This window comes from Aristolochia californica, unplaced genomic scaffold (genome assembly GCF_029961685.1).
Source record: "Aristolochia californica isolate CCGP_79_NKW_82.1479 unplaced genomic scaffold, dmAriCali1.0.hap1 SCAF_6, whole genome shotgun sequence".
NCBI lineage: Eukaryota > Viridiplantae > Streptophyta > Magnoliopsida > Piperales > Aristolochiaceae > Aristolochia > Aristolochia californica.
In genome coordinates this window covers 1543102-1613126 of record NW_027182257.1, presented here as the reverse complement: position 1 = coordinate 1613126, position 70025 = coordinate 1543102, and the positions used below count along the sequence as shown (strand labels likewise).

The window sequence follows — 70025 nt, the reverse complement described above, 5'->3', positions numbered from 1 at the left end:
TTGCTAGTGCAAAATTTCCATTCCACTCCAGCCATCTAGCGGGATCCACCAAGTCATCGATAACACAGTTTATGTAAACAGTCCGTGAATACTTTTGCCATGGTCTCCCAAGGAAAGTTTGAACAGAACCCAGGACAGGCCTCAAATCATCAGCTGCCATGATCCTTGAATTTTGAATAATTATGCCAGTATTCTCTCTTGCTCCATTCCTCCCTTGAGCTGTAATGGTGTTCTTCTGGTGGCTTAGAGGTCTTCTTACGTAGATGAAAGAGTTTTGAATAACAACCGGTGCATTACCTAAGATGAAATCTATTGTACCGTAAATTTCATAGTCCTTGTAAAATTGTTCGCCAGCGTGGGCGTACAACGTATCTTGTGTTGGGTCCCGATTTTATTCGGGACATGACTGTAAATATTGGTCTTGTTTAGACCTTTTATGTAATTTCTGTATGAAATATTTAACCTTTGTAACTTAGGTTTACAGTGAATAGATGAAAATTTTCCCTCCCGCTCTGTTTCCCTCTCTGGTCGTCGTCGTCTTTGAAAATCCCCAACATCTGGTATCAGAGCGATTTGAATCCTTTATGTGTGACAACAATTTCAGCAAGACCACTTCCGACAGTTGCGTCTTCATGAAAAGGTACTCCAGTGATAATTTCATTATTCTTTTACTCTATGTCGATGACATGTTAGTTGTCGATAATGATACAAAGGAGATAGGAGCTTTGAAAGAAAAGCTTGGGAATGAGTTTGCAATGAAGGATTTAGGTCCCACAAAGCAAATTCTTGGTATGAGAATCACTAGAGATCGGGAAAGGTGCAAGCTTTGGTTGTAACAAGAAAGGTATTTGGGAAAAGTGCTTGAAAAGTTTAATATGAGCAAATGCAAACCGGGTTCTTCTCCACTTGGTAGTCATCTCAAGTTGACACTTGATGATTGTCCAAAGGATGAAAAGGAGAAAGAAGAAATGAAGAAGGTGTCGTATGCATCCGTGGTCGGTTCATTGATGTATGCAATGGTGTGTACAAGGCCGGATATTGCTCATGTTGTTGGAGTGGTAAGTCGTTATCTCTCCAACCCTGGAAAAGCTCACTGGGATGCTGTGAAATGGATTCTTCGGTATATTCGCGGTACTACTGGTTATTGTCTCTGTTACGGGGCTAGTAAACCAGTTCTGGAGGCATATACGGATGCCGATTGGGCCGGAGATGTTGACTCGAGGAAGTCAACATCCGGTTATTTGGTTTATTTTGCGAATGGTGCTATCTCATGGCAATCGAGACTACAGAAATGTGTTGCACTCTCCACAACCGAAGCTGAATACATGGCAATTACCGAAGCATGCAAAGAACTATTGTGGATGAAGAAGTTCTTTCAAGAATTGGACATTCGGCAAGAGAGGTATGTGTTACTTTGTGATAGTCAAAGTGCAATTCATTTGAGCAAGAATCCCATATTTCATTCGAGATCAAAACACATTGATCTACGTCATCATTGGATACGTGATGTGCTTGAAAAGAAAGAATTGATGTTGGAGAAAGTCCACACGAGTGAGAATGACTCCGACATGTTGACAAAGTCTTTACCTCCTTTGAAGCTTGAAGCTTGTCGTGACAAAGTAGGTTTGGTTGAGGGTTTTACCTCATGAATCGGGAGGAGGAGTTTTGTTGGATCCCGATTTTATTCGGGACATGACTGTAAATATTGGTCTTGTTTAAACCTTTTATGTAATTTCTATATGGAATATTTAACCTTTGTAACTTAGGTTTACAGTGAAAAGATGAAATTTTTCTCTCCTGTTCTGTTTCCCTCTCTAGCTGTCGTCGTCTCTGAAAATCCCCAACATCTGGTATCAGAGCGATTTGAATCCTTTATGTGTAAAAACAATTTCAGTAAGACCACTTCCGACAGTTGCGTCTTCATGAAAAGGTACTCCAGTGATAATTTCATTATTCTTTTACTCTGTGTCGATGACATGTTGGTTGTCGGTATTGTTACAAAGGAGATAGGAGCTTTGAAAGAAAATCTTGGGAATGAGTTTGCAATGAAGGATTTAGGTTCCGCAAAGCAAATTCTTGGTATGAGAATCACTAGAGATCGGGAAAGGTGCAAGCTTTGGTTGTCACAAGAAAGGTATTTGGGAAAGGTGATTGAAAGGTTTAATATGAGCAAATGCAAACCGGGTTCTTCTCCACTTGGTAGTCATCTCAAGTTGACACTTGATGATTGTCCAAAGGATGAAATGGGGAAAGAAGAAATGAAGAAGGTGTCGTATGCATCCGTGGTCGGTTCATTGATGTATGCAATGGTGTGTACAAGGCCGGATATTGCTCATGTTGTTGGAGTGGTAAGTCGTTATCTCTCCAACGCTGGAAAAGCTCACTGGGATGCTGTGAAATGGATTCTTCGGTATATTCGCGGTACTACTGGTTATTGTCTCTGTTATGGGGCTAGTAAACCAGTTCTGGAGGCATATACGGATGCCGATTGGGCCGGAGATGTTGACTCGAGGAAGTCAACATCCGATTATTTGGTTTGTTTTGCGAATGGGGCTGTCTCATGGCAATCGAGACTACAGAAATGTGTTGCACTCTCCACAACCGAAGCTGAATACATGGCAATTACCGAAGCATGCAAAGAACTATTGTGGATGAAGAAGTTCTTTCAAGAATTGGATATTCGGCAAGAGAAGTATGTGTTACTTTGTGATAGTCAAAGTGCAATTCATTTGAGCAAGAATCCCACATTTCATTCGAGATCAAAGCACATTGATCTACGTCATCATTGGATACGTGATGTGCTTGAAAAGAAAGAATTGATATTGGAGAAATTCCACACGAGTGAGAATGGCTCCGACATGTTGACAAAGTCTTTACCTCCTTTGAAGCTTGAAGCTTGTCGTGACAAAGCAGGTTTGGTTGAGGGTTTTACCTCATGAATCGGGAGGAGGAGTTTTTTTGGGTCCCGATTTCATTCGGGACATGACTGTAAATATTGGTCTTGTTTAGACCTTTTATGTAATTTCTGTATGGAATATTTAACCTTTGTAACTTAGGTTTATAGTGAATAGATGAAATTTTTCTCTCCCGCTCTGTTTCCCTCTCTGGCTGTCGTCGTCTTTGAAAATCCCCAACATCTTGGTATCCTTCGAATCGGCATTGATAGAAGACCGCTCTAAGACCGGTTGATCGCAAAGCTAAGGCTTGATAATTCTGTGGGCCGGCTGTGTTACGGAACGTAATTCCCTGAGCGATGAAGTCGTCTGCGTTGACACCTGATCACGATCCATCCTTACTCAAATTTGTTACTGAAAACTGATGAATGAAAATGAAAGAAAATAAAAAGTGGTAAGAATATTGCATACCAACTGTGGCAGAACCGTAAGTGCCATGACCTCCTCTAGCGGCACTCCTGCTGCCGGTGATTATAGTCTTCTTTCTGCCATCTCCCACTAACATGATATTGTTGAGGTTAACACCAACTACCAAATACTCTTGGTAAGTTCCAGCCTTTACGTAAATTATAAACCTCCCGGTCCTTCTTCTCATTCTGACTACGTCCAAAGCTTCCCTGATGGTCCTGTAGTTGTCGGACCCATCTTGCGCCACCATCAGGTTCGCGCGAGAAGATGGTGAAGGTGATTGAAGAAGCCTTGTCTCATTATGTAAAACAGAGAGAACCTAAAATAATAACAGAGATTGAACGAATGGTTTTTCGATGAGTTTATTCTTCTCCGTTAGGAGGCTATTTATAATACATTACAAGTTGAGTTTAGGATCAATTTAGATCCTAAAATCAAGGAATAAAATCAAGAATATAATCACGGGATCGGAGGAAACAATCACGCTATACAGTTTCCTCCGATCACGCTATACAGCTATACATTTCAACACTCCCCCTCAAGTTGGTGCATAGATATCAGTCAAACCCAACTTGTCAATTATACCATGAAATGTATTCCCTGATACTGCCTTCGTGAGCATATCAGCCATCTGACTCGCAGATTGAATAAAGGGGAATTGTATAATCTTTGCATCGAGGTTCTCTTTGATGAAATGACGATCAACTTCAACATGTTTAGTGCGATCATGTTGAACTGGATTTTGTACAATTACGATAGCTGCCTTGTTATCATAGTGAAGATTCATAGGTTTGTCGTATTCAATCCCTAAGTCTCTCAGTATATTCCGTATCCATAACAACTTGCATACACCATGAGCCATACGTCGAAATTCAGCTTCAGCACTTGCTCTTGATACTACCTTCTGTTTTTTGCTTTTCCAAGTGACAAGATTCCCTTCCACAAAAGTAAAGTAACCCGACGTGGATCTTCTGGTTGTCTGATCACCTGCCTAATCAGAGTTTGTATACCCTTCAATACTAGAGATACCATTTTTTGAGAATAACAAACCTTTTCCTGGAGCACTCTTTAAGTATCTCAAGATCCGATAGACTGCTTCCATATGTTCTTCACTTGGTGCATGCATGAACTGGCTCACAACGCTTACTGCCTATGCTACATCGGGCCTTGTGTATGATAGGTAGATTAATCTTCCAACTAATCGCTGATAACACCCTTTGTCTGCTGGAATTTGATCTGGAAGAATTCCGAGTTTATGATGCATTTCCATGGGCGTCTCTATGGGTTTACAGTCAAGCATTCCGGTTTCGGCTAGAAGATCCAACACATATTTTCGCTGTGAAAGGAAGACTCCATGTTTCGATCTTGCAACTTCAATTCCCAAAAAATATTTAAGTTGTCTGAGATCCTTCATTTCGAATTTAGTAGCTAAATACTCCTGTAAAGCTTGCATTTCACCTGGTCATCTCCTGTCATGACCATATCATCAACAGATACAATTAATGCTGTTACCTTTCCTTCTTTGTGTTTTATAAACAAAGTATGATCTGAGTTACTTTGTTTATAACCAAACTCCTTCATTGTAGCCGAGAATCTCCCAAACCATGCTCTAGGTGACTGTTTCAGCCCATACAATGACTTCTTCAATTTACAAACTTTACCTTGAGACAAAGAACTACTTTTTACATCTGGTGGTAGTTCCATGTAGACTTCTTCTTCTAAGTCTCCATTGAGGAAGACATTTTTAACGTCGAATTGTTGCAGAGGCTAGTCTCGATTTGCTGCTATAGATATAAGAATACGAATTGTATTGATCTTAGCTACTGGTGCAAAAGTATCCTGATAGTCTATCCCATACCTTTGCGTATATCCTTTTGCAACTAGCCGAGCTTTATATCTGTCAATGCTTCCATCCGGTTTGAGTTTCAATGTGAACACCCATCGACATCCAATTGTTTTTACTCCTTTAGGTTGGGGAACAAGTTCCCAAGTGGCATTTTTTTGTAGAGCCTCCATCTCTTCGTTCATCATTTTTTTCCATTTTGGAGTAGCTAATGCATCCTGCACATTACTAGGAATAGAAACCCTGGATAATTGATCAACAGTAAATGCATATGATTTAGTCAACCTATGGGACCCATAGTTATTGATTGAGTCTTTGGTCTTGGCTTCAAGATCAGGTTCATACTATTTTTTTGGAACTCCCCTATTCAATCTTTGTGGATATCTAGAGGTTATGTTTTTTGTAGGAAGACATGTTTCATTAGACTCATCAAACACAGGATTCGTATTTACCTGAGGAGGAACATTCTGGGTTGATTTTTCAGTTGTTGGTGCAGACGGGGGCAACTCTGGGGGTTCTTCAGGTGAAATTACTGAATCACAGTCTTGTTGCACATCATGACACTTAAAAAATTCATTCACCGCTTCTAACTCAATAAATTCGGCACCTCTTTCAACATCTCCGTTAGTTTCATGTGGAACATTCTCTTCATTTGAACTCTCCCCCTGAAGAGATGTCCAAGAAACTCCCCCTGAATAATAAGGGACTGATTCATGGAAGGAGATATCTAAAGTCACATGGAGCTTGTTGGTGTGTGGATCATAACACGGATATCCTTTTTGAAGATCAGAGTAGCCAACAAATACACATCGCTTGGCACATGGATCAAGTTTATTTCGCAAGATTTTTGGGATATGAACATAAGTGGTACACCCAAAAATTCGGGGTTCAAGATTCGGAAGATGGGGAATTGAAATCAGGGATTGCAGCTTATGTAGAGGAGTTTGAAAATCAAGTACTCTAGAAGGTGTTCGATTGATGAGGTAGGCAGCAGATGTGATAACTTCACCCCAATAAAATCGAGGCATGTTCATGCCAAAGAGAGAGGCACGCACTACTTCCAAAAATTGTCTATTCTTTCTTTCTGCCAATCCATTCTGTTGAGGAGTATAGGTGCAAGAAGTCTGGTGACGAATTCCATGAGTGGTCAGAAAAGTTTCGAGAGAAGCATTAACAAACTCAGTACCATTATCAGATTGCAAAACACGAATCTGCTTTTGGTATTGAGTATGTATCATTGTATGGAATTTCTGAAATGCTAGACACACATCACTTTTGTGGATAAGCAGAGAGACCCAAGTCATTCTAGTGCATTCATCAATAAATGTCACAAAGTAACGAGCTCTAGAAATAGAGGAAATCTTGGCTAGACCCCAAACATCAGAATGAATAACCGCAAAAGGTTTGAAACTTTTATTCAAACTCGGGAAATAAGCAATATGGTGGCTTTTAGCCAATTCACATGTGTCACAATGAAAATGCACATCAGTCAAACTTGAAAAAAGTTGAGGTCGCAATTTCTTAAGATAACCAAAGGAAAGGTGGCCTAATCGTCGGTGCCATAACCATACAGTTGTTTGAGCATTATCTTCACTGCTAGCTTGATTTGTCTGACTGATTTTCGATCCCCCGTTCTCTGTCAACTCCAAATAGTAGAGTTTGCCCCGTCTAAAACCATAACCAAGAATCTTCAGGGTTAGAATGTCCTGAAAGACACAAAATGAGGGCTAAAAAGTTACAGTACAAGCAAGAGTGGAAGTAATTTGACTAACAGACAAAAGGTTATATTCAAGAGAGGGAACCACAAGGACAATATCTAATGTCAGAGTATTGGATAATATAACAGATCTTTCCCCAGTAATAGGAGAGGTACTACCATTGGCTGTTGAAATAACAGATTGTGGAGAAGGTAGGATGGATTGTAACTGACTGGGATCCCTTGTCATGTAATCAGATGCACCTGTATCAATAATCCAAGGTCTATTCTTAGAATGTACAGAAAATATTAATGCATTATCGAGAATACCTGGATGGGCAACATTTGCAATAGGTAGCTCCTGATTCTCTTCCATGGATGTCACCATAGCTTTCCCAGCAGTCTTGTTACGGGGATTTTTCGAGAAATCCCACAACTCCGGATAGCCAATAATCTCATAACATCGGTGTTGTGAATGTCCTTTTTTTCGTAGTGAATACATACATGATTGTTACCTTTGCCAGAGGATTGAGGGTTCCGACTACTTGATGATCCTTGTCGGTTTTGGTTGACCAACATCGTCGAGTTTTCAGAGACTGGGCGATAGCTCCCCATTGTCTGTCTCTGTTGATATTCGCGTCTGACATATGCATATGTACTCTCCAAATCACGTTTGGGATCTTTTCGCAAAATTTCTCCACGAACTTGATCAAATTCGGAGTCAAGCCCACTGAGAAAAATATGAACCCGAAGCCTAGCCATTGCAGAGTGCAACTGGATTAGCCCTTCGACTATTCCTTCCTGAGATATAGTTCTATGATCAATCTCTTGGAAAATAGCAACCAGTTCATTGTAGTATGTGGATAACGGTCTACCATTTTGTTTGGTAGAAAAAAATCTCTGGTTCAGCTCAAATATACAAGTTTCATCGGATCCATCATAGAATATTTTTGATACTGCTTCCCATATGTCCTTGGCCGTGGAGAGGCGAATAAATCGCTGCATGAGCAATAGACTCATGGAGTCAATAAGCCAACTTTTGACTCTTTGATTTTCAGTAATCCATGCTCCAAGATTAGCATCACCAGATGCTGGTTTTTTTGTTTCGTCGGTGAGGTATCCAGCTTTGTTGTGTGCGCCAATTCGCATCTCCATGAGTTGGGACCATAATGAATAATTGGTCTCATTGAGGATAACTCCAGTTGGAAATGCAGAATTATCTTGGTGGACTATAATCCGTGGTGATGGGATAAGTTCGGTGGATGCGCCTGTAGTGGTGGCCATCGATCTGAATTTTTTTTTTCTAATTCGGTCCGATTCGGTTCAGGCCGGTCCGGTTCGATCTGGTCCGATTCGGTACGATCTGGGCGGATTCAATTCTGGTCCGCTCCAGTGCTGGTTCGATCCGGTTCGAGTTTAGACCGGTTCGGTCCGATTCGGTCGACTCGCCGGTCTGGGTCGACAGGAAAATAAAGGAACAGTTCCTAAGTTTTAAAAAAATACCGTCGTCTTCGGCAACGGCAGCCTTCGTCTTCGGCAATGGCAGCGGAGCGTCGGCTTCAGTCGGAACAGGGTGGTGGTGCCGTCGGCGGCGCTCGTCGGCACTTGTCGGCGACGTGATTCCGACTACATAAATCGCTTCGTCTTCGGCAACGGCAGCCTTCGTCGTCGACAACGGCAGCCTTCGTCTTCGGCAACGGCAGCGGAGGGTCGGCTTCAGTCGGAATAGGTGGTGGTGCCGTCGTCGGCATCGGCGACGTTCTTTTGGCGTCAGGACAACCGGAATATGGAGTTGCAGAACTCTGTTTTTTTTCTGCAACTCCGACGGATTTTTTTTCTTCCTCTGGCTTCCTCCTTCGGGGATTACAGGAGCACTTAGCTCCGACTTTCTACGACGGAAAAGAGAGGATAATTCTCCTGCTCTAATACCATGTAAAACAGAGAGAACCGAAAATAATAACAGAGATTGAATGAATGGTTTTCCGATGAGTTTATTCTTCTCCGTTAGGAGGCTATTTATAATACATTACAAGTTGAGTTTTGGATCAATTTAGATCCTAAAATCAAGGACTAGAATCAAGAATATAATCACGGGATCGGAGGAAACAATCACGCTATACAGTTTCCTCCGATCACGCTATACAGCTATACATTTCAACACATTACCCGACAACAAACTCGGAAAACCATTCTTTGCCTCATAAAATGAGAATGTATGGACCTCCTCGGAGAAAACTGTACAAGGTAACAGAAAGGCAGCAAAGACAAGGGAAACTATGACTGTCATTGTCGTCGAGACTGAGATCAGATTGATAAATGGAAGGGACCTTTATAGGTAGAAGAGGAGAAGAGTTAGAGAGATGAACGGAGGAGAAGAGACAGAGAGATGAACATCGAAAGGAAATGAATCCATTCTTTGAGACAGAGAGATGAACATCGAAAGGAAATGAATCCATTCTTTGTTACCCACCCAAACCCAATGAATTCATTATTTATGTATTCCAATCTGATCATGGTTTCGTTTCCTTTGAGAAAACAGAGTCGGCTGACGTTTCGCAACCTGGCACCGTGCGTTGGAATGCGCCGGGTGGCGTTCAATGCGCCGACGTCGTCGAGGCCATGACGGAGGTGGAAGAGATCAGGCGCGCAGTAAAAAAAAAATTGAAACATAAGGTTGGGTTTCATTTTTAAAACGAGTCGACTCGGACGATTTGAGACGGATCGGACGGGTTGAGTCGGCTCTAGCTAGCAACTTTCTGGAAGGAAAAAAAAATGCACCAAGAGGAATTTATAAAGAGTAAGAAGTTATAATGAGCTGATCGGTTGATAATTCTGGCACTATCACTGTTGGAGCTAATGGAACTGCAGACTGTGTAAGCCCTTGGGAGTTTTTCTGTTCTGTGTAAGCATTTGATGGAACAGGCCATGGCTCTGAGCCTCTAATTTCTACATATAATGCATTAATTAGATTTTTTTTCTGGAGAAGAACCCGAGTTTGGATACCAAGTCATTGATGAGTCTGATGTGCAGCAACTTATTTAATTGTAATTGATGCTTAATGCAAACAAATTTTATTTTAGTGCATATAAAAGATAGTAGTGTTGAAACCAATTGCGCTAAAACCTCGAGGCATTAGTGAGAGGCGCAACAGGACCTTATACAATTATTGACCCGAGCGATACAAAAACGGTTCCACACTCCCCCGCACGGGGAATACCCGTGGAAATTCTGTGGCCAAATTCATGGCCTGCGGGGGGGGGGGGATTCGAACTCAGGACCAACCTGCTCTGATACCATGTTGAAACTAGTTGTGCTAAAACCTCGAGGCATTAGTGAAGGCGCAACATGAATATAAGAAGGATCGGCCCAGTCGATATTAAATTCTCAACACTCCCCCGCACGTTGCCATTTGTGGCTCGTGGAAACAGGTGGGAGCGAGACTCGAACTCGGAACCAACCTTGCTCTGATACCAAATGGAGTACCTAGCCAATACATCCCAAAAGATCGGCCTGTTTGGAGCAGAAGACTAGCGTACTTAACCCAAGATGGGTCGAGCGTGAAATCTCAACACGCCCCCTCACGCGAGGCACACGGACCCACCTTCCACGCCCGCCTCCTCTTCCCTCCTGTGGAGCGCCCACTTTGCCTCTGGCGGGATTCGAAGGCGTGACGTGCCCAGCTCTGATACCATGACAACGGTTAGCCAATACACCCAACAAATTGATCTGTTAGGTGTGGAAAGCTACCGCATAAAAAAGTGGACGGAACCACTCTGACACCCACCCCACCTATTCTTGACTGCCTCTCACGGGATTCGAACATGGGACGTGGCATGCCCAGCTCTGATACCATGTTGAAACCAGTTGCGCTAAAACCTCAAGGCATTAGTGAGAGGCGCAACAGGACCTTATACAAGGATTGGCCTGAGCGATACAAATACGGTTCCACAAGTAGTTACATGTTAAAAATTAGTACATATAAAAGATAGTTTGGTAATTTTATTTTAACTATACCTCCTACTAAGGGTACTATTTTTATCTGCTAGGTATCTTTGTGTTTCATTTCGCTGTAAAGTGGGAGTTATAAGGACTTAAATGTGTAAGCCTATTTTTCTTTGTACACTACTTTTCTCTTAAGTGATAAGAAGAACCCTAACGAGAGCAGCTCTTTTGGCTCTCTTGTTACACTCTCCTTCTCTCTTCCTTATCTTCTTTATTCCATGCATGGGGATGTTCCTCTTTGTGTGGATGAGGTGGACACTTAACATGGTTTAGCATGGTTGATGTGTCCCCTTTTGCTTCTTGTGCCACCTTTGTATGAGCTTGGTCTTTCTTTGTATTTATGGTCTTTGATGTAGCTTGGAATCATATATCCTCTTTCGCATATCCGTGTGTTGCTTATCATTCCCCCTCAAGCTGAACTAAGAGGTTGATCGGACATTTAGCTGGGTGGTAAGTAGTTGAAACCGGTTGGAATAAAGCGGTTTGGTGAAATGTTTGCAAGTTGGTTGACGAAGGAAATATGTTGTAGTTGAAGACATCCCACTGTAACATTTTCGTGAACAAAATGATAGTCTATGGAATATGTTTGTTGCGAGAGTAAAAAAAAGGACTGTGAGCCCAGTAAGTAGCACTTAGATTACCATATAGAAGAGATGGAGGTTTAGTACAGCATATGTGTAAATCTTTGAGAAGAAATTGAAGCAAAGTGCTTTCAGCACATGTGGAAGCCATTGCTCTGTATTTGGCTCCAGTAGTAGAGCGAGAGATGGTCGATTGTTTTCTGGCAGACCAAGATACAAGATTTGATGCTAAGAACATGGCATGACCCATGGTAGATCACCTTGTTAGAAGGCAACCACCCCAATCTGCATCGAAAAAGTCAAGAATATTCAGGGAGAAGGGTTTGGAAAAGACTAATCTATACTCTATAGTACCTTTAAGGTATCGAAGAATTCTTTTGACTGGTGTATCCTTCACATGAGAATAATTGGGATGAAACTCCACAAAAAAATTAATGTCTTTTCTAAATTTCGAAACTGAGACGAGATTTTTTCTTATATGTGAAACTAGAAGCAAAATCTCTTATATGTGAAACTAGAAGCACTTATTAATGTAAAAAGATGGTGGACGAAGCCTAGATGGTGCCGAAGGTGAAAGTGCAAGTGTTGACGTCCACGAGGACATCCAGGTGCATGGTTCAAAATTTTGAAGTGTTCATTAATTATTCATATGCACTAACTTGCATTATTATTCATATTCACAGAGACATCTAAAGAGAGATTAGATCAGAGAGATTCAAGGGGGTCCGTAGGATGGAGTAGAAATTGGGATCGGATTTCGGAAGGAAAGTCAAGATAATCTAAGATTTTAAATCTATATCTACCGGAGTTCAGAAAGCTACAGGATTGAAGTGAATCATAGTAGCAGAAATCACATTTCAGACGTCATCAAAGCTTTGCATCAGAGAATCCTGAAGAGGATGGAAACCCCCAAACCCGGAAGCCAAAAGAAAGCCTAACCAAAGACGGTGGAGCTGGCGCCGTTTCGGACGCGTAGGGCACCAGACTCACCACATGCTTGCCCTCATATTTGCCCGTCGGAGCAGCCGCACCAGTAAGGACGTGGCAAATAATATTCCGGTGGTGTTCATACCCGAGGAGGTGAAGAAGATGGACCATCTACATAAGCTCCCAGGCTCTATCCCTCCTTTCCAATTGATCGCAAAGAGGTACGTGCGTAAACAAATAAATTTCTCCTCATTTATTTTCATGAGAACAAATCCTCATAAAAAAAATCTGCTCCGTTGTACATGTTTAGGTACCTTAATATCATTTTTCTCTTGATTTAGGATATGTTTAGTAGTCAACCGATCATCACCACTAAGTCTGCTGGTCACTTTTGTCTCTCAGTTCTCCTCCACCGCAATGAATCTCGGAGTAAGCGAACACTATCGGCCATGACTTCCACGCACTCTCCCATCGCCACTACTTCCCTCTCATTCATACGCTGCCTGGCCAACAGTCTCGACAGCCATATGATACAAAGGAATTTAGGAAAGAAAGAGGAACTGTTTGAGCATGAAATGGTATATCTCCATTGAATTCATTCAGGCTATATATAGCCATATAACTACAAAGGAAAAGGAACAACGGTTCCAGAAAAACAGACATGAACAATAACTAAATAATAATTACATAACTAAACAAACCACTAAACGAACAACTGAACCAGCCACGTCTTCCAAGTTGCCACTACCTTCGTGTTCTTCGTGGTCTTCGTGGTCTGCTGCGTGTGAGGTGGGCATATCATTCCCCACCGCTTAAGGATCTTGTCCACAAGGATGAAATCAGGATAGGATCCTTGTCCTTAAGCTAGTTTATAAGCTACCGGACCAACTTTCTCAATAACTTTGTATGGAACAAAGAGGCGACCAAACCACCAACTCTTCCCGGAGTGGCATAACCTACTCTGATACCACTGATACAAAGGAATTTAGGAAAGAAGGAGGAACTGTTTGAGTATGAAATCGTATATCTCCGTTGAATTCATTCAGGCTATATATAGCCATACAACTACAAAGGAAAAATGAACAACGACTCCGGAAAAATAGACATTAACAATAACTAAATAATAACTAAACAACTGAACCAACCACGTCTTCCGCTTTGCCACTACCTATGTGGTCTTCGTGGTGTGCTGCGTGTGAAGTGGCCATATCACCATCTTGCGGTATGTGCCTCTTGTCTATTGACGAGAGTTTTATCCCGATAACTAAGAGGATACTGATTTATCGTCCAAGAGAAATCAGAGGAAGATTTCCTCTGATTTATTTTCCCCAAGATTACCAGAGAGAATCTTGTAATTTATTGATTCTATTTTATTGTATAGATATGTAATTGAAGAGTGTATCAAAGTATTGAAGCTCTTTCAGCACGACGTCGGTGGGCTCCGGTCGCGTGACAGAGGGAGGACTTTGTTCCTAGGCTGTGGACCCATCTCCCAAATCGAAAATAGTGGGAAGTCATCCTCTTCAAAAATGGCAGAGAACATAGCAACTGTCACGGCGACCACCGATGTGTGGGGTCTTTCCGCTGTATATGCTATGTGTGGTTTTCGCTGGTTTGTGATATTTATTGATGATTGTATTCGACAGACTTGGGCTTATTTTTTGAAACATAAGGACGAGGTCTTCCAGATTTTTTAAACTTTTCATAAAATGATTCAAACTCAGTTCTCCGCTAGGATTCAAAATCTTCAGTCTAATGGTGGAGATTATGTAAATCAATAGTTCTGTGATTATTTCCAACATCATGGACTGTTTCATGAAACCTCATGCTCCCAATCTCCTCACCAAGAAGGTATTGCAAAGAAGAAAAATAGCCATATCCTTGAAACGGCTCTAGCTCTTTTACTTGGAACTCATGTGCCTAAACACCATTGGATTGATGTTGTTGCTACGACAGTCTATCTTATTAACCACATGCCCTCCAAAGTGTTTAAGTTCAAGACTCCACTACAGGTCCTATCAACTTATGTTTCATTGCCTGCAATTATTTTTTATTATTTTACTTTGATGTTTGAGTTCAAGACTCCACTACAGGCGCCCCCCCCCCCCCCCCCCCCCCCCCCCCCCCCCCCCCCCGCCTCTATTCGTGGTATGCTTGTCTGAGCAGTAAGCTACTTGAATTTGGCTTTGTCATTTCTAAATCAAACACTTCCGTATTCATTTACCGCATCAATCTATTGTCTTGTATTTTTTAGTTTATGTTGATGATGTTCTCCTTACTGGCTCAGATAGCTCTGCTATTGCTCAGCTCGTTAAATTGCTCAGTGTTGATTTTTTCGTAAAAGATCTTGGTGGTCTTCATTACTTCTTGGGTATTGAGTGTCACATAAATTCGAATGAGATTTTTCCTTCCCAATGAAAATATATTCTTGATTTATTACACAAGACCAATATGGATAATTGTAATCCTATTGGCAATCCTATGTCTCCCTCCACTAAACTTTCTGCCTTTGATTCAACATCTATGGAAGATCCTTTTTCTGTACAGGAGTGTGGTGGGCAGCCTCCAATATCTTCTCTTCACCCGACCTGATTTAGCTTTTTCAGTCAATCGGGTCTGTCAATTTATGCATGCCCCTTGTCTTTCACATTGGCAATCTGTGAAGCGGATCTTACGGTGCTTGAAACAGACTCTGGATTATGGTCTAGCCCTCACTCCTTCTTCGTCCCCTGTTCTGGCTGCCTTCTCTGATGCAGATTGGGCCGGCTGCCCCGACGACAGAAAATCTACCAATGTCTATTGTTTATTCTATGGCCCAAATCTCATATGCTGGAGTTCAAAAAAAAAACTACTATTGCTCGGTCCAACACGGAGGCTGAATACAAGGCCTTAGCCCATGCTACGTGTGAACTAGTTTGGGTTTAATCCTTATTATCTGAACTGGGAATCTTCTTATCTCAGCCACCCATTCTCTCTTGTGATAATTTGGGGGACACATACTTATCTGTGAATCCTGTGATGCATTCTCGCACAAAGCATGTGGATATTGATTATCATTTTGTTCGTGATCGTGTTCATAACAAGACTCTTCAAATTTTCTTCCTTTCCAGCAAAGATCAGATTGCAGATGTCTTTACCAAGCCCCTGTCCATTACTAGATTTTGCACACTCAGATCGACCCTCACAGTCCTGCTAGGACTGCTGGGCTCGCCGTGGGCTATCAGCAATGTTCACTCTTCCATTTCAGCAACACAAGATAAGTCCTCACCAGGCCAACTCACCAAACATCTCAGCAATGCTCAGTCTTCCACCTCAGCAGCACAAGACAAGGCAACTCTAGAATAAGTCAACGTGTCATGTATTCCAGAAGAGTCTAGAATACTGTACTTTATCTCATGTATTGTATATATAGCCCGGCTTGTAAACAGATTAAACGAGGAGAAGGAATCACAGATTTTTCATCTTTATCGTTCTTTGTTTATTTTCTATTAGCGATCAACTGGAAAGGAGGGATAGAGCCGGGGAGCTTCTGTAAGAGCGGCCCGAAGATGGTCCATCACCTCCTCGGGTATGAACACCACCGGAATATTATTTGCCACGTCCTTACTGGTGCGGCTGCCCGGACTGCAAAATTTGCGGGCAAGCGTGTGGTGAGTCTGGTGCCCTGCGCGGTCCGAAACGGCGCCAGCGGCAGCGTCTTTGGCCAGGCTTTCTTCTGGCTCCACATCATCTGGCTTCCAGGTTTGAGGGTTTCCATCGTCTTCAGCAACGTCTGAAACCCGATTTCTGCTGCTATAATTCACTCAAATCCCGTTGCTTTCAAAAACGGGTAGATATATAGATTTAAAATCTCCGATTATCTTTACTTCCCATCCGAATTCCGATCCCGATTTCTACTCCATTCCTCTGTTATCCGTTGAGCAATACAATCCCCTACGGCTCTATTTTTCTTTTTCTCACTCTCTCTCTCGTTGTTTCCTCACACGTTCTTCTCTCCCGTTTTCCTTCTTAATGTATGGATAGCTAGACTCATCGTAGCCTTTGGAAAAGCGATCAGACACAGAAAATGGGTTCGCGTCTCCTTGCACTTGTCGTCTGTCTCCTTTGGTTTTCCTTCCATCTGGGTACCTGCTCTGCGGCTCTAACGAGCAGAACCCACTTGATGAAATCAAAGTGCGGAGTGACCAGTAGTAACCCACGTGTGTGCATCCATAGACAAGAGGCGCATAGTGCACTATCCGTGGCCGCCACCCATGTTCATCACACCGCAAGATGGATGTCCAGACTGTTCGCCAGGCAGCAGCGTATGACTAAGAGGGAGAAGGTGGCGATGGGAGAGTGCATGGATTTATTCGCCGATAGTGTTCGCTCACTCCGAGCGGCGTTGCGGGAGATGCGGCTTGTCAAAGGGTCAGACGAGAGAGATATATTATCCGATATGAATGAGTGGATTACTGAATCGATGAATGACCACGGTACCTGCATAGACGGCTTCACAGAACTTAACATTGAAGGAGAACTGAAAGACAAAGTGACCAGTAGACTCAGTGTTGATGATCAGTTGACCGCTATAGTTGCCGGACCCGTCTTGCGCCACCACCAGGTTCGCGCGAGAAGCAGCTGAAGGTGATTGAAGAAGCCTTCTCTCATGACCCGACAACAAACTGGGAAAACCATTCTTTGCCTCATAAAATGAATATGGATGGACCTCCTCGGAGAAAACAGTACAAAGTAACAGAAAGGCAACAAAGACAAGGGAAACTATGACCGTCATTGTCGCCGAGACTGAGATCAGATTGATAAATGGAAGGAACCTTTATAGGTAGAAGAGTGAGAGAGATGAACGGTGGCCGAGACTGAGATCAGATTGATCAATGGAAGGGAGCTTTATAGGTAGAAGAGTGAGAGAGATGAACGGTGGCCGAGACTGAGATCAGATTGATCAATGGAAGGGAGCTTTATAGGTAGAAGAGGAGAAGAATCAGAGAGATGAACGGAGGAGAAGAGACAGAGAGATGAACATCGAAAGGAAATGAATCCATTCTTTGAGACAGAGAGATGAACATCGAAAGGAAATGAATCCATTCTTTGTTACCCACCCAAACCCTATGAATTCATTATTTATTCAGGGTTTCATTTCCGTTGAGAAAACAGAGCCAGGCTCTGTGCTCTCTGCGCGCGTCGGCCGGCGTTTAGCAACCTGGCACCGTGCGTCGGAATGCGCCGGGTGGCGTTGGATGCGCCGACGACGTCGAGGCCCATGACGGAGGTTGAAGAGATCAGGCGCGCAATAAAAAAAAAAAAATTGAAACACAAGGTTGGGTTTCATTCTTAAAACGAGTCGACTCGGACGATTTGAGACGGATCGGACGGGTTGAGTCGGCTCTAGCTAGCAACTTTCTGGAAGGAAAAAAGAAATGCACCAAGAAGAATTTATAAAGAGTAAGAAGTTATAATGAGCTGATCGGTTGAAGCCTGATGTGAGATAATTCTGGCACTATCACTGCCGGAGCTGATGGAACTGCAGACTGTGTGTAAGCTCTTGAAGGTTTTTCCCGTCTGTATTCGTGGAGCTGTATTCTTACAGGCCACTATTAGGTTTAGAATTCGAGCATTTCAGGTGTATGTATTCTCTTCGCTGAAAAAAGTTTTTTGGCTGTATATGAGTTTGATTTATTTCTTCACCCTTTTTAACAGTAAGAGCATTATGTGCCTATTAGGCACTGTTGTATGCACATGAAAACAATGGATCCGCCATGAAAGATTGTTGCCTTTTCTCGCTTAGATGAAACTTTGGTTCACTTAAATACTCTGAAAAAACATTGGCTTACTTGACTCCTATCATAGCAAGCCGCTGGTTTATGAAAGGAACCATGACTGTTTGTAGAAATGCCTGAATCAAGTTACATCCCTAGCATAAGCCACAACAGTGGTAAGTGAGCGCTCATGGGAGAGTATGGACACACAATCTCATCTTCCTATGTGGACTGCTTTGATAGTGGGGACCCAAGCTAAACATTTTCTTTTCCTAAGGATCACAACACTTTCCTCCATTCGAATAAACCTTGGCTTAGAAGGACTGCCTCCTCATCCATTTGTTGCCTTGCTTCGTTCTTTCTTCTTCCTTTTATAATCTTTACAATTCTTTTATTTATTTTCTTGGAAAATGCACTAAATAAGTTTCATTTGTGTTCGTGTCAAGGTGGTGGCTTTTGTGTTGAAGTATTGAAATACAAATGAATCCTGTAATCTATTAATTCTATTTTATTGTATAAATATGTAATCGAAGAGTGTATCAAAGTATTGAAATACAAAGAGTTTTTTTCCCGATGAAAATTGTCATGGTATCATATTAGGTTAGCTCTTTCGATGATGACGTCGGTGGGCTCCAGTCTCGTGACGGAGGGAGGACTCTATTCCTCGGCTGTGGACCCCGAACTAGAAGCGGTGGGAAGTCATCCTCTCCGAAAACGCCAGAGAACAAAGCAACGGTCACGGCGATTGCCGACTCTGGCCGAACCTTTGACGTGCGGAACGACTTTTCAGAGACGACGGAAACTTTTCTGTCTTGTGAGGATCAAAGGAGCTCTTGTGCAGGGAAACTCCCGTCCAGCTCAATCTTGTCGTCCCATGCGGTTTTAAATCCGCTTCTTAACTTAGGTGGATTTAATCGAGAAGAACAACTATAACAAGACCGACCGAGCCGAGCTGAGCCAGACCAAAAGAACTAGAGTCGAGGTTGAATTAACCCAACGGCCTGGACCAAACCAGACCAACTCAACCTGGACCAAATTCAATCCAGACTCGACCCGGACCAGATTCAAACTGGACTCGACTCAAATCAAGACTTGACCTGGACTAGATTCAGACTGGACTCTAGTTAGACTAGACTCGAACCTATACCAAGTTGTGGAGATGTGTATCTCAGGCAAAGACAAGCTAGGGTTTATTAACGGTGATTCTCCCGAGGACCCTAGTAATGCTTTCCTTAGATCTACTGGAGAGACTAATTGCATGTCATGGATACTTGATTCTGGAGCAACGGACCATAAGACAATTGATGCGAATGATTTTTAGCAGACCTTTCCTCCCCTGCGAACTAGCAATGTCAATGCCAATGGAGTTATTCTTCGATAAAAGGAGCGGGAATGGTGATGTTGTCACTATCCCTACCACTAGCAAATACATTACTTGTGCCTAGGGGTGGCTTCGAACCGAGCCGGTTCGCGAGCCGGCTCGGTTCGATTCGTCATTTACCGAGCTCGAGCTCCGAAATCGGCTCGTTTACCTTAACGAGCCGAGCTCGACCGAAGCTAGGTTCGGTTCGTCGGCTCGCGAGCCGGCTCAAAATGAGTGGGATCGGCATGAATCGGTAACAGATCGCGAGCGAGCGGGGGAGCGGGAGCGGGAGCGAGAGCGAGGGGGGGAAAAAATTTTCCTCCCCCCTCGTCACAACCGACCCCTCCAATCGGTTGATGTCGCCGTCTCTACCGCCGTCGTAGCTGTTCGCCGGCGTCTATACCGCCGTCGCAGCTGCTCGCCGGCTGCCTCTGTGGCCGTCCGTTCGATTTCTTCCTCTCCTCGCCATCGCCTCTGTTTCCGTCGCCTCTATTTCCGTCGTCGCCGCTTCCGTCACCGCCGCTTCCGTCGTCGCCGACTCCGTCGTGGCCTTCATCCCCGACGATAGGTCCTCCACGTCGTCTCGGCGGAAAACCAGAACAGGGGAGAAATAATCTCCCCCTTCCTCGCGAGAAGATGATCTCGCACGTGCGAGATCGCAAAATAAAAAAATAAAAAAAACTTTTTCCTCTGGAAAAAATTAAAAATAAATTTTATAGAAATAATTTTCTATAAACTATTAATGTCTCATGTTTTTTTAAACATTTTTCTAATTGAAATTTTTTATTAAAAATCATATAATTGTCTAAGTAAGATTTTTCGTACCAAGATGGGGTAGAAAACTGTATAGAAAATTTTTTAATAAGTATTTAACAGTTGATGCTGTAATACTTTTAGCATGAAGCAATTTTCATTGCAATTTTGTGTTTGATATTTTATTTAATTAAAATTTTATCGATAAGTATAATAATATATTAGATTGATTATTATTTTTTATTTATTTCCCTAGAAGAGACAATAAAAGGTCCATTTAACTTTCCTAAGGAAATTTTATAATATTTCCTGTAATTTTCAAATAAGTCACTAATAGTAATAAGATTTTATTTAAAGGTTTTTTTGGGAATAAGTATCATAGGAAAAATATTTTTAGTTTTTCCTTGAATATAAATTTTTATCTAGGGGCACTAAGGAGGCCATAATAAATTGTGGCCAGATTCAAAAATTACAAAACAAGCTCGACAACTATTGGAGTAAATAATATTAATATTGGTGCATTTTAATCCATTATTGAAATTCAATCCCGAACCTCCCTATCATTATATTTTTTAAAAATGTATGCATAATTTTATATATAATTTATTCAAAGCCACCCCTACGTGCGAGATCATAAACAAGGAAAAAAAAACTCTTTGTCCCTTCCTCATGGCTCTTAAATAAATTGAAAAGATATTTTAGTAGAAATACGTTTCTAGAGACTATTAGTGGTTTTTTCAATAAATATTGAAAATACATTTTTAATAGAAATATAGGGACCATTAGTGCCTCATATTTTTTCAAAATATTTTTCTAATTATAAATTCTTTTTAAAAAATCATATAATTTTCCAAGTAAGATTTTCTTGGCAAGATGGGTTAGAAAACAATATAGAAAAATTTTGAATAAGTATTTGACAGTTGATGATATAATACTTTGAGCATGAGGCAATTTTCATAGCAATTTTGTGTTTGACATTTTATGTGATTAAAAATTTATCGATAAGTAAAATAATATATTAGATTAATTATTAATTTTTATTTATTTCCTTAGAAAAGGCAATAAGAGGTCCATTTAACTTTCCTAAGAAAAATTTAAAATGTTTCTTGTAATTTTCTAGTAAGTCTGTAATAGTAATAGGATTTTATTTAAAGGATTTATAGTTTTTATTTGGGTGATTGTAAATTGATAGTGATATTTTATTTAATTTTGTTGTGTTTGATTATTGTATGGAGTTTATTTATAATGTTATGCAGTGTATGGAGTGTTTAGATTATTTTATGGAGTGTATAAACAATTTCATGAAGTGTTTATGCAGGTATTATGTATATTGATTATGCCCAATTTTAAGTAGAGGTCATGCCGAATTTTATACAAATATTATATATATATATATATAGATTATGCTCAATTTTAAGTAGAGGTTATGCCCAATCTTATACACATATTATATAGATAAGTTATGCCCAATTTTATGTAGAGGTCATGCCCAATTTTATGTAAAATGTATGCATAATTTTATATACATTTTATTCGATATATATTTTTTGAAAAGTTTTAAATGTATATTGAGGCTGGAGCTCGGCTCGAACTCGTTGGGCTCGAGCTCGATAACAATTTTAGGCTCGAGACGAGGCTCGGCTCGAAGCTCGGCTCAAAATATTTAAATCAAACTCGACTCGAACATAAACAGGTTCGGGCTCGGCTCGGCTCGATGCCACCCCTACTTGTGCCGACTCTTTCTCACAAGTTATTATCCATAAACCAAGTTACCAAAGAACCGAATTGTGTTGTGCTCATATATCTTGCATTTTATCTTATTCAATTTCTTTGGTATTGCATAGTTGGAATGCATCATTTTTTTAGATTTTTTAGATTCTCCTTTGTATTGCCTAGTCACTAAGTGCAACAATATATTTTAGTTAGTCTTATCAATTTTGTTGATTTTTGTGTCTATTTCATTGATATGCAATGTTATAGAATCATTTGTATGTTAGTTTGATAGATTTCCAATGTTGTCGAATCCTTGAAATGTCGATTGTTACTTGTCCCTTAAACTTCAATTTACTGACATAAGAAAAGAGGGGTTTAAGGAATTCTAATCTGGTGTGGCAAAGAGAGTATGGGTTTCTTCGTATAAGAACTTTTGAATAGGCGAGATACTCTCTTGCAAGTTCAACAATTTGATCGCCATAACCGAAGGTAAACATTTGTTTATGAATTTCATGATGCATCTAGAAATTCCGTGTGAACCACATAAGGAAGAGAACTATGATGCATATAGAAATACACTAGTTTATGTGAACTCAAATTGATTCTATCTAATTCCTTTAAAAAATAAAAATTATTAAATAAAATTTAAATTTTATAACTGAAAAAACTCTCAATTTTCCCTACTCATCTCCCCTTTCATTCACTCCATTTAAGTTGTATTTGGAATACTAAAAAAGGGATAGAGGCTGGGGGCTTCTCTAAGAGCGGCCTCCAATTGTATGAACACGGAATATTATTTGCCACGTCCTTACCGGTGCGGCTGCCCCGACGGCCAAATTTGCGGGCAAGCGTGTGGTCAGTCTGGTGCCCTGCGCCGTCCAAAACGGCGCCAGCGGCAGAGTCTTTGGTCAGGCTTTCTTCTGGCTTCCGGGTTTGGGGTTTCCATAACCTTCAGGAACGTCTGAAACCCGATTTCTGCTGCTATGATTCACTCCAATCCCGTTGCTTTCTGAAACGGGTAGATATATAGATTTAAAATCTCCGATTATCTTTACTTCCCATCCGAACTTCGATCCCGATTTCTACTCCATTCCTCTGTTATCCGTTGAGCAATACAATCCCCTACGGCTCTATTTCTCTCCCTCTCTCTCTTTCTCTCTCTCTCTCTCGTTGTTTCCTCACCCGTTCTTCTCTCTCGTTTTCCTTCTTAAAGTATGGATAGCTAGACTCGTCGTAGCCTTTGAAAAAGCGATCAGACACAGAAAATGGGTTCGCGTCTCCTTGCACTTCTCGTCTGTCTCCTTTGGTTTTCCTTCCATCTGGGTTCCTGCTCTGCTGCTCTAACGAGCAGAACCCAAGTCTTCAAATCAAAGTGCGGCGTCATCAGTAGTAACCCACGTGTGTGCATCCATAGACAAGAGGCGCATACTGCACTATCCGTGGCCGCCACCCATGTTCATCGCACCGCAAGATGGATGTCCAGACTGTTCGCCAGGCAGCGAATGACTAAGAGGGAGAGGGTGGCGATGGGAGAGTGCATGGATTTATTCGCCGGTAGTGTTCGCGCAATCCGAGGGGCGTTGCGGGAGATGCGCCTTGTCAAAGGGTCAGACGAGAGCGATATATTAACCGATATAAATGTCGATATTACTGAATCGATGACTGACCACGTTACCTGCATAGAGGGCTTCACAGAACTTTACATTAAAGGAGAACTGAAAGACAAAGTGACCAGCAGACTCAGTGTTGATGATCGGTTGACCGATAAAGCTTTAGATCTCGTCGTTAGATTTGCATGCGATATCCACCCTGGAGACCCCTTTGATTGTCTCTGATCTCATCTCTCTTCATATGTCTCTGTGAATGATTTCAGGTGCTGATTTGGTCTGTTTCTTGTTTTCTGTGATTTGCGTATTTAAATAATGCAAGTTAAGTGCGTATGAATAATTACTGAAAACTTCAAATTTTGAACCATGCACTTACTCTGTCCGTTGAACCTCTTCTGAGGCGACAACTGCAGGAGTTTTGCAAACAGAAGCCGAGATGAATATGATACTATAGCCAGATTTAATTTTCCTAACTGGCTGGTTCAGTCCCTGCCGAGCGACCTGTACCAATGACCCAATGATCGACTTGGACCGAGCCGCATTAGTTAGCCGAGTTAACTCTGTCCACTTATGTCCGGTTCAACTTTGTCCGTTCAACTCGACTTCATTTTTTTTTTTTTTTTTTTGCCTCTTATTCGTGTTCAGGTCCCAAGGTCTACAACTATTTCTTTTCAGTTATATTGATCTGACTTGGCTCGACTCGGTTCCATATATTTTGTTGGATTATTATTTTGATGTATTGACAGTTTATTCTTTGGTTTGGTCAACATATTATTTGTTGCACAACTCACAACGGATTATTTTACGGGCCTATCTTTTTTTGAAGATTTTCACTATTCAATAAGTGTTATTGGGCTTAGGCTCATTTGAGTTACTTCTATTGTGTCTCGAATATCAACAAATGTTATTTTGATGAAGTAGAAAGAACAAAATAACCCCAGAACATTATCTTACGGGTAATTACCCGTTACCCCACTTAATTGTCATTTATTTTTCATACCATTTGAAAGTCACTATCTTGTGGAGGCGTACGGTGATGAAGGAGTTTTATTACGATATGGTATCACTTATATTATGCCAATTGGACCTTTTGGAAGAGACTACCAGTTTAAGGGGGAGTGTTGGAAGATGAACTCTCAAACCTACACGAATCAAGGCACACATAGTAAATAAAAAGTATCTCATAGCCCCTAATTAAATCCATTTCCAACTGTTTCTTACATATTCCACTTGATGGGTAGATGAATTTGTCCAAGTATATTATGAGAACGACCAGTTGAATTACAGAGTAAGTGCATGGTTCAAAATTTGAAGTTTTCATTAATTATTCATATGCACTAACTTGCGTTATTTAAAGAAATAAATCACATAAAACAAGAAACAGACCAAATCAGGACATGAAATCATTCAAAGAGAGATCTAAAGAGATATGAGTTCAAAGAGATTCAGGGGAGTTCGTAGGGTACAATAATGAAGAACTTAACAAGAACATTTGGGCTGTACACAGAACCTAAATCTCCAATAAACAGAGAAAGGGCATAAATAACGATAGAGACAATAGTCAACGTGTTGGAAGAATGATCTCCAATCACCAGACTCACAACCTGATAAAGGATAAAAATAACAAGATGTAAGGATGAGCAAGACAATAATTTTGCCTCAAAACCACAAACATCAATACACAAGAGAAGTACAATAAAAGATTTGTTTTTACAATGCTGGTAAAAATTCCCAGGCTACCACCATTGCCCATTTCTAGTCCTCGCTACAGATTCTACTTTTGAAGCTTAGTACAGATGCATGAAGGGTGGCTAAAAATGGAGTTCCTTCAAGCTGATAACTTTGCAATCATTGACTCATTTATATGTTTTTTGATCCTCTCGCTTCTAGCAAAAGTTTGGTTTTGCTTCTCTTCTTCCCATTTCCTTCAGAAGCTCAATATCTTTTTGTTTATTTCAATTCAAGTCACACTAATCTTTGCAATCATTTGCTGATTCTTCAATAGCTAACATGAGATAGAATAAGGTCATCCGTTAAGTTTAGTTCGGTCCAATCCTTTAGGAAATATAGACACATAGTTGAAACGGGATTATTGTTGTATGACAATAATGTTCCCTTTGGTTTTGGGGTTGAAGCTTTTCAAAATGCAATGTATTTGATTAATCGACTTCCCACTGCTCCCTTATAAGGTAAAACTCCTTACTCTTTACTTCTAAATGCCTCACTCCTGCTTACAATCATATTCGCGTTTTTGGATGTCTATGTTTTTCTTGTTTATGACATTATAACAAAAACAAGTTTGAACCACAATCTATACTTTTGCTGTATTTCTCAGATCTCATGATTCTTACAAAGGGTATCAACGTTATTTTTTTTCATATTTAAAAAAAAAAGGTTTTATCACTAGGTATGTTGTGTATGATGGGTCATGTTTCCCTTATTCATCACCAGAAAATTTTAAAATTTCTCCACCCCTTATTCTTAGTGTATTTTTTTTCCAACAAATTACATGAAACACCTATCATTCCACCCCACAATCATCCTTTAATGAAATTTATGTTCCTAATCCTCCCAACTTATCCTCCTATACTTCAAAGCTATCTCAAATCTCATCACCTAGTTCCCAACTACCTTCTACCTCTTCCTTAGGAAAATGTTCTACCTCTTCACCCAATTCCTACCTCCCTTCCTCCCACCCTAATACCCATCCAATGATGACTAGAGCAAAGAGTAAGGTAGCTTCTTCAACACTCTTATATGGTCACACATCTATCTAAGCCTACATCCTATAAATGTGCTCTTACACTTTTTAAACCCTTCAAACTCAAAACCTAAAAGACAGATTAAATTGAGCAAGTATGGAATCATGTACACCACTTACAACACCCCTCTTCAATATTTAACTCTAACACGACTTGATATATTTTACTCCGTTAATCTTATAGCCTAATATATGCACTCTTCCAATAATTTTTCACTTCACACTAGTATCCACACAATGTCCACTGAAACTGCAGTTTCATATAGAGGAAGTGAAATCAAATGAAAATATGTAACATCTAAACACTCAATATGCTCAAAAAATGGCCCCATGAACATAAGAAATTTGAAGAAACATCCATGGTCCACCCTTTTATGTAGGAAAAGACATGCAAGGTCGACCTTCCCTTCTATGCATGCACAAAAGTATGGACCAGTGATTGGGATAAGTGGAGTGAAGGCTGGTTCCAGTACTAACCATAACTCCAAACACATGCATAGCCTGATCCACTCTTCTCTCAGAACTAAAACCATCAATCAGGTGATTATAAATTTATAAGTGGAGAAATCAGGAAGAATGCCAAGATCAAATGTTTGGGAAAATATATCAATGGCTTGTGAGAATTGCTTTACCATGCAGAGCTCACGTATAAAAAAACTGTACCTAGGTTTACAAGGCAAATAACCCATATGGATAACTTGCTTCAAACACTTTTTTTCTGCTTGAGTTAATTTCCCTATGTTACAGTAACAAAACTATCATAAAGTTTAAGTATAACAGTGACGGCATGAAAATAAAGCTCTTGAGCCTTTTGCAATTGACCAGGGTGTGCTGTGTGCAAACTTCAGAGCATTATAAGTGACAGAATTGGGATCTAGAGGACTGAGAAGCATCAATTGGCAAATGGGCAAGTAGTAGCAGTTCGGATTTTAGCCTTTTGAATAGAAGTTTTGGGGATAGAACGTACGAGACGATCTCTCTTTACTCCATTTTAGTTCATTCCCCGATTCTTTTTTAGATATGGATCAACTGGAAGCATAATGAAAAGTTTCGAACGTCCAAAGGTTTATAGCGCTTCACTCAGCCGATTATATAAGAAAATGGTTTGAAGTGAATGTTGATATGGAATCTGATACATGCCTCGATGCTTGTCAAATTCTGTAACCTTAAAAGAGAAAATGAAGCAAATGAGACACTCGTATTAATTTTTCAGAGGCCAGGTGTGAAAGGAACCCCAGTCGACGGCAACCATGATCCTCCATCTTCTAGGAAGCGTTCAATGGTAAACTGGGAAGCCTCAGATGGACTTGTAATGACGTGATAACCAGGCCACTTCACCCTTCTCGCCGTCGAAGCTCCGGCTCCACTATTTCTGTACTCACCATAGAAGAGAGTTGCTAGTGCAAAATCTCCATTCCACTCCAGCCATCCAGCGGGATCCACCAAGTCATCGAAAACACAGTTTATGTAAACAGTCCGTGAATACTTTTGCCATGGTCTCCCAAGGAAAGTTTGAACAGAACCCAGGACAGGCCTCAAATCATCAGCTGCCATGATCCTTGAATTTTGAATAATTATGCCAGTATTCTCTCTTGCTCCATTCCTCCCATGAGCTGTAATGGTGTTCTTCTGGTGGCTTAGAGGTCTTCTTACGTAGATGACAGAGTTTTGAATAACAACCGGTGCATTACCAAAGATGAAATCTACTGTACCGTAAATTTCACAGTCCCTGTAAAATTGGTCCTGAGCGTGGGCGTACAACGTATCTTGGTATCCTTCGAATCCGCATTGATAGAAGACCGCTCTATGACCGGTTGATCGCAAAGCTACGGCTTGATAATTCTGTGGGCCGGCTGTGTTACGGAACGTAATTCCCTGAGCGATGAAGTCGTTGGCGTTGACACCTGATCACGATCCATCCTTACTCAAATTTGTTACTGAAAACTGATGAATGAAAATGAAGGAAAATCAAAGTGGTAAGAATATTGCATACCAACTGTGGCAGAACCGTAAGTGCCATGACCTCCTCTATCGGCACTCCTGCTGCCGGTGATTATAGTCTTCTCTCTGCCATCTCCCACTAACATGATATTGTTGAGGTTAACACCAACTACCAAATACTCTTGGTAAGTCCCAGCCTTTACGTAAATTATAAACCTCCCGGTCCTTCTTCTCATTCCGGCTGCGTCCAATGCTTCCCTGATGGTCCTGTAGTTGCCGGACCCGTCTTGCGCCACCACCAGGTTCGCGCGAGAAGCAGGTGAAGGTGATTGAAGAAGCCTTCTCTCATGACCCGACAACAAACTGGGAAAACCATTCTTTGCCTCATAAAATGAGTATGGATGGACCTCCTCGGAGAAAACAGTACAAAGTAACAGAAAGGCAACAAAGACAAGGGAAACTATGACCGTCATTGTCGCCGAGACTGAGATCAGATTGATAAATGGAAGGAACCTTTATAGGTAGAAGAGTGAGAGAGATGAACGGTGGCCGAGACTGAGATCAGATTGATCAATGGAAGGGAGCTTTATAGGTAGAAGAGTGAGAGAGATGAACGGTGGCCGAGACTGAGATCAGATTGATCAATGGAAGGGAGCTTTATAGGTAGAAGAGTGAGAGAGATGAACGGTGGCCGAGACTGAGATCAGATTGATCAATGGAAGGGAGCTTTATAGGTAGAAGAGGAGAAGAATCAGAGAGATGAACGGAGGAGAAGAGACAGAGAGATGAACATCGAAAGGAAATGAATCCATTCTTTGAGACAGAGAGATGAACATCGAAAGGAAATGAATCCATTCTTTGTTACCCACCCAAACCCAATGAATTCATTATTTATTCAAGGTTTCATTTCCGTTGAGAAAGCAGAGCCAGGCTCTGTGCTCTCTGCGCGCGTCGGCCGGCGTTTAGCAACCTGGCACCGTGCGTCGGAATGCGCCGGGTGGCGTTGGATGCGCCGACGACGTCGAGGCCCATGACGGAGGTTGAAGAGATCAGGCGCGCAATAAAAAAAAAAAAATTTGAAACATAAGGTTGGGTTTCATTCTTAAAACGAGTCGACTCGGACGATTTGAGACGGATCGGACGGGTTGAGTCGGCTCTAGCTAGCAACTTTCTGGAAGGAAAAAAGAAATGCACCAAGAAGAATTTATAAAGAGTAAGAAGTTATAATGAGCTGATCGGTTGAAGCCTGATGTGAGATAATTCTGGCACTATCACTGCCGGAGCTGATGGAACTGCAGACTGTGTGTAAGCTCTTGAAGGTTTTTCCCGTCTGTATTCGTGGAGCTGTATTCTTACAGGCCACTATTAGGTTTAGAATTCGAGCATTTCAGGTGTATGTATTCTCTTCGCTGAAAAAAGTTTTTTGGCTGTATATGAGTTTGATTTATTTCTTCACCCTTTTTAACAGTAAGAGCATTATGTGCCTATTAGGCACTGTTGTATGCACATGAAAACAATGGATCCGCCATGAAAGATTGTTGCCTTTTCTCGCTTAGATGAAACTTTGGTTCACTTAAATACTCTGAAAAAACATTGGCTTACTTGACTCCTATCATAGCAAGCCGCTGGTTTATGAAAGGAACCATGACTGTTTGTAGAAATGCCTGAATCAAGTTACATCCCTAGCATAAGCCACAACAGTGGTAAGTGAGCGCTCATGGGAGAGTATGGACACACAATCTCATCTTCCTATGTGGACTGCTTTGATAGTGGGGACCCAAGCTAAACATTTTTTTTTCCTAAGGATCACAACACTTTCCTCCCTTCGAATAAACCTTGGCTTAGAAGGACTGCCTCCTCATCCATTTGTTGCCTTGCTTCCTTCTTTCTTCTTCCTTTTATAATCTTTACAATTCTTTTATTTATTTTCTTGGAAAATGCACTAAATAAGTTTCATTTGTGTTCGTGTCAAGGTGGTGGCTTTTGTGTTGAAGTATTGAAATACAAATGAATCCTGTAATCTATTAATTCTATTTTATTGTATAAATATGTAATCGAAGAGTGTATCAAAGTATTGAAATACAAAGAGTTTTTTTCCCGATGAAAATTGTCATGGTATCAGATTAGGTTAGCTCTTTCGATGATGACGTCGGTGGGCTCCAGTCTCGTGACGGAGGGAGGACTCTATTCCTCGGCTGTGGACCCCGAACTAGAAGCGGTGGGAAGTCATCCTCTCCGAAAACGCCAGAGAACAAAGCAACGGTCACGGCGATTGCCGACTCTGGCCGAACCTTTGACGTGCGGAACGACTTTTCAGAGACGACGGAAACTTTTCTGTCTTGTGAGGATCAAAGGAGCTCTTGTGCAGGGAAACTCCCGTCCAGCGCAATCTTGTCGTCCCATGCGGTTTTAAATCCGCTTCTTAACTTAGGTGGATTTAATCGAGAAGAACAACTATAACAAGACCGACCGAGCCGAGCTGAGCCAGACCAAAAGAACTAGAGTCGAGGTTGAATTAACCCAACGGCCTGGACCAAACCAGACCAACTCGACCTGGACCAAATTCAATCCAGACTCGACCCGGACCAGATTCAAACTGGACTCGACTCAAATCAAGACTTGACCTGGACTAGATTCAGACTGGACTCTAGTTAGACTAGACTCGAACCTATACCAAGTTGTGGAGATGTGTATCTCAGGCAAAGACAAGCTAGGGTTTATTAACGGTGATTCTCCCGAGGACCCTAGTAATGCTTTCCTTAGATCTACTGGAGAGACTAATTGCATGTCATGGATACTTGATTCTGGAGCAACGGACCATAAGACAATTGATGCGAATGATTTTTAGCAGACCTTTCCTCCCCTGCGAACTAGCAATGTCAATGCCAATGGAGTTATTCTTCGATAAAAGGAGCGGGAATGGTGATGTTGTCACTATACCTACCACTAGCAAATACATTACTTGTGCCTAGGGGTGGCTTCGAACCGAGCCGGTTCGCGAGCCGGCTCGGTTCGATTCGTCATTTACCGAGCTCGAGCTCCGAAATCGGCTCGTTTACCTTAACGAGCCGAGCTCGACCGAAGCTAGGTTCGGTTCGTCGGCTCGCGAGCCGGCTCAAAATGAGTGGGATCGGCTTGAATCGGTAACAGATCGCGAGCGAGCGGGGGAGCGGGAGCGGGAGCGAGAGCGAGGGGGGGAAAAAATTTTCCTCCCCCCTCGTCACAGCCGACCCCTCCAATCGGTTGATGTCGCCGTCTCTACCGCCGTCGTAGCTGTTCGCCGGCGTCTATACCGCCGTCGCAGCTGCTCGCCGGCTGCCTCTGTGGCCGTCCGTTCGATTTCTTCCTCTCCTCGTCATCGCCTCTGTTTCCGTCGCCTCTATTTCCGTCGTCGCCGCTTCCGTCACCGCCGCTTCCGTCGTCGCCGACTCCGTCGTGGCCTTCATCCCCGACGATAGGTCCTCCACGTCGTCTCGGCGGAAAACCAGAACAGGGGAGAAATAATCTCCCCCTTCCTCGCGAGAAGATGATCTCGCACGTGCGAGATCGCAAAATAAAAAAATAAAAAAAACTTTTTCCTCTGGAAAAAATTAAAAATAAATTTTATAGAAATAATTTTCTATAAACTATTAATGTCTCATGTTTTTTTAAAAAATTTTCTAATTGAAATTTTTTATTAAAAATCATATAATTGTCTAAGTAAGATTTTTCGTACCAAGATGGGGTAGAAAACTGTATAGAAAATTTTTTAATAAGTATTTAACAGTTGATGTTGTAATACTTTTAGCATGAAGCAATTTTCATTGCAATTTTGTGTTTGATATTTTATTTAATTAAAATTTTATCGATAAGTATAATAATATATTAGATTGATTATTAATTTTTATTTATTTCCCTAGAAGAGACAATAAAAGGTCCATTTAACTTTCCTAAGGAAATTTTATAATATTTCCTGTAATTTTCAAATAAGTCACTAATAGTAATAAGATTTTATTTAAAGGTTTTTTTGGGAATAAGTATCATAGGAAAAATATTTTTAGTTTTTCCTTGAATATAAATTTTTATCTAGGGGCACTAAGGAGGCCATAATAAATTGTGGCCAGATTCAAAAATTACAAAACAAGCTCGACAACTATTGGAGTAAATAATATTACTATTGGTGCATTTTAATCCATTATTGAAATTCAATCCTGAACCTCCCTATCATTATATTTTTTAAAAATGTATGCATAATTTTATATATAATTTATTCAAAGCCACCCCTACGTGCGAGATCATAAACAAGGAAAAAAAAACTCTTTGTCCCTTCCTCATGGCTCTTAAATAAATTGAAAAGATATTTTAGTAGAAATACGTTTCTAGAGACTATTAGTGGTTTTTTCAATAAATGTTGAAAAGACATTTTTAATAGAAATATAGGGACCATTAGTTCCTCATATTTTTTCAAAATATTTTTCTAATTATAAATTCTTTTTAAAAAATCATATAATTTTCCAAGTAAGATTTTCTTGCCAAGATGGGTTAGAAAACCGTATAGAAAAATTTTGAATAAGTATTTGACAGTTGATGATATAATACTTTGAGCATGAGGCAATTTTCATAGCAATTTTGTGTTTGACATTTTATGTGATTAAAAATTTATCGATAAGTATAATAATATATTAGATTAATTCTTAATTTTTATTTATTTCCTTAGAAAAGGCAATAAGAGGTCCATTTAACTTTCCTTAGAAAAATTTTAAATATTTCTTGTAATTTTCTAGTAAGTCTGTAATAGTAATAGGATTTTATTTAAAGGATTTCTAGTTTTTATTTGGGCGATTGTAAATTGATAGTGATATTTTATTTAATTTTGTTATGTTTGATTATTGTATGGAGTTTATTTATAATGTTACGTAGTGTATGGAGTGTTTAGATTATTTTATGGAGTGTATAAACAATTTCATGAAGTGTTTATGCAGGTATTATGTATATTGATTATGCCCAATTTTAAGTAGAGGTTATGCCCAATCTTATACACATATTATATATATAAGTTATGCCCAATTTTATGTAAAATGTATGCATAATTTTATATACATTTTATTCGATATATATTTTTTGAAAAATTTTAAATGTATATCGAGGCTCGAGCTCGGCTTGAAGCTTGGCACGAACTCGTTGGGCTCGAGCTCGATAACAATTTTAGGCTCAAGACGAGGCTCGGCTCGAAGCTCGGCTAGAAATATTTAAATCAAACTCGACTCGAACATAAGCAGGTTCGGGCTCGGCTCGGCTCGGCTCGATGCCACCCCTACTTGTGCCGACTCTTTCTCACAAGTTATTATCCATAAACCAAGTTACCAAAGAACCGAATTGTGTTGTGCTCATATATCTTGCATTTTATCTTATTCAATTTCTTTGGTATTGCATAGTTGGAATGCATCATTTTTTTAGATTTTTTAGATTCTCCTTTGTATTGCCTAGTCACTAAGTGCAACAATATATTTTAGTTAGTCTTATCAATTTTGTTGATTTTTGTGTCTATTTCATTGATATGCAATGTTATAGAATCATTTGTATGTTAGTTTGATAGATTTCCAATGTTGTCGAATCCTTGAAATGTCGATTGTTACTTGTCCCTTAAACTTCAATTTACTGACATAAGAAAAGAGGGGTTTAAGGAATTCTAATCTGGTGTGGCAAAGAGAGTATGGGTTTCTTCGTATAAGAACTTTTGAATAGGCGAGATACTCTCTTGCAAGTTCAACAATTTGATCGCCATAACCGAAGGTAAACATTTGTTTATGAATTTCATGATGCATCTAGAAATTCCGTGTGAACCACATAAGGAAGAGAACTATGATGCATATAGAAATACACTAGTTTATGTGAACTCAAATTGATTCTATCTAATTCCTTTAAAAAATAAAAATTATTAAATAAAATTTAAATTTTATAACTGAAAAAACTCTCAATTTTCCCTACTCATCTCCCCTTTCATTCACTCCATTTAAGTTGTATTTGGAATACTAAAAAAGGGATAGAGGCTGGGGGCTTCTCTAAGAGCGGCCTCCAATTGTATGAACACGGAATATTATTTGCCACGTCCTTACCGGTGCGGCTGCCCCGACGGCCAAATTTGCGGGCAAGCGTGTGGTCAGTCTGGTGCCCTGCGCCGTCCAAAACGGCGCCAGCGGCAGAGTCTTTGGTCAGGCTTTCTTCTGGCTTCCGGGTTTGGGGTTTCCATAACCTTCAGGAACGTCTGAAACCCGATTTCTGCTGCTATGATTCACTCCAATCCCGTTGCTTTCTGAAACGGGTAGATATATAGATTTAAAATCTCCGATTATCTTTACTTCCCATCCGAACTTCGATCCCGATTTCTACTCCATTCCTCTGTTATCCGTTGAGCAATACAATCCCCTACGGCTCTATTTCTCTCCCTCTCTCTCTTTCTCTCTCTCTCTCTCGTTGTTTCCTCACCCGTTCTTCTCTCTCGTTTTCCTTCTTAAAGTATGGATAGCTAGACTCGTCGTAGCCTTTGAAAAAGCGATCAGACACAGAAAATGGGTTCGCGTCTCCTTGCACTTCTCGTCTGTCTCCTTTGGTTTTCCTTCCATCTGGGTTCCTGCTCTGCTGCTCTAACGAGCAGAACCCAAGTCTTCAAATCAAAGTGCGGCGTCATCAGTAGTAACCCACGTGTGTGCATCCATAGACAAGAGGCGCATACTGCACTATCCGTGGCCGCCACCCATGTTCATCGCACCGCAAGATGGATGTCCAGACTGTTCGCCAGGCAGCGAATGACTAAGAGGGAGAGGGTGGCGATGGGAGAGTGCATGGATTTATTCGCCGGTAGTGTTCGCGCAATCCGAGGGGCGTTGCGGGAGATGCGCCTTGTCAAAGGGTCAGACGAGAGCGATATATTAACCGATATAAATGGCGATATTACTGAATCGATGACTGACCACGTTACCTGCATAGAGGGCTTCACAGAACTTTACATTAAAGGAGAACTGAAAGACAAAGTGACCAGCAGACTCAGTGTTGATGATCGGTTGACCGATAAAGCTTTAGATCTCGTCGTTAGATTTGCATGCGATATCCACCCTGGAGACCCCTTTGATTGTCTCTGATCTCATCTCTCTTCATATGTCTATGTGAATGATTTCACGTGCTGATTTGGTCTCTTTCTTGTTTTCCGTGATTTGTTCTTTGAAATGGATTTAATTCGGGGCTAACGGTCTTAATGGCATATACGTGTTTGTATCATAGGAATGTTAGGGTTCTTTGTTGTTCCATTCCAACCTTGAGCGACCAAATACTCTTCATAAATCCCTACTTTTACATAAATTACAAACCTCCTGCTCTTGTTGCTCATTTCAGCTGCATCCATTGTTTCCCTGATGCTCCTGAAGTTGCCGGACCCATCCTCCGCCACCACCAGCTTCGTGCCAGAAGCAGGTGAAGCTAATTGAAGAAGCCGCCTCTCATAACCTGAGACCCAACTAGGAAATTCATATTCATACTTTGCCTCATAAAATGGTGGCCCAACAATTACTTATCAACTGAATTACAATGAAATTACCCTTGTTCAAACACCACCAACATATTTCCATAATATTTAGAGGAAAAATATTTGTTAATTGTTAAATACTTTAAAAAAGAAAACCCCTCTTAGTGTGAGAGAAAAGCCTCCCATTCGTTCTTACCGCGTCAGACAGTCAAGTTCCCCCTGCCTTAGCTCTGCAAATCGACGAAAGAAGCAGCGGAACCCAAAAGATAAAAATGAAAAAGCAAATATTAAAGCAGAAAGAAGATCGAAAGACAAAGCAAAGATTAAAAGGGGAAAGAAGATCGAAAGACAAAGCGATGGAATCCATGGCCATCCTTGTCTGAACCAAATCTTGAAAAGCAGACTGCTTTCCGCCTCCATAGATCTTCATTAATAGCGTCGTATGCAGATCGATGACAACAGCGTTACTTCCAAGACCCAGAAAAGAAATCATGGAAATATGTGACCTGTCTGGCTCTTGGACCAGAAAGAACCGGTTGTTTCCGGCTGCCCAAATTGTCGTTCCTCTTCTTCCTGTTCACTTCCCAATCTGCCATTCGGAAATGGTTTTACTTGAGAAAAACAATCTTGAACGAGAAAGAACACACTTGATTTCTGTAAAAACATTCCAAAACAGAAAACCGAGCTCCTTCTGTGCTAGTAAAATGGCGCGTTGGGTTCCCAAAGACAAGTGGCGTGTTACCACTGAAGCCATTCATCCAGAAAATAGAATACAGAGTGGCTAAGAGTCAGATTTCAGGGTTCCAGCGATTCCAGTCTGTTCCATGCACAAGTTCTTCGGTAGAAATGAGTCCAAATGAGAGTCTGGAATGTCTTGGATGATCGTCTGATAATGTTCTCAAAAGCCCACAAATCAAATCCGCTGCTCAAACAAACGCCAAGCCTTACAAAAATTTTCACGGTTTCATGATCAAACATGAGAAACTAGCATCTGCGGAATGCATCGGAACAGAGTAAAATTTTCAGGGAAAACTTCTCTCCAACAACTATTATACATTACACATCCAGTCTCAGCAACGGCAAACTCTCATTCTTCCTGAATCAAACCTTGACTCTCTGCATGATATATTACATTTTATTTCACAGGAGTCTTTACCGGCCTAGATTCTACATGCCAAGCAACGGAAACAACAACACTCACTTAATTACAAAACCTTTTTGAATCCAGGTAGGTCGACTATGGATTGCTGCCGTCGGGGCTTCTCTGGGCAAATAGGTGGACGAGAGCGAGGGCGTTGCTGGTAACCTGAGCTACATTCACGATTTTAGCCCTCACGGTTGCTCTCACGGTGTCGTGCACGCCGGCGAAGCCATCGACGCAGGTGTTCTCGTCCGTCAGGGCAGCGCTCACCCATACCTCCACATTGCTCACATGCAACTTGAAGCTTCCGCGCAAGCCTACCTGTCCCAGCTCCTTCATCGACTTGCTTAGCCAGTCCACGCTGTCTCCCATGGTCTCCACGCAATCCTTGAGCGCCGCTCTGTCCCTCGCCCGCATCCCGCTCCCCTTCGACGTCTTCGTCATGAACGCCGCCGTCGACCGCACACGGACCAGGCTTACCGCCAGCGCCGCCTGGGCCAGCTGCCGCCGGCTCCGCTTGATGGCCGGGGCGTATACAGACAACGAGTCCACGCACAGCGCCGGGTACCGTGTCGCCCTGCAGGAGGACTTGATGAAGTCCGTTGTGCCTGCTCCGCGAGGAGCTCCACCGGCCGACGCGGCGGCGGCGGCGACAGTGAGGAGAAGAAGGAAAAGAAGCGAAAACACTGACGGTGCCAACTTTGCCATTGCTTCGTCTTTCTTTGTCTTGGATTGTAGGTTCCTGTCTTCGTCTCTTTCCCTATATATCGACTCCCTACGCGGCTCTCACGCTCGTTATGGAAAGAGATGGCCATCCCCAGTGTTCAACTATCTTGAGGTCGGCCAACCCCACAAATCGAAATTGATTGTGGAGGGGGTTTTTAATTCGGCTTTCGCATAAAAATATATTAGACAAACATCGACTGTGGTTCGCGGACATCATGGACAGACGAGCTGCATCCTGTATCGTTAATGGCTGCCGACATTATAACATCAGCGAGCAGCCAGTCACACGGTGAAAGATTTGAAGTGAACCACATATTATCAAATATTTGCAGATTGTCATGAAGGTGTACCCTGGACTCATCAACAATCTACAGGACAGAAGAACATATTCCAAACGGAGTTCGTCTCTAAAGTAATATCAGAAAATGAAGTATTTGAGACAGCTTCAGAACCCAGACGATAAGCATCGAACTTATATTTATACATAAATGACAATCTTAAAGTAGTAGTAAGTGGAAGAACAGAAGCCCAACAACAGTTACAATTAGGGGTTTTCTTCCGGCCGAGCAATTTTCCCACGATTTACAGATACGAAGGAGATTTCCTATAAAAGAAAACCAAAATGCAAACAACTCAAGACTACATATGAAAATACACGCAGTAAAATTCAAAAGATAATTCATCCGGAGCACTTTGCACCCGAGAGGTAAACCTGGCATTGGATGACCGTCCCCCCGATTTTAAAACCAGGCATGACCATAAACCCCACTTTAGGCCTTTCTTCATCCTCACTGATAACCACGTCTTTCACTAGACTCTCCATGTAAACCTCTGAGAATTCACTTCCGCTTTTTACCTGGAACACTGTAGCCTTAGGCTCCAACGCAAACGCTAACCTGTGCAAAAGCCAGATTGACTTGGCTAATTTCAGAAAAGCCTGGTAAAATGGTGTCCTAGGATGCCCCCCACCCGTTACATAATTCCTCTGATCCAAATTCCCAAAGAAAGATGACTCCATCTTGGGGTGAATTACTAACAGGTACTTGCTGCGGCAAAACTTTCCAAATATTGAATCTGGGTTTTGGCTCAAGATGTCCAACGGGTCCATCGTTCTTAGTGCCAGAAACTGGTAGAAAAAACCTTCACTGGAAACTGTAAGACCATCATGTCTGACAGAAAAGTTTTCATCATCAAACCCACTGAACATCCTTTGGCAAATATGGGACTCAAATGCATACTTTTTGTGGGCTCGTTTAGCATAAATGACATTAGATTGGATAGAGTTAGCCGCAGCATCAAGATCCCATCCAGCAGCTTTCATTAAATTGATCAAAGGCTTCGAGAAATCATGAATGGCTTTGTAAGCTGCTTCTACATTGGAGGAGAAAAGGTTTGGAGTCAATTCCATGGAGAAAAAGCCATTCTCTTCTTCTAATTCTTCTGATTCCTTGGTTAGCAACCCCCTCTGCTTTAGCTTCTTTTCAAGCCTCAACCTCTTCTGATTTGCTTCTTGGATTTGCTGCTGAAGCTCAAGTATCTCAGAATCTTTCGTCTGAATTTGGGACTGAAACTTCTTCACCATGACCTCATAGGTTTTTAACAAGTTCTGTTGTTCTTGGATTTCAGCCGCTAAACGTGAATCCTGGGGAGATACAGAAGTAGCTTTGGGGTTGTTTTCCCTATAGGAATGCTTCAGCTCAGAGAGGTGCCTGAGCTCTTCAATTACAAGTTTATCCGCAGCTTGAATCTTATCTGGATCATAAGGGGTGTGAGCAGTTTGGAGCTGGATATAGGCTGATTTCAAAGATGAGATGTTTGTAAAAATCTTGGATATTAGTGCTTCTATAGATTCCTCATTCTGCTTTATAGGGTCTTCCATCGGTTGAGGGTGAACCTTCTGATTACTGTTTTCACGGATTTGGTTTTCCTTCAAACTTGTGGTTAGCATCGCTACTTGCTCCAACAAAGTAAATTTTTTAAACTTTCTTCAATGAAAACAACAATCAATCTCAACCTGAAAACAATGGAAACATTCTCTCAGTGAAGGATGGCATAACTGCAACGACATTAATTTCAAAAACTTACTAAATGATTATTGATGCAAGATTGACACAGCATATGAAACAAAAAACAAATACAAGACAAGCCATTTAGAGATATGTTGTATGTATTTCACAACAAAGAAAGCATCTTATAGATCAAATAAATGCAAAGTTTTTCTTTTTTTAGTAGTGAGATTCTATTTATAAAGAAAGGGAAAGCTACAAATAAAAGCATGAAGCAAAAATGTAGAATTCTGAAATAAGATGTAAAAGAGAAGAAAAAAAGGAGAAGAAGAGGTAGAAAGCTGCATTGAGGAGAGCAGCTCAATTAGACCCTTAACTTCTTATACTAAATCACTTAAAGTGATAATTACAAAAGACAAAAATGCCCCTCTAGGCCAGCACACATAACCTCTAATAAAGCAGGAAAAAGGAAGGAAATAAACACATCACTAAAACACTTGTGTAACCTAGAGGGAACAATTTATATTTGTGAAAAACCAAAACACCCTTCAGTGCAACCAAATACAAGGCCCCTGACGGACTTTACATAATGTGAATGTAATCACCCAGAACAAGACACTGATGGTGAGTTCCATCCCAGGCAAGAGAATCAGTAAGTAGTTTGCTGAACAAGGAATGTGGCACTGATTGGAAGCGATGGATCTCATCAAAGATATTCAGCAATCTCCACCAGCTGATATCATGGCCTTTGAACTCTGTTATAAGGGTAAGAAGTCTCATAAATGAAAACTCTATTATCGAACTCATTCTGAAGTGTCTAAATGACAGCAATCACTGATAGATACCAGGATTTTACCTATCCCGGGTGACCTTAGCTCGACCATTCCACAAGAAATCAGATGTTATCTTACGAAGCAACAACTTAACCTAAGTCTATATAGCAAAGACACAAAACTATAGCCACAACAGGGCAATGAAGAAAAGATGAAGTCCATAGATTCCCAAGAATTGGAGCAAAATCAGCAAGTGAAAGACAGCACAGATCATTCCCCCTCCTCCCCCCTCTTTCTCTTTAAGCAGACCTGCCCCAGAAATAATGGCGTTTGAGAAACAGAGTAGATTTTAGTACCATCATTTAAAATTCCTCATAAAAGAGACGATCCGACACTCTACCCAATGCAGAAAACCAAGAGTTACCAATGGGCGAGAAGTTTGTTACAAGCTTATGTCAACATGATAAAAATAAGCATCTTATGACTTTATCATGACATTCAACAAACCAAAAATAAAGCTCACATGAATGGGTGCTTGCACAAGAAGTGCATCTTGCTCTGTAACAACCCATAACTTCCTAAGCACAGAGACTGCAGTTTCAGAGAACAGCTTCACTGGCAAAGGTGGACTAATACATTGACATTGAAACAAATTCTCAAATGGCAAGCACAGAGAAAATCTTACGGTTTTTGTATTTTAGTTTTCACTTCATTGAGATGGGTTAAAAAATAAAGAAAAAAATAAGGGAAATAAATAGATCACACATGGGAAGCCCTGCAATTGCAAAACTGCCAATAAGCAGTTTACGAAAAAATTAGTATCATTTTTAATGACTCAAATTGCTAACTGAACCCAAATGTTTCTGGAAGCTGATCTCAAATCATTAACTATAGTAAGATAATATCCAACCCCCATGACAAACAAACAAAAGAAGAAAAAAACACATTTTCCCACCCTCTTAAGTCATCCTTTCAACCAAAAAGCAAAGATTTTTTAAACCATGAGTGACATAGAGGTGCAAGAGGGCATAATGAGGAGAGACCCTAAAAGAGTGAATCACTCCAAATTCTTTCTCCTTATCTTTATTTCTTAAACTTTATTTCTGTGGACTTCTAAAATTCTAGAAAAGAAGTTAAAAGGGTAAAATCTACAATTTCCCATGAGTTTAGAGAGAACTATTTTATTTTTGGCGGTGTAGGGTCCACAGAATGGCTTCACCCTTGGTTTTGTAGGTTCATCTCAACATCCTAGGTTGGGGACATAATTTAGGTGAGCAATCAAACTAGAGGAACATACACTAAGTCATAATATAAGGGCCAGCTATCCAAATGATCCCATAATAAAGACAGTGATGCCCTAACAACCTTGATCTCAAGTAAAATATCCAATTTGATCTTTAAAATATTGATAAACACATGTAAGCAGACAAACAAAACTACAAATATTTACGTCATTGCTATCTGAGTACATATCAAATAGGATCTTTTCCTGATAAAAAGAAAGAAGAACACAGTGCTTATATTGATAGTGGAGCAGAAAGTTAAGCAGCAAACTACAGGAAAAACAAAAGGCAATAGCAACAGCATTCTTTTTATTTTGCCCATGACGATATCAGTGCGAAAGAAGCTCCCTGAAATTATTTAGATACCTTTTGGACAATTATAAAGATGGCTATATAATTTCTATCTGTATCAACCACTTCCAGTACAACTTCTCTGGATATTTCTAAAGGCACAATTTGCAAGAACATTCCTCAATTTGCATCATAATCAGTGTTTCAACTCAAAAAGTAGGTCCAATTCACTTTCTTCCAAGTTTCTGGTCAGAAAGCATAATGAGCCTTCTCAAGATGCACAGATGCAGTCATAGAAACATAAGGAAGAGTGAATAGCAGCCAGCATAAGAAGATAGACAAATTAAATCCAACTTCGTTTTCTTTTATAGTGTTTCTAACTTCGAATATTTTCAGCAGGACTCAATCTCAACTGCTGTTTGTTGCATACCAAAAAATACAATCACAAAAGTTCAACAATCCAGACAGCATATACTTCAAAGCTAAATTCAATCCAAAAATAAATATGACAACCCAATGGTGAAAGTTGTCCTATGTCCACTCATAACAAGAGATACTATGATGATGATATATAAAAAAAAAAAAACAATTGTATAAGTAACCGATCGAGAAGCTTCATCTTTCTCTTAAATGAGACAAAAAGTGGACCTTTCCATTACAGCCGGTGGACTTCTCAAAAGAATGGAAACAACATATAACAGATATTTCTTTTCCCTTATTCTCCGCAAACTATGGCAGGTTTGTCAAGCATTCATAAACTCAAATGAAGGGGATATAGAGAATCTCAGCAATAGTTTCCCTTAAGTATCCACTGTAACAAGAACAACATACAAGCCACATTTCAGATGGAAAACTTAATGATTGTATCTACACTTCCCCCAGCTTGTCAAAAGGAATTGGATTTGGATCCATAAAATTGCAAGCGTGCACATCCCGCCTGAGGCTAAAAAATGAGTTTGAAAGGCCAAATCGTTCAACTTTTACAGAAAATTCCTTAGCCAAGCTATGAAAAGCTAACTCATATAGGATATGAAAAGCTAAGGAACTCCTATAGAAGACCAGCATGCAATATGAAGGATACCGTCCAAGAATAGACCAAAACATGTCAAATGGCTTTTTGTTGACAAGAAAATTGACTCCCACGTACAACATTTCTGATGTGGTATTGTCCAATCATCAGAGAAGAAAGAAGCATTATCCGGTTTTATTTCGCTGGCCTCTATCACAGCTAACAAATGTCCACAATTCAAACGCAGACAAATATTGGTCAAGTGTGATACTTAAAACAAAACAAAACGAGTGCTTTCGGAGTTACTCCTACATAGAATCCGAGAGAAAAATACCACTAACTCCTTACACGTTGAATAACATATTCGACATAATTTAAACAATCAAACTTGACAAACACACGTACTGGTGAAAACAATGAACTAACCTACATCGATCCTGTGTTGCTACACTGAGGAACCCGAAGAACATAATACTCCAGACCTGCAAGAGGGAGATAGAATGTAAAAAAAGGACCTTGTCTACCTTGACTTCCAGTAGACCATCACTAGCAAACACAATAATTTATTAGCTATCTTCAAGCCGACATCACTAACCGAAAGATAATACACGAATAAAGAGAGCCCAACAAAGGGGTTATCAGTTAGCTTGGATGGTAATCAATCTCCATCCAGAAAACCTGGGGCAAGAAGTGAAGGAATCTAGAAAAACTAAACTTTAGCAAAGAAAAGAAAACACCCACCACGATTACCGCATTTTCTCAGCTATAACGAGGAAAGCCGGGTCAATCGCCGAAGCGGCGTCTCTCCTTTGTGTGTGATTTCTGGGGAAAAACCCCGTCGAAGAGGGAAATAAAGGGTTTATAGCTTTATGCGGTAGGGCTGGCCATGGACAGGAAAGGGCCTCTTTTTGGCTCTTCGACCGTAATACAATAATATCGCATGATGGAGAAGGAATCGCTGTACAGTAAGATTATGATGATGCTACCATACACTCTTCACGAAGAAAGTGTCTGGTGCATTCATCTACCAACCCAACCTCTCTCAATACTCTGTAGCCAGTAAGCTTTGTCATCCGATTCTACAAATACTCGGCGGGATAATTATACAGTACTTAATTCAGAAACCCCAACCTCCCTGGCTTAAATGGCGTCTGTAAAGTTATGCACAGCGGCGGCAAAATGGGTTTAATTGGATTTCATATATAAACTGGGCATTCCATTTCATATTTCCCTCAAATCTAGTTCTTGTGTTGGGTTAGGGGTTAGAGAAATAGCAGATAGGTCGGACTGATAGGTAAGATTCTTTTGAAACTTAGTTGCTATCAAACATAAACCAGGTTTAACCAGACTTACCAAGCAAGTAGCTAATTTTAATACAATATTATGATCAAGTTAAGTAATTGTGTTTGGTTTAAACACGTTTGATGAAAAAGATTTTTTTTATTCTTTATTTACTTTGGCGTGTGCTACACCCAAGGGAAAAAATTAAGTTTCCCTCCTGTCGTTTATCATCTCTTCGAAACTCGGAAAAACAGGGTAAGTATCAGGACTTACAGAGAGTGAGCGAAAAAAAAAACAGAGTGAGCTCTGAAACTCGGCACTGTTGCCGGAAGAGAGAAGCTCTGAGACTCAACGTTGTTGTCGGAAGAGAGGAGCTCAGAACTCGGCGTTATTGCCGGAAGAGAGGAGCTCTGAGACTCGGCGTTGTTGCCGGAAGAGAGGAGCTCGGAACTCGGCGTTGTTGTCGGGAGAGAGCAGCTAGGGGCTGCATCGCCACTGCTGGAAGAGAGCAACTGTGTGACTCGTTGATGCTGCTGAACAGAGAGGGTTCGAGACTCTCTCTATTGTATTGTGATTCTTCTCATTTGAATAAAAAATCCTCTGCAGCTCTCATAGATGTAGGTAATTTGCCAAACCACGTAAAATATTGTGTCGTGCGTGATTACTTACTTTGTTGTCATCGATTTTTCACAACAATTGGTATCAGAGTTAAGGTTCAGGTCTGAAGGAAAACGATGGCTAAAGATGAAGTGAAGGTATCGGGGATCGAGAAGTTTGATGGCACGGACTTTGGATACTGGAGGATATAGATAGAGTACTACCTCTATGGGAAGAAACTCCATCTTCCACTGTTGAGGAAGAAACCGGAAAAAATTGAGGCTTATTGGAATCTGTTGGATCGATAGGTTCTGGGGATTATTCGGCTAACCCTGTTGAGATCCGTTGCACACAACATCGGCAAGGTGAAGACGACTGTGGCTCTCATAGCGGCTTTGTCAGGTATGTATGAAAAGCCTTCAGTAAATAACACGGTATATTTGATGAAAAAATTATTCAATTTGAAGATGGCAGATAGTACGTCTGTTGCACAACATCTAAATGATTTTAATACTATCAAAAATCAATTATCGTCTGTTGAAATGAATTTGATGATGAGATACGTGCACTGATACTATTGGTTTCATTGCCAAATAGTTGGGAAGCCATAAGAATGGCTGTCAGTAATTCTACCAGTAAATCAAAGTTAAAATATGATGATATTCGTGATTTGATTTTGGCTGAGGAGGTGCGCAGGAGGGTTTCAGGCGAGACCTCGGGTTTGAGTTCAGCATTGAATGTTGATTCTCGGAGGAGATCACAGGACAGGAACTCAAACAGAGGCAGATCAAAATCAAAGAACAGGGGCAAGAGCAAGTTAAGGCCTGGTCGACAGGTAACTTGCCAGAATTGTGGCAAAGCTAGCCACATAAAGAAGAACTGTAAAAACTCTAACAAGACCGAGAATGACAGTGCTAATGTGGTAACTGAAGAAGTACAGGATGCACTATTGCTTACAGTTCATAGTCCAGTTGATGACTGGATACTGGATTCAGGGGCTTCCTTCCATACATCTTACCATCAGGAGATAATGCAAAACTATTGCAGGTGACTTTGGGAAGGTGTATCTGGCTGTTGGAGAGGCTTTGAACGTGGTGGGGATGGGAGACATTAACAGTGCACTCCATAACAAGAACAAATAGACCTTGCAAAAGGTCAGGCACATTCCTGAGTTGAAGAAAAACCTCATTTCTGTTGGGCAGCTTGATGATTGTGGTCATTCAGTAGTATTCTCAGGTAGCACCTGGAAGGTCACCAAAGGGGCATTGGTACTGGCTCGGGGTAAGAAAACTGGTACACTTTATTCGACTACTGGTTTGAATAATACTATTGCTATTACCGTTGCAGAAAGCACAGCAGATTTGTGGCATTGCAAGCTTGGCCATATGAGTCAGAAGGGCATGAAAGAACTTCTGTCCAGAGGCAAGCTACCAGAACTGAAATCAATTGATCTCAGTATGTGTGAGAATTGCATTATGGGGAAACAAAAGAAGGTCAATTTCTTGAAAAGTGGTAGAACACTGAAGAAAGAAAAACTGGACCTTGTGCACACAAATGTGTGGGGACCTTCCCCAGTGGCATCCCTTGGAGGTTCTCGTTACTATGTCACGTTCATTGATGATTACAGCAAGAAGGTATGGGTTTATTTTTTGAAGCATAAATCTGAAGTATTTAATGTGCTCAAAATTTGGACGATCATGGTTGAGACAGAGACATGCTTGAAACTGAAATGTTTAAAGTTTGATAATGGTGGTGAGTATATTGATGGTGGGTTCAAGGAATATTGTGCAACTCTGGGTATCAAAATGGAGAAGACCATTCTTGGGAGCTATTGAACGTATGAACAGAACCATAACTGAGCATGCTAGAAGCATGAGGCTGCACACTGGATTACCACCTACTTTCTGGGCAGATGCAGTCAGTACTGTAGTCTATTTGATAAATAGAGGGCCATCAGTTCCGTTGGATTGTGGATTGCCTGAGGAGGCATGGAGCGGGAAAGACGTCAAATTTTCTCACCTTAAAACTTTTGGTTGTTTTTCTTATGTTCTTGTTGATTCTGATGTTCGTAGTAAACTTGAGGCTAAGTCAAAGAAATGTTATTTCATTGGCTATGGAGACTAGGCATTTGGCTATCATTTCTGGGATGATCAAGGTCGGAAGATTATAAGAAGTAAGAATGTGATTTTCAATGAGAAGATTGTGTACAAGGACAAGTCAAGTACAGTTGCTGAAGCAGCTCCTCAGGAGTCCGAGTTCGTGAGATTTGATGACCGACCAGAGGCCACCGTGCAATGCAGAGATGAGAGTGACGGGGAGAGAGGGTCCACTGCACCCATTCCTATTATTCTGTAGTCAGATCCAGAGCCATCCACTCCTGCAGCTGCAATTTGCAGGTCAGTTAGGACTATTCGGCCTCCACAACGTTTTTCACCTACTTTGAATTATATATTATTGACAGATGGTGGGGAACCGCAAAGTTACGAAGAAACCTTGCAAGATGAAAATTCTCGCAAGTGGGACCTGGCCATGAAGGATGAGATGGATTCCCTGTTAGGGAATCAGACATGGGAGTTGACAGAACTTCCACCAGGGAATAAGGCATTGCACAACAAGTGGGTGTACCGGGTGAAAATTGAGCATGATGGCAGTAAGCGGTACAAGGCTAGATTTGTTGTAAAAGGCTTTCAACAGAAGTAGGGTATTGATTACTCTGAGATTTTCTCTCCTGTGGTGAAGATAACAACCATCAGGTTAGTACTGTCCATGGTTACTACTGAAGATTTATTTCTTGAGCAGTTAGATGTTAAGACAATTTTTCTTCATGGAGGCCTTAAAGAAGACATCTACATGCACCAACCTGAAGGGTTTGTAGTAAAGGAAAAGGAAGGTTCAGTTTGCAGACTGAAGAAGAGCTTGTATGGCCTGAAACAAGCTCCTCGACAGTGGTACAAGAAATTTGACAGCTTCATGTGCAGTGTTGGGTACATCAGATGTCAGGCAAATCATTGTTGATATGTCAAGTATTTTTACAATTCTTACATTATTCTGTTGTTGTATGTGGATGACATACTTATTGCAATGGCTAGTATTGATGAGATCAATAATATGAAGAAGCAGATGTCAGAGCACTTTGCACTAAAGGATTTGGGATTTGCAAAGCAAATCCTTGGTATGAGAATTGTCAGAGACAGAGTCAGAGGCACGTTGAGACTCTCGCAGGCTGAGTATGTGCAAAGGGTACTCAGCAAGTTCAATATGGACAAGGCCAAACCAGTTGGCACACCCTTGGGCTGTCACTTCAAATTCAGCAAGGATCAGTCACCCAAGTCAGAGGACGAACAAGATTACACGAGTAAGGTTCCTTATGCCTTAGCCATTGGTTCACTTATGTATGTTATGGTTTGCACTAGACCGGATATTGCCCATGCAGTGAGAGTTGTGAGTAGATACATGAGTAACCCAGGAAAACAACATTGGGAAATAGTGAAGTGGATTCTGAGATACCTAAAAGTCTCCTCAGAAGTGTTTGTGTTTGTGTTTCTCAAGAGAGAGCTTAGAGGTGAGGGGCTATGTTGATGTTGATCTAGTTGGAGATATTGATAGCAGAAAAAGTACTACAGGGTTTGTTTACACTCTGGGTGGTACTGCAGTTTCATGGGGTTCAAATCTACAGAAAACAGTATCTTTGTCTACTACAGAAGTCGAGTACATTGCAGTATCAGAAGCTGCAAAGGAGATGATCTGGCTACAGGGTTTCTTGGAGGAATTGGGCAAAAAGAATCAAAAGGGCACTCTCTACAGCAATAGTCAGAGTGTCATATTCCTTGCCAAGAACCCAACATTTCATTCCAAGACTAAGCACATTCAAATCAGGTATCATTTTATACGATCATTGTTAGATGACGGACAGTTGGTACTTGAAAAAATTTGTGGAAGTCAGAACCCTGTTGATATGTTGACAAAGGGTGTTACACTTGAGAAACTGAAGTTGCGTATCTTCTAGCATGAAGACCCTAGTGAGTTGCAGAGGTGGAGGATATCATGTTTGAGGAAGACGGCGATACAGTGGGTGAACCAGTCTCCAAGTGGGAGAATTGTTAAGTACTGTGGAGCCTGGCCCACACCACACGAGTAGGACATGGAGGGGATTTTTCTTATTCTTTATTTACTTTGGCGTGTGCTACACTCAAGGGAAAATATTAAGTTTCCCTCCTGCCGTTTATCATCTCTTCGGAACTTACAGAGAGACAGCGAAAAAACAGGGTAAGTCTCGGGACTTATAGAGGAGCTCTGAGACTCGACGTTGTTACGGAAGAGAGGAGCTCGAAACTCGATGTTGTTGCCGAAAGAGAGGAGCTTTGAGACTCGATGTTGTTGCCGGAAGAAAGGAGCTCGGAACTCGGCGCTGCTGTCAGAAGAGAGCAGCTTGGAACTCGGGACTGCGTCACCGTTGCCAGAAGAGAGCAGCTCGGGATTGTGTCGCCGCTGCCAGAAGAGAGCAACTGTGAGACTCGTTGACACTGTTGAATAGAGAGGGTTCGAGACTCTCTCTATTGTATTTTGATTTCTCTCATTTGAATAAAAATCTTCTGCAACTCCTGTGGACATAGGCAATTTATTGAACCACATAAAATATTGTATCGTGCATGATTACTTGTCTTGTTGTCATCGATTTTTTTTCATAACAAATTCATTGAATTTAACCATTAACCGAGAAAGGTAAACGATCCATCTTCTGTTGTTGCAATGAATTCTCCCACGAGACAGGTGATTTGGCTAATTAGTTTGGATCAATCGCTTGAATTAATGGATTTTCCACTTATAAAGTGTTTAGACCCAAAGAAATGATCAAACCTAATTGAACTTGGTTCAATCACTTTACAATTCTCACTAATCCATATAGGATTATTACTTAATACTCTTCTTCACATGTAAACTCTCTTTTATGGTTCTACATGTAGGAAAAGATCCACATATGAGTACTTGCTCTAATATCATATGAAGTTAAGTCCAAAAGCTTATCCCACAATAACTAATAACTTAAAAACATTTTTTTCTAACTAATAAATTCAAAATTTTTGTACTCACACTCTATGTAGGACTATTCATTAACAAATACTGATATAACTATAATATCAGTATAACCCAACACACGGTAAGTATCTATTGTATAATATCAGAGGTTGGCTATCCTGAAATGATGTCCAGTACTGATACCAACCACCTTGAGTTGCAACTTTGCAACCTTGGAGCGCCATTTTGAGTTTGTGCTTTTGCAGCTTCGCTGCAGTGATTGTGAGAATGGGAGAGATGAAAACTGAGAAGCTTATTTGGAACTAAAAGTCCAATCCCCTCTCTCTCTTTAACCTTCTCACTTTTTCTTCTTCTTCTAGCTTCCCTGCGTTTCTATAAATGTTCATCAAAAGCTCAAAGTTATGTGCATTATCAGGCTCCAACTCAAACAATCTCTCCCCAGCAAGCTCCCCATATTCCACATTCCCATGAACAAAGCAGGCAAACAACAGAGCTCCCCAGACAGTTGGACCTGCCTCAAACCCCATCCTCTCAATCACTCCGTACGCTTCTTCAACCAAACCCGCCCTTCCTAACAGGTTGACCATACAGGAATAATGCTCCATGCCTGCACTTATCTTATACGTTTCCTTCATCTTCCTGAACAGTCGCCTCCCATCTTCTACAAGTCCCAATTTTGCACAGGTTGACAGTAACGACACAAAGGTCACGCTGTCTGGTGACTGGCCAGACTCCTCCATAGATTCGAACACTGTAAGAGCTTCCGGGTCCTCCGCATAAGATTGTATCATAGCATTCCACGACACAATATCCCTTTCAGGCATCTCGTCAAACACTGCTCGTGCCAGATGAATTCGGTCGTTCTTTGCATACATGGTGATCAGTGAATTAGCAACAGAAAGGCTTGTACCAGCTCCATGCCGGATGACCCAACCATGGATCTCCAATCCCAGCTTCAAAGACTCCGTCCCTGTAACTGCAGTGGATATAGCAATCGAGTCCGGCTCCACCCTAGAATTCAACATCATGCGAAAGACATCCACAGCCTCAATCAAAAGCCCATGACGGATATAACCAGTAAACATCGAATTCCAGGAAACGGAATCACGGTGAGAAAGTTTATCGAAGACTTTCCGAGCTTTAACTATGTCTCCACATTTAGCATACATGTCAACGAGCGCGTTGAGCACAAACAAATTGGTTCCAAATCCCGACCGAACAACATGCCGGTGAACGGCCTCCCCCACCTGAATTGAACCAAGGCCCGAACAAGCCTTCAACACTCGGGGGAAGGTGAACTCGTCCGGTTCCACCCCTTCTTCCTCCATCTGAAAATAAAGCGCCAATGCATCTTCACACATACCTAGCTCCACATATCCGGAGATGAGCGAGTTCCAGGCGAAAGCCGACCCGTCTCGTCGCGACATACTATCAAAAATCCGGTGAGCGTCCTCGACACGGCCGAAAAAAGCATATAAACGAAGAAGCTTGGATGACAGGTCCGTGCTCTTGCGAAGGAGGTTCGGGGGAACGAGGCGGTGGAGTTGAACGGCATTGTGAAGGCATTTCAAACGGAAGCAGGTCTCGAGAAGAGAAGAGAAGATTTGGGGTTCGATTTTGATGCCGCGGGAGACGGAACTGCGGAGGTCTTCCACTACTTGATCGAGCGCTTGGTGTTTGGTCTGAGTGAAGGGAGATTGATTAATGATAAGGGGAGTGAGCAATGAAGTGGAACGAGGGAAGTGGGTTCTGCCGCCAAGGCCACGGTGTTTGTTCCTCTGTCGTTTGGAGGAGGAGGAAAGGCAGACTGAAGGGGTGAAAATGGCATCAGCCATGAATGATTTGGCTTATGATAATGTTCAGGACTCAAAATGGAACATAACTTCAGACCTCGAACCCGTGATCACGACAAGCATCACGAGTGCATCCAATATGGCATCGGGCAGCTGACTGACCTCACATTTTCTTGCGGATAGACTACTCGATCAAATCAACAGTAAAGACCGAAGATACTTTCCAGCGAAGCTTAAAGACCAGTCATGGCTTATTTCTTATACTCCGAAGGCTCAAGCTTTTACTTTTCGGCAAATCTTGACCTCTCCGTGTACAAAACAATAGAATCTTCCACCTCCATTCCTCTTGTTCCCAAATTTTATAAAGCATTAGAAAATATATTCCGTGCTGGTCCAAGAGGAAATAATAAAGAAATAATGAGCAACAAAAATAAAAGCTGACTAAGATTTATTTTCAAAGATTCATCATAAAAAGTTTTCTCTTACACCCACTGGTGTCCCCAGCTAGGATAAAAACAGGGGAGTAATCTCCACAAATTTGAAGTTAAATCCAAAAACAGATTGAGAAGAACCGCATTTTATGCATTACGAATACACCAACTCATGCTGTGTCATCTGTTAGTAGTTAAAGAATAAAAGGAGGAATAGCTCCTCTTGCATTTCCTGTACAGAATCTGCCCCTTGAGGGCAATGCCGGCTATCACATGACCAAACTGTAAGATCAGCCACAGGCTATACATTCAAGGCTCATGCATCTACAGCAGGCCCTGGATATGCAGGCAGACTCATTATCCTCTTGTCTAGCACAGGACCTCCCACCGTGAAATGGTAGAGGCTTTGAAACTCTGATCCTTTAAACCCGAGGACTTCATGAACTGCAAACAACAGAACATCAAATACTTTTTTGCAGATAAAGAGTCCAATAACAGTATCAAAAGGGGTATCACTTTCCCAAATGAAATTGAGTACTGCGATGACAAACAGAAAATATAATATTTAGCACTGTGTCATGGAATAAACATATGTCAAAAAGCTGGAGGAAACATTCTAGGATGTCACTCATTGACAGAAAGAACATTTATAAAAGATGTGATGAGATTTTATTTTTTTTAATGTTGGACCATACGTCCGTCTCCCCCCCTCCCCGAAGGGTCGGCAATAAGCCAAAAGGTAAATGTGGCAAAGATGGGAAGTTTGAGATGGATATATAACATATTTATGACAGACTCCAAAGTGGAAACACTATGAGAAAACAATTTAAGGAAACAAAACAGGAGAAAACTAATTGAGATTGATGGAAGAACCTGGAAATGACTTGGATAAAAGTTGAGAAGAAGACTTGAAAGAGGCCAATACAACAGCGAACCAGGAGAAAAATGATTTCCACACTACTCCAGCAGAAATGGAACATAACTTTATTGGTGATTATATTCCAAATGTAGCTCTCTTAACCTCGTTAAGTAAGATAATATATTCCATGAAAATCTTAACTTTGCTCATGGTTCACTCACTACCTGATACAGCAGCAGAAAGACTTCGTCGTTAATTGCAACATGCTACAGTATCGTTATATGCTACAGCTGTTTTTATGGTTCATTATCTGTTCTTATCTGACTTTCACTTGCATTTGAACCAAAGGCACTATCGCAGCACGCCTTTCCTATTCCCACAGCTAAACTGCCCTGCCATTCTGATGACTCTAGCTCAAAGATGAAGATTGGGTCATTCAAAACAAAAATTTCTTTTATCAAGGCAGAGGATGGCAAGTAAACCTGACCAAAAAAATTGGATCATCTCATTTACTTTCTACTTTTTTTTAAGAAAAAGTTTGAGGTACTTACTTCCCATGTTAAACTGTGTCATATTAAAAAGGTCCATCTCCTAGCTAAAAGCAGACCTTCGTAGATAGACGAAAGGATCACAACAGCAGACAAAACTACCAGATCAATCTTATTTAGTAGAACTGCACTATCCAGCTCATATATAATCAGATTCTTGGCAGAAAGCAGGTAGCAGGCCTATGACAAACACTATTTTGTTGATATAAAGATGTCATTGATTATTAAAACAGAAGTTCCAGATCCTAAAAGATGAGTTGAACCCGTAATTTAATTGAATGAAAAAGCTATTACCCCACTAATCAGACACTCTTCTCTTTTCTTTTTAATAGCAGTCTTCTCATAGTTGATTACTAATATGATACATCCTTCAGAGAGGAAGCAGGAAACAGAGAGCATGACAAACCAATGATGACTCCCAGCAAGAAGAGATTTTTTATAACTAAAAACCTAATAGTGCCCTATGATATGAGTGTAGTGTAATATACATGGTTCAAGCTCTCTCTTTTAAACAATGTCTTATAGAATTTAAAGTAACAATGGCAAACAGTATTTTAAAGTTTTACATGCGAAATTTTTTTAACTGACCCAAGAATTATAGAAAACATACTAGAAAAGGAGATAAAGCCAAGAGACTCCAAGACATAATATTTCAGAATTATCTTATCATACATACCTTAGAAAAAGATCAGTTGTCACATGGCAAATTCCACCACCATATAAATGAAACGATTATTATAGTAGATAAACAGGTAGCAAGTTTCACTAAGAATATAAATATTTTGGATCACCTGAAACCTAGTAGCCACCACTTAAAAGTGAATACGAGTTCTTTAGCTTAAGGTCCATCCTACACAGTTTGCTAGATCTCTAGATTACAAGGTCACTTACTTCCTGAACTAACATCCCATATGAAATAAACTTAAACAAAGAAAGAATCAAGTAGCTTCTGTTGTGAAATGTAACAAGAGCGTACCAGCGTCATCAAAATAACACCCAATTCCAGTTGCAGATATTCCAACTGCATGTGCTTCAAGGTATAGCACCTGACCAAGTATACCCGTCTCCCAAAATAACCTGGGATACATCCAGGCTTTCTTTTCGCGCAAAGCTTCCTCAAAGCGAGCAATCATTCCCAGGCTGAAGCAGCCATCAGCAGCAATGTCCTGACCAGTTCAAGGAAGAAAGTCCTGTTAACTACAGAACAAAGAGTCACAAAGTTTCGCGCAGTAGAATTTTGTCCACTGTAAGAAGATATTTAATACATCCACCCCTGTCAAGTATCAGCTCCAAAACCACTATTGCATGCTCAGACAAGATGATCAGTTAAATTACCTGATGGCAGGATAATTGTTTGGCGAGCCTCTGACAATCCCCATTTGAAAGTTTGTACAAATGTAGATCATTAGGGCAACCCTCAGGCTTTTCCCACAAAAACTCAGGCCTTGATGCTTGCTTGAGCCCAGCCAAATGACTTTCATTTCTCACGAAGAAATACAAACCCTTCGGCAATCCCTTGACCCTATGAACAAATAAGGCAAAATGTACCTCTGCTTCCCATGGAAGAACTCTAAACGGGAATCCAGAGGGGCCCCTTAACGTGTCCCCTTCGTCTCCAGCGCCTGCTGGAAGACAATGTATAAGAATTTGGTAAAAGGTTTCTCTCTCCATGATATGAACACCATCCATATCAACAGCACTCCTCCTTTTCCTTACAACTTCTCTAACGGTCATACTCTTATATATTGCATCCGAAAGCACCACACTGCTCCGAAATGGGCTGATAGACAAGTGATCATCAACTCTTAAAGGCTTCTTCACAGCTTCAGCAGTTCTGTAAATAAAGTCCCAACAAACATGATCTTTACTGAGGGAATTAGGTTTTCCCTCCCACTTAAGCGATGGAAATTGAGCAATTGCAGAGGTTAACCTCGCATAATCAACAGTAATTTCCTCCACGGACTTCGGAAACACAAGCAGAAGACAATCAGGATGCTCAAACTCCAACTCGGGAAACCTCCCTTTCGTGGGACTCGAAGAAGGAATTTTCAGAAGCTGATAAGGCCCTAATCCCATAATATTCTCAAGGTCCTTAAACCCCAACCCATCAAGAAGCTTGACATCCCAACCAAGCGCACCAGCAGCAATCACAACCGCGGCAATCGCGTGGCCGGCATCGTGATTGCAGTAGCGGAACGCGCGCTCACCGTACTTCCACGACTCCCGCCAGAAAATCGAAGACAACCCAACAAGAAAAGAACCCTCCGGGAAAAACCGGGAAAAGAAATCCGAATTGACTACAGCCCTCCGCTCGAGCGCATGCTCCTTCGGAGCGTAATGGGCAACGAAAGGGGATTCACAGAGGAACGGAACAGGAGGGGAAATGATATAAGCTTCGGTCGGATGGAGATTCCCACTGCTGGGATTCACCCGAACAGACCAGGTAGAGTGCCCAGTGGTCTTCCAAGCTGAAAGCGATAGCGAATCATAAAGGAATCGAGATAGAGTAGGAAGAGAGAGCAGTCGAGGACACGGAAGCGACTGGAAGAGAGAAGTGTAGAGAGGGTCGTCGGGATGCTGGGGTCGGGGAGGCAGGTGGTGGAGAGGAAGAAGTGGGGCGGAGACATAACGGCGGAAGGGGTTGGGCTGGTTGGGCCAGTCGAGGCCGTGAGGGCCGCGAGCATAGCGGGTCAAGGAGTGTTTAGTCTGATTGTGATACTTCAGGACTTGCTCTAGAGCACGAAGGTGATCTTGTTCTTTCTGGATAGGAAAATCAGTGCTGGAGCCAGACATCATCCTTGTCTGAAACATTTTGGCTCTGGAGGTGGCAGTGCCGCTGAAGAGGAAAGCGGGGAAGAGGGATTGAGGAGAAGGCGGGGGAGGGGACTGGAACGGGAGGAGGAGTCGAGAAGGAAACAACTGCATTCCTCACTCTTGGTCGAAGTCGTTTCTTGAGTTTTTATTCTAGTTCCAGACTCTTCTCTTTGAATTTCAAAGGGGATGCAGGACAAGTGGCGCTCCTGCGCTGATTAGGAGCAATATGTTGGTGACGTAGCATTGATTCAGAAGATTAATGGGCATAGACCTTGTAGATATGAAAATTTAAATGCAAAAATTAGGATTTTGATCAACGGTTTAGATCATTGATATTGATCAATGATCGAAATTAAAAAGTCCGATAGTCAGTTAAGACAAAGTTCTTAACAATAAAAATGGAGGATTAGTTAAAAGAATCGATCAATAGTTAAAATTAGAGTCAATTACCAATATCAAAGTCCGATCAACAAGCAAGATGAGGTAGATTGTATAGAGTCATTATCAATATCAAATCAAAAGGGTATACCACATAAACACTCCCTAAGTGTTAAGCAACAAGGTGGCACTAAAGGTGACACATAGAATCATAAGAAAGTTTAACCCAAGCAGGAGGGAGATACGTGAGTGATATGTGACCACAACCATGTATTCCTCAATTTTGCTTTTCCTGCAAGATTCATTGGTGACTAGTGACCACAAACATTTGCTTCCCAAATATGCCCAGTGATGGTTAAACTGTTCTCTGGCTGCTCAGGTAAATGGCATAACCACAACATGATCATTAGCAAAGTAATTGCAGAGACTTGAGAAGACTGAAGGAAAACACATACAGGTGTTATCCCTCACTGCCTGAAGGTACATGCAGGGTGACCCCAAAAGAGTATAGACACAATTCAGGAGATGGCAATAGAAAGCAAGTGTTGGGTATATAGCAACCTTAAGATTCACTTGATGTGCATTTGTAATTGCAGTTCATGAATAAACATTTGGAGTAATGTGAAATTGGTCCTCTTGTTGATCAATTGAATCAATTGAATCACTGGTTTTGTAGATAATTCTCCCCAGGAAGTGAATAAGCTTTGAAAAAACCTCATGTAAAACCAGCAATCGGTGTCAAGGTCATAGAGTACGATGATCATTCTTGTTCAGGCATCCACATTTTTTGTTAAGAGGAAAAGGGGAACAGTTCATGGGCTGAGCAAATGGGAACATATAAATATTAAATTGAGGATCCATCATAGAACAACTTTGTATTATGCTGTCATATACTTGAGAACAGCTGATCTTATTTTCTCCATGTACTCTGCTGCTTGCTTCTGCAAAAGTAAACCACCAATTGCCTTTTGTTAGTAAACATTCGAAATGATCACGTAATGAGGATAACTTATTTCAACTAATTACCTGGTTATATTTATGTGCATTAGCTATATTTTCATCCAGAAGGGTCAGTAAAGACCTGTCAAGTTCATTACGCTCGAGCATCTCCAGTAACTGATTCACCAAAACAACAGCCTATATCAGTCAATTTTGGAGTACAGAAAAACCAGAGTCAATGCTCAGAAAACAGAAAAGGGTTTTGTTGCATACAGTCGCTTTCTTGTCCTGTGCTTGGAGTATCTTTGCCAGTCTCTCCTTTGCCACAATAAGCTCAGTTTGCATTTTGTCATATGCTTCTGTAATAAAGAAACACAGAGGACCACAGTTAGGTCAGAGAAACAGAGCCCAGGAAGTGATAAGGTGAGAGGCAAAGATATGAAACTCTCAAGTTTATTTCTTTCATCGAATGTTAATGGACCTATTCCTTCTTCCAAAACCTTCTGCATTGCTTCCAACTCAATCAATCTGTCCACCATATCCTGAGAAGAGCCCGGAAACATCAAGACTCCTGGTAAGACCTATCTAGATATTAACTGGTTCAATTTTGTTCTGAGCGAAACCTTAGTTCTTGAGACAGCAAATCGTAACTGGCCCAGTTCAAATTGAAGATGTGCCAAAAACTCCTTATTTAATCTGCAAATATCAGATTCAGTTAACATACCAATTAAATGGACAGAGAAAAGTTCTGTAACATTAGATGGGCATCACAGGTTCATAGGCAACCTAGAACAGAAAGCCAAGCTTTAGGCAAGACAAATCCGCACCTCATAATGGCAAATACTGCAATGCGGCCATTGAGCTAAGTGGCAAGTAAAGGCTACAAGGGCAAGTTGTTGTAATTGGTGCCTTGAATTATCCTGGTACTCAGGCGATGCAGAAGATATAACAACGAGGACCAACGAGTGACAAACCAACATGGCACAACACTAAGAATGTTCAGGTTCTAAATTATGCCTGTCAAGGCCACTTTAAGTTTTCTACCTTGAAGTGAAAATACATATGTTTTGAAAAGTAACAAACAGCATACTCAGACAAGAATGAAGCAGAAACTTTTCTCTTGTAGCCTACTCCTTTCTGGAACTACTCAAGCAACTGTCTCCTGTTAATGCCAACATGCCTCTGCGCGTGCTAGAACCGCTGATCTCTAACCCAACAGAAGAAAGGAACTTTAACGAAAAAAACTGACAAACAGAAAGTGGCTAATCTGATATCTCAACTATTGTTCTGGCATCTCAGTACTACTAAACACCACTTCAGGTGTGGACTTCTGAGGGAAAGACACTCCGAGCATAACCATTAGCACTTAACAAGAGTAGACCAACATTGTTACTAACCACCATTACGCCAAAAGACCGGTCTATTAGCGAAGGCGCAGCATGCATATTAAAGACAAGTCATTCCAACACTCCCCCGCACGGGGAACACCCGTGTACAAATGCAAATGCACAATCCCACCTATACGGGGACGGCCAAAGACAAAGTCCCACCTATGCGAGGACGAAACAAACGGGGGAGCGGGACTCGAACTCAAGACCACCTACTCTGATACCATGTCACTAACCATTACGCCAAAAAACCGGTCTATTAGCGAAGGCGCAGTATGCATATTAAAGACAAGCCATTCCAACAAACATGAGACTGTCTTAAATCATGAGGCAAGACCTATCCAAGCTAAAAGGACCAGTTTTTTTTCCTATACTATGAATGTTGCACTGATCTAACATCTCAAAACATGTCCAATTCTGAAATACTAAAAACTTGATGTTTAGGAACAGCCACCTCTTAAAGTTGATTGAAGCTTTGCGGCTATAGAATGCACAAACTGTACAACAAGGAGAGCAAACAGTCCATAGCAACTAACAATTTTTGTGACAACCGCCCCACGAGTACACCAAACACTTCACATGCTAATACCTAGATTATAAAGACTTTTATACTTAATTTGGTCAACTGTGTTTTACCAATAGCAATTGCTTGCTGTGGCAACCAACCATTAATACTGCAAGAAAAAGTTTATTTGAATGCTAAGATCAAGTAGAACTCCAAAGCTCTTCAGAGATGCACGCACATACTCATCAACTATGACAGAATGGGTACCAAAGAAAAAATAATGCTCACTAAGAACCCTTAGAGTTCAACACTTTATGTAGTTCGTTTTTCACTGTCACTCGTACACTTCGAGTTGAGCATGACTGATGAAAAAAGCTAGGCAAGCCCCGAGGAGGCAGCTCGACCATCTGTTTGAATTGCTGATTGTTTCAGAGCACCAAATCAAATGAGTTGCCTACACCAGTGAATGTCATATATGCTCCATTGCCAAAAGAATGAAGAATTCGGAAGATGAACAAAAAAACCAAGCTCAGCAGTCAACCGAGGTAGAAAGAACTCATTTCTTATCCAACAGATAAAAGAAAGTAAAGCTTTCCTCCTCTTGGCAATAGATGACAGCAAGATGAGGCTGTCAAATAGAAGCTCCTACATCCAGAGCATATTCAGAGCAACAGTGAACAAAACAGGAACGAGCCAGCTAAAAAAGAAGAGCGAGACATCACCTCGGTCTAATCCTTGCAATCTCGCATTCGAGTTCTCGAGCTTCAGTGTCCAGGAAATACTCAATCAGCTCTTCGTTGGTATCCGGCACAACCCGAGACTACAAATCAAGGAAAAAATTTACAGATTAAAACATAAAAGGGGTCAAAGAGGATGTCATGTGGATCACAGACCAACTTTGCATACCTCTCTCTGAGCTCTGCGGCGTTGTTTCTCTTCCCGGACTTGCCGTTCGAAGGCTTCTCTGGCATCGGCATCCTTCTCGAGGCGCTTCCGGAACTCCATTCGAGAGATATGACCTCCTTGTGGAGAGCCTAAAATGCCTTCCGGATCCTTCATTGAGTAACCAAAGATTGCAATTCACTGACCATTAACTGGAGCAAGGAAATAAAGGCAGAAAACCAGCGGGAAGAGAGCCTCACCCATCCAATGCAGGAAACTCTGGGTCTTGAAGGTGCGATTCGCGTCCACTTCGTCCGCCCAATTGCGTTGGCACTGCCGATGCTGAGGGCAGCCATGGATGGGTTATGGAGACGAGCAGAGGAAGCAGACTTTCGCTCTCGTATTATCTGATCCAGAGGGTACTCTTTTCGCTCTTTACCGCGAAAGTAAAAATTTAACTTGGAAATACGAAAGGAGTTACGACTCTGAACCGGAGCCAACTGGGTCCTGAAATGTCGAGTAGAACCATCGGAGTCGGGAAAGCCTTGGGACAAACCGGGGATTTACTATCCCACCCATCCGACCCGCCCCTTTTCAGACCTAAGTAAACTTGGCTCGGTATTGGAGTGATTTTTTATCGTGCATTTCTTAATCTGATCTTATTTTATATTTTATAAAATATTATTTTATTTATAATATAGACTCAAACAAGTAATTGATTTTCTAGATGCTTAAATAAATGTAATTTTTTTTTGTCAAAGGGGAATTTTTATAGAATTTTTAATAAAAAAATAAAATATTTTTTCTTTTTTTTATATGATGGGATAAATATAAACAAAAATACTTATTTGACTTATACAAGTGGTGTCACCGTTCCATGATTATATCTACTTCATAAGACTAGATTTACCTAGGGGGTGGCTTCAAACCGAGTCGGCTTCTAGATCTAGATACGGCTCGTTTGAGTTAACGAGCCAAGTTCGACCGAATCAAGGTTCGGCTCGAAAACTCGTGAGCCGGATCTTTAACAGGCTCTTGGGTAGCGGGACAGGGGGGGGATGCCAAGCCCCTCCCCGCTCTGGCCGCCTCTGTCGCCGTAGACAACTCCTTGTTGGCCGCTACATCCCCTTCCATTTGATTTCTTCCTCTTCCTCCGATTTCTTCCTCTTCTTCCAATTTCTTCGCCTTTGTTTCCGTCGCCGGCGCCGCATCGTCACGGCGGAAAACCAGAGTCGAGATTAAAATAATTATTTCCCTGCCACCCTGTGAAGACGATTTCGCACATGTGAAAGTCACATGTGCGAGACCATAAACAAGTAAAAAAATATATACTTTTTGTCCCTTCCTCATGACTCTTGAAAAAATTGTAAAATAGAAATACATTTCTAGAGACTATTTGTGGTTTTTTTAATAAATGTTGAAAAGACATTTTTAGTAGAAATATAGGCACTATTAGTGCCTCATATTTTTTGGAAACATTTTTCTAATTAGAAATTTTTATTAAAAAATCATATAATTTTCTAAGTAAGATTTTCTTGCCAAAATGGGCTAGAAAAAACGTATAGAAAAATTTTGAATAAGTATTTGAGAGTTGATGTTATAATACTTTTAGCATGAGGCAATTTTCATAGCAATTTTGTGTTTGACATTTTATTTGATTAAAAATTTATCGATAAGTATAATAATATATTAGATTGATTATTAATTTTTATTTATTTCCCTAGAAGAGACAATAAGAAGTCCATTTAACTTTCCTAAGAAAACTTTAAAATATTTCTTGTAATTTTCTAGTAAGTCTTTAATAGTAATATGATTTTATTTAAAGGTTTTTTTTTTAAATATGTATCCTAGGAAAAACAAAACATTTCTAGTTTTTCCTAGAATATAAATTTTCAATCAGGGGTACTAAGGAGGCCATAATAAATTTATAGCCAGATTCAAAAATTACAAAATAAGCTAGACAACATTTGGGGTAAAAAAGATTAATATTGGTGGGTTGTAATCCATTATCGAGATTCAATCCCGAACCTCTCCTATCATTATTTTTTTTAAATGTAAGCATAATTTTATAGATAATTTATTTGACATATATTTTATGTAGAGTATTAAATGTAGGTTAACCTCGAACTTGATTAGAGCTCGAGCTCAAACTCGGTTAAAATTATTAGGCTCGAGCTCGATTACAATTTTAAGCTCAAGGCTAGGTCGGTTCGAGCTCGAGTTTGAAATCTTTAAATCAATCTCGGCTCAAACATAGGAAGGTTCAAACTCAGTTGGATTCGATGTCACCTTTATACCCAATTTTAAGTAGAGGTCATGCCCAAATTTTATGTAAAATGTATGTATAATTTTTTATACAATTTATTGGACATATATTTTTTGAAAAGTTATAAATGTATGTTGGAGCTCGAACTCAAGACATTTAATTTTTGAAAAGTTTTAAATGAATGTTGAAGCTCGAGCTCGGTTAAAATTATTGTGCTCGAGTTCAATAACAATTTTAGGCTCAAGGCTAGGCTCAGCTCGAGCTCGAAATATTTAAATGAAGCTCGGTTCGAACATAGGCAAATTCGGGTTCGGCTTGGCTCGATGTCACCCCTAGATGTACTTAATTAACATACGAGATTTATTATAAGAATTTTATTTATTTTATTATATTTGACTTTTTACAATAATGTTATTATCTAGATTTTATTATTAAAAATAGATAAGATAATAAATAAAATATCAAAATAACATAAACATAAATATATAGAATAATTAAAATAATTAAAATAAGAAGAAATAAATTTATAATATATTTAAATTTAAATTTGACTGTAAAAATAAAAATTAAGTGCATTTACACTTATAAAACTTAGGTTCATATTTTTTTTATGAAAATATTTAAGTTAGCCTTGACCAAACACTGTAATGGGCCATTGCCATTACGTTGAGGGTGACATCTCCTTACACCTAAATCTGAATCAAGTGTTATAGCCCTTGTAATGGATGTAATGTATATATAAATTCCTTTAAATTACCAGTTACGTTACGCGCGTTACAGCTTGTATTTTTCTTTAAAAAAGCAGCAGTCAACTTGCTCGACAAAATGTCCCTGTCACATCTCAGAACTTCCGTTCAACTCCAACCCTTCAGCCACGACCAGCTCCTCGTCCTCTCCCATCCTGGCATCATTATTCATTACTGCTGGAAAACAAGTGGAAACACAGGTGCGCACCTCTGACACTTCTCCGGCAACATCTCCGGCAATTTCCCTTTGATCGACATGTAATCCAGTACGCGCTCTTTTTGTATGCTCAAAGGTGAATTCTCGTAAGTACAACAATCAAGCTCTCGAAAAAAATGAGAAGTGCAGCCTCGCCATGCAAGGCAACAGCCTGGTCTCATCAATTAAATAAGCTGCAAAGCCTGCTAGACAATCGCATCTCTCTGTTAAACGTGATGAGCAGTGGTCACCTGCTCGCTCTAATCATAAGCTTGGAGGCCGCTTGATTAAGCCTTTCTTAATGTGAAATTCACCGATAGTCTTTGACCGGAATATTTCAATTCCGGATATCTGAATCAAATGGTTCTAATCAGATTGAAGGCTTGACGTCTCATCGTCAATTGCAATCTTTAGTGCATGAGCTGGGTTGAGAGGATCACGCGAGGGTCAGATGATTAGCGCCCGTGACCGTGGGGACAGGGTGCCCATGTGAACTAGACTCCTTTTGTGGCTTTGAACCCACCGCCTGCGTCGAAAGCGGATGCAGACAGCGGGAAGGAGAAATTCCCCACGGAATCCAGCGGTCTCCGCACCAGATCAGGAAGATGTCTGAAGCTCGACTTGAAAATTCCTCGTTTGTTTGCTCTGTGGGTTATTTTATCGAACAGGTAGACTGCAAGACAAAGTCATTGTTTACTAAGAATCATAAACAAATACTGTATCAACACTTGTCTACGATGTTTGATCAATTCTCTCCATGCCAACTTCTAGATTGTTGATTTCTTCTCTTCTGGAAAACACTCTCTATCAAGATGGGTTTTCTTGTGAACAAAGGTATTTGCGCGTCTGTCAGATAAAATAATTTATCAATCTCGACAAGGAGGAGAAGACCTGACGTGACCGATCTACACGGCGTCAAAGACGAAGAGTCAGATTTCTAATGCCTTCCATTACCGAACTTCATTCTTCGTATTCTGTTAATCAACCGATCCATTTCCAAACTCAATCCTCTAAACAATGCTGACAGCTAATTTGCAATTTCTTCCAGGTTTCACCCTACGGACACTGTCCTGGGAAATAGCTTCACTGCTCGTTCATTCCTAAGACAATCCATAAGAAATTTGCAATTATTGGATGTTGTTAGAACTCAGAATCTCAAAGAGCCGTTAAGCTCGGCTCGTCGTCGGGGAGGCGCAGCCGAGAAGACGAAGGTAAAAAATTGAAAATCTGATTTCTTGCGGTTTCGAAATATACAAAGGGTCTTTATACATCAAGATGGAAAAATATAACATAATGAAATACATATAATACAATATAATAAAATATTAAAATAATAAATAAATAAATAAAAGTAAACGTATGTATATTCTAATACTCCCCCTTAAGGTGGCTTGTAAATGTCTTTGACAGTCATCTTGGACAACAAAGAAAAAAGTTGAGTAGACGGAAGAGGTTTAGTGAACATGTCGGCTAACTGGGATTGAGATCGAATTGGAAGTAACTTGAGGACTCCCGAAGTAACACGTTCACGAACAAAATGACAATCGATCTCAATATGTTTAGTATGCTCATGAAAGGTGGGATTAGAAGCAATATGTATCGCAATAGAGTAATGCAGGAGATACAACTTTGACTTGAAAATCTTGAAGAAGTTGCTGCAACCAAATAATTTCACTGGCAGTGGAAGAAAGGGCACGACATTCAGTCTCGGCGGAGGAGCGAGAGATGGTGGTCTGCTTTTTGGCCTTCCAAGAAACTAAAGAATCACCAATAAAGATGCAAAAACCCGTAGTAGAGCGGCGAGAGTCAAGACATGATCCCCAATCAGCATCAGAAAAGGCCCGCAGTTGCAAGGAGGAAGTAGAAGAATACAACAAACCTTGACCAGGGCTGTTCTTGAGATAATGAAATAGGTGATGCACGACCTTGAGGTGAGGAAGGCGAGGTTGGGCCACAAATTGAGTGAGCTTGTGAACAGCAAAGGTAATATCGGGGCGAGATAAAGTGAGGTAAAGAACCCAACAAGGCGCCGATAGTGTGTTATATCAGGAAGCAGGTCACCTTCAGTGGTAGTGAAACGAAGCTTGGGGTCCATGGGAACACTAGTGGGTTTACAAGCCAAGTAACCTGTATCGCCAAGTAATTGTAGGGTGTAATGGCGTTGAGAAAGCACAATACCTTGCATGGACTGAGCAATCTCAAGACCAAGGAAGTGCTTGAGACAACCAAGATCTTTTAGCTTAAACTTAGTATGCAGAAATTGTTTGAGCTCAGCAATAGCACTAGATGAAGGACCAGTAATGATAATATCATCCACATAAACTAATAAAGCAACAAAGGAGGAACCATGACCCTTGGTGAAGAGAGAGTAATCAGATTTTGACTGGAGAAAGCCAAAATTGATCAAAACATGAGAAAATTTGGAATACCACTGCCGCGAAGCCTGTTTGAGACCATAAAGGGATTTGTGAAGCTTGCAAACCAGTTTGCCGGGAGAGGAAGAGGACTCCCCCTGTCGAATATAGCCAAGAGGGAGATCCATATAAATTTCTTCAAAAAGATCACCATTTAAAAAAGCGTTGTTGACATCAAGTTGAGCTAGATGCCAATGATGAGATGCAGCAAGAGCAAGAAGAACCTTGACAGTAACTAATTTGGCCACGGGAGAAAAAGTGTCAACAAAATCTAAACCTTCTTGTTGGGTGTAGCCTTTGGCTACCAAACGAGCCTTGTATCGCTCAAGAGAACCATCAGATTTAAGTTTGATTTTATACACCCATTTGCAACCAATGGTAGGTTTACCAGGTGGCAGAGAAGTGACGGTCCAAGTGTGGTTGGCTTCCAGAGCTGTTAACTCGTCACGCATAGCTAACCTCCATTCAGGGTACTTCATTGTTTGGTGATAGTACTGAGGTTCAACCTGAGAAGATACACTGAGCGCAAACTGTCAATGCGAATCTGAAAGAGCATGGTAAGAGAGGTAGTTAGAGATCGGATAAGACACAGAAGGAGCTGGAGAAGAACCAGCAAGTAAATTGCAGTGATAATACTGCAAGTAATGGGGTGAATGAGTATTCCGAGTAGATTTTCGAAAGAGAGAGCCAACAGATGTGGAAGGAACAAACGCTGGAATATCAGTAGGTGGAAGAACATCAACTGGAACATCAGAAATAGTTGGGGAAGAGTCAAGTTCTGGAAGGGAAGGAGCATGTATGGATGAGTGAGGCAGAACCAAATCAGGAAAGGGATCAGTAATTTGATCTGAACTGGTAATAGTATGAAAAGGGAAAATGTCCTCATGGAACACTGCATCTCTTGAAATAAAAACTTGTTTGGACTCCACATCATAGAATTTATACCCTTTCACACCAGCTGGATAACCAAGGAACACACAAATCCGAGCACGAGGGTGGAACTTGGTTCGATGAGCAGCTAAGGTGGAAACAAAAGCTAAACAGCCAAAGACGCGAAAAAAAGGATAAGCAGGAGCTATGTTGTATAGCAAATGAAAAGGGGTGTTGTGGCGCAAGAGAGGAGAGGGAGTTCTATTAATCAAGAAAGCCACAGTCAGAATACATTCTGTCCAAAAAGAGATTGATATTCGGGATTGAAAAAACAATGACCGAGCCACATTCAAGAAGTGTTGATGTTTGCGTTCAACAACGGAGTTTTGTTGGGGCCTTTCAACACAAGAAAATTGGTGCAAAACTCCTTGATCTTGAAAAAACTCGACAAAAGATAATTCAGGGGCATTATCGGGGCGAAAAACCTTGATTTTGGCATTAAACTGAGTAAAAACCATATTAAAAAACTTCGGTATCACAGAAACAACATCAGATTTAGTTTTCAATAGATAAATCCAAGTAAATCTAGTACAATCATCAACAAGAGTTAAAAAATACCGATGACCAGTATAAGAAACGGTCTGATATGGTCCCCAAATATCACAGTGCACAAGATCAAAAGGAAATTTTGATAAGTGGTTATAGGATTCAAAAGAGAGCCTTCGTTGTTTAGCAAGAGGACAAATATAGCAAGGATCAGACTTATGTAATCCAGTTACATCACATTTCAACTGATCTTTCAAAGAGTCAAGTTTCTTAAAAGAAATGTGGCCTAGCCTATTATGCCAAACATGAGCAGAAACATTGTTAACAAAAGCACGGTTCAAACATGGAGCACGAAGAACATATAGGTCTTGGACTTTGTCACCCTTGCCAATCATCCTCTGGGTGGATAGATCCTGGATAAGAAAACAATCAGGAAGGAAACGTACGGTAAGCCCAGATTTAGTAACGAAGGCACTAACAGAAATCAAGTTGAATTTGAATTGAGGGACAAACAGTACGTCTTTAAGCACAAGGTTAGAATGTAGTTTAACATCACTAGCAAAATGGACTAAAATTTGAGAATGGTTAGGCAAAGTAACTGTAGTATGAGGAATAGCATGCAAGGAAATGAAAGCAGGAGCTAGAGAACAAATATGCCGAGTAGCTCCGGAGTCTACAATCCAGAAATGTTATGAAGAAATAAGGGAATTTAAAGACACAGAGAAACAAATACCTGCCAGGCAGTTGGTTGTGGAAGATTCCGGAGCAGTAAAGACCTTTGCAGAGCTACTCAAATGTGTGGAAATCATATACATGAGTTGCTGATATTGAGTTGAGTTCAGATTCTGAACAAAGCTTCCAACAGAGGGAGAACCTTGACTATCGTCAGCAGTAGAGACTTGATGAGCAGCAGCATTAGAATAGGTATTGGTCTTGGCTTTAGGTGCAGACGGGTAGCCATGGAGCTTGTAGCAACGGTCCATGGTATGTCCATCTCTCTTGCAATGATTACAATGAAACTTGTTGCTAGGCTGATTCCGGGAAGGATTGGAACTGGAATGAAATTTTGGAGAGTGTTGAGAACCAGATTTAGCAATGCCTGTTTTAACCGCAAAAGCCATGGCACCAGTGGGAGTGTTCTGAGTGCTCGAATCAGAGACATGAGTAGTATTTCTTTGTTGTTCCTCTTGAACAATCAGAGAAAAAACCCGATTAATCGGAGGCATCAGATCCATGAGAAGCAACGGACCACGAAATTGGGAGAACGAATCATCAAGGCCCATTAAGAAGGACATGATATACTCCATGTGATGATAATCAGTAAGGTTTTTAACGCCAGCACAGGAACATGTCCCACAAGAGCAATTAGGACGGTAATTACTCAGTTCTTCCCAAATAGTCTTCAACTTTGTGAAATAAGTGCTAACATTATCCTTGTCTTGACGCAAGTTCATTAATTCGCATTTAAGCTGAAAAATGCGAGGGCCGTTTCTTTGTTGAAAACGATCCTGAAGGTCGATCCAAATCTCTCGGGCAGAAGCGGCAAAAATAATACTCGCATAAATTTCTTTGGAGACGGAATTTAAGATCCAAGAGATAACCATATTATTATTTCGGGTCCAGGAGTTGAGCAAATTGTGATAAGTACTTTGAGGTTCAGGAATGGAACCGTCGACAAATCCCACTTTGTTTTTCACGGATAAGGCGATCAACATCGCACGACTCCAACTGAGGTAATTTTCACCGGTAAGTAGTTGGGAAACAAGAACTTGCCCTGGGTTGTCCGAATGGTGAATATAGAAGGGATTCAAAGGTTCTTCAATGGCAGAACGCATTGAACTGGAACGAACACCAGAATTGGAAGAAGTCGCCATTGAGTGAGGAGATACCACAATAAATCAACGGAAGCAGCAATAAACCAGACTGTGTCAGCAAAAAAAAAAAAAAAAAATCCGGTCGGCCCTCGGCCAACAACGATCAAATCCAAAAAATATCGAACCTCTCGGTCTCCAATAATCAAGCCAGAATGTCTACCTCTGCCACCATCATCCAAACCCAGAAAAGAAATTCGGCCAGCCCTCGGCCAGTACCTCGACAGCAGTATCCAGACAAAAAAAAAATTTGAGAGAGGAGGCGAAATCTGACCTTTTTGCCGACGGAACCAGAAACCCAACAATCCCGCCGGATGAGCCTACCGTCGAGGAGGCTGTGTTCGGCTGCGTGTTCGTCGTCTCGAGTTGTCGTCGAAAAACTCAGAGGGGGTCGAAAAAGCAAGAAACAGACTCCCGAAATCTTCAATCACGGAGCTTCTTCCCAACAGAGAAGAAGAAACGAAAAACCCTCTGTCGGAAACAGAGGAGGATGCGTGGTAATCGTTGTCGGAAATAATCACCGAAGATGGGCGAGAAAGACGACGGCAAATGTCCGTCGTCGGGAATAAAAGGCACCTTACGCCGACGATGAAGAAATCAGATAAGGAGGAGAATCATCCGCTCTGATACCA

At 40.9% G+C, this 70025-nt stretch overlaps 9 protein-coding genes across 14 annotated transcripts in view; 2 read left to right on the top strand and 7 right to left on the bottom strand.

Annotated features, from left to right (window-relative positions):
• The window catches only part of LOC137934258 (pectinesterase 2-like), a 10778-nt gene extending 185 nt beyond the window's left edge, over window positions 1-10593 (bottom strand). The window contains exons 1-5 of the mRNA XM_068778537.1: window positions 10503-10593; window positions 9063-9136; window positions 3366-3657; window positions 3142-3275; window positions 1-376 (exon numbers count right to left, since the gene is read on the bottom strand). The exon at window positions 1-376 is cut by the window's left edge and continues 185 nt beyond it. Of these exons, the coding sequence (XP_068634638.1) occupies window positions 1-376; window positions 3142-3275; window positions 3366-3657; window positions 9063-9136; window positions 10503-10593 (967 nt within the window). The remainder of the gene's footprint in view (window positions 377-3141; window positions 3276-3365; window positions 3658-9062; window positions 9137-10502) is intronic.
• A 12668-nt stretch (window positions 10594-23261) lies between these two features.
• On the top strand, window positions 23262-23831 carry LOC137934255 (21 kDa protein-like). Its single transcript, XM_068778535.1, has one exon. It carries the CDS (start codon window positions 23262-23264, stop codon window positions 23829-23831), a length of 570 nt encoding a protein of 189 aa, XP_068634636.1.
• A 3742-nt stretch (window positions 23832-27573) lies between these two features.
• Window positions 27574-28778, bottom strand: LOC137934254 (pectinesterase 2-like). The gene is made up of 2 exons (XM_068778534.1): window positions 28358-28778; window positions 27574-28268 (listed from the first exon to the last, which is right to left on the bottom strand). Exons 1-2 carry the CDS (start codon window positions 28776-28778, stop codon window positions 27574-27576), a joined length of 1116 nt encoding a protein of 371 aa, XP_068634635.1.
• Window positions 28779-34853: 6075 nt separating this feature from the next.
• LOC137934253 (21 kDa protein-like) lies at window positions 34854-35423 on the top strand. Its single transcript, XM_068778533.1, has one exon. It carries the CDS (start codon window positions 34854-34856, stop codon window positions 35421-35423), a length of 570 nt encoding a protein of 189 aa, XP_068634634.1.
• A 1372-nt stretch (window positions 35424-36795) lies between these two features.
• Window positions 36796-37660, bottom strand: LOC137934530 (21 kDa protein-like). The gene has a single exon (XM_068778932.1). It carries the CDS (start codon window positions 37650-37652, stop codon window positions 37041-37043), a length of 612 nt encoding a protein of 203 aa, XP_068635033.1. The 5' UTR covers window positions 37653-37660; the 3' UTR covers window positions 36796-37040.
• A 458-nt stretch (window positions 37661-38118) lies between these two features.
• On the bottom strand, window positions 38119-44021 carry LOC137934152 (protein GRAVITROPIC IN THE LIGHT 1-like). Of its 5 annotated transcripts, none has more exons than XM_068778402.1 (3): window positions 43774-44021; window positions 43438-43514; window positions 38119-39684 (listed from the first exon to the last, which is right to left on the bottom strand). In XM_068778402.1, exon 3 carries the CDS (start codon window positions 39616-39618, stop codon window positions 38350-38352), a length of 1269 nt encoding a protein of 422 aa, XP_068634503.1. In that variant the 5' UTR covers window positions 39619-39684; window positions 43438-43514; window positions 43774-44021; the 3' UTR covers window positions 38119-38349. The 5 variants fall into 5 exon arrangements, with proteins under 5 accessions (XP_068634503.1, XP_068634499.1, XP_068634502.1 ...); XM_068778398.1 differs by having other exon boundaries at window positions 43459-43514; XM_068778401.1 differs by having other exon boundaries at window positions 43463-43514.
• A 5906-nt stretch (window positions 44022-49927) lies between these two features.
• Window positions 49928-51898, bottom strand: LOC137935014 (pentatricopeptide repeat-containing protein At4g25270, chloroplastic). The gene has a single exon (XM_068779636.1). The coding sequence runs from the start codon at window positions 51780-51782 to the stop codon at window positions 50250-50252; it is 1533 nt and encodes a 510-aa protein (XP_068635737.1). The 5' UTR covers window positions 51783-51898; the 3' UTR covers window positions 49928-50249.
• A 262-nt stretch (window positions 51899-52160) lies between these two features.
• LOC137934577 (uncharacterized) lies at window positions 52161-56495 on the bottom strand. 2 transcript variants are annotated; one of them, XM_068779002.1, is made up of 3 exons: window positions 54914-56495; window positions 54555-54744; window positions 52161-52615 (listed from the first exon to the last, which is right to left on the bottom strand). In XM_068779002.1, the coding sequence occupies exons 1-3, from the start codon at window positions 56387-56389 to the stop codon at window positions 52488-52490; spliced, it is 1794 nt and encodes a 597-aa protein (XP_068635103.1). In that variant the 5' UTR covers window positions 56390-56495; the 3' UTR covers window positions 52161-52487. The 2 variants fall into 2 exon arrangements, with proteins under 2 accessions (XP_068635103.1, XP_068635104.1); XM_068779003.1 differs by lacking the exon at window positions 52161-52615 and having other exon boundaries at window positions 54643-54775.
• Window positions 56496-56930: 435 nt separating this feature from the next.
• LOC137934544 (uncharacterized) lies at window positions 56931-60881 on the bottom strand. The gene is made up of 8 exons (XM_068778952.1): window positions 60745-60881; window positions 60509-60655; window positions 60325-60422; window positions 58333-58405; window positions 58191-58251; window positions 57983-58068; window positions 57797-57886; window positions 56931-57711 (listed from the first exon to the last, which is right to left on the bottom strand). The coding sequence occupies exons 1-8, from the start codon at window positions 60838-60840 to the stop codon at window positions 57649-57651; spliced, it is 714 nt and encodes a 237-aa protein (XP_068635053.1). The 5' UTR covers window positions 60841-60881; the 3' UTR covers window positions 56931-57648.
• Window positions 60882-70025: the final 9144 nt, after the last annotated feature.

Excerpts from the sequence above, each read along its gene's own strand:
- LOC137934255 (XM_068778535.1), top strand. The coding sequence starts at position 23,262 with ATGGGTTCGCGTCTCCTTGCACTTCTCGTCTGTCTCCTTTGGTTTTCC.
- LOC137934254 (XM_068778534.1), bottom strand. The coding sequence starts at position 28,778 with ATGACGGTCATAGTTTCCCTTGTCTTTGTTGCCTTTCTGTTACTTTGT. Across the intron at positions 28,269-28,357 it reads TTACGGTTCTGCCACAGTTG|GTGTCAACGCCAACGACTTC; the intron begins GTATGCAATATT and ends GATCGTGATCAG.
- LOC137934253 (XM_068778533.1), top strand. The coding sequence starts at position 34,854 with ATGGGTTCGCGTCTCCTTGCACTTCTCGTCTGTCTCCTTTGGTTTTCC.
- LOC137934530 (XM_068778932.1), bottom strand. The coding sequence starts at position 37,652 with ATGGCAAAGTTGGCACCGTCAGTGTTTTCGCTTCTTTTCCTTCTTCTC.
- LOC137934152 (XM_068778402.1), bottom strand. The coding sequence starts at position 39,618 with ATGCTAACCACAAGTTTGAAGGAAAACCAAATCCGTGAAAACAGTAAT.
- LOC137935014 (XM_068779636.1), bottom strand. The coding sequence starts at position 51,782 with ATGGCTGATGCCATTTTCACCCCTTCAGTCTGCCTTTCCTCCTCCTCC.
- LOC137934577 (XM_068779002.1), bottom strand. The coding sequence starts at position 56,389 with ATGTTTCAGACAAGGATGATGTCTGGCTCCAGCACTGATTTTCCTATC. Across the intron at positions 54,745-54,913 it reads AACAATTATCCTGCCATCAG|GACATTGCTGCTGATGGCTG; the intron begins GTAATTTAACTG and ends TGAACTGGTCAG. Across the intron at positions 52,616-54,554 it reads GTGTTATTTTGATGACGCTG|TTCATGAAGTCCTCGGGTTT; the intron begins GTACGCTCTTGT and ends TGTTGTTTGCAG.
- LOC137934544 (XM_068778952.1), bottom strand. The coding sequence starts at position 60,840 with ATGGCTGCCCTCAGCATCGGCAGTGCCAACGCAATTGGGCGGACGAAG. Across the intron at positions 58,406-60,324 it reads ATTGCAAGGATTAGACCGAG|ATTAAATAAGGAGTTTTTGG; the intron begins GTGATGTCTCGC and ends TGATATTTGCAG. Across the intron at positions 57,712-57,796 it reads ATGCACATAAATATAACCAG|AAGCAAGCAGCAGAGTACAT; the intron begins GTAATTAGTTGA and ends TTACTTTTGCAG.